General features: G+C 34.7%; 1 protein-coding gene and 1 pseudogene across 4 annotated transcripts; both read right to left on the bottom strand.

The window, feature by feature from the left end:
* Window positions 1-30,474: 30,474 nt before the first annotated feature.
* LOC149571359 (multicopper oxidase LPR1-like) lies at window positions 30,475-35,442 on the bottom strand. Of its 4 annotated transcripts, none has more exons than XM_089812897.1 (7): window positions 35,384-35,442; window positions 35,177-35,253; window positions 34,268-34,432; window positions 33,943-34,177; window positions 33,264-33,833; window positions 31,111-31,995; window positions 30,475-30,881 (listed from the first exon to the last, which is right to left on the bottom strand). In XM_089812897.1, exons 4-7 carry the CDS (start codon window positions 34,171-34,173, stop codon window positions 30,828-30,830), a joined length of 1,740 nt encoding a protein of 579 aa, XP_089669023.1. In that variant the 5' UTR covers window positions 34,174-34,177; window positions 34,268-34,432; window positions 35,177-35,253; window positions 35,384-35,442; the 3' UTR covers window positions 30,475-30,827. The 4 variants fall into 4 exon arrangements, with proteins under 4 accessions (XP_089669023.1, XP_089669021.1, XP_089669024.1 ...); XM_089812895.1 differs by having other exon boundaries at window positions 35,177-35,236; XM_089812898.1 differs by lacking the exon at window positions 34,268-34,432.
* Window positions 35,443-35,582: 140 nt separating this feature from the next.
* Window positions 35,583-66,371, bottom strand: LOC149571358 (putative aldo-keto reductase 2; annotated as a pseudogene).
* Between the last annotated feature and the right edge of the window lie 5,718 nt (window positions 66,372-72,089).

The following is a 72,089-nucleotide window of genomic DNA, read 5'->3' as shown; positions in this document are numbered from 1 at the left end:
TAGACTCAAACTATGGAGGAGATATTGATTCTCACAAATGCACTTTAGGATATATATTTCATCTTGGTTCTAGCCCCATTTATTGGGAGAGCAAAAAGCAGAACACTATTTCTCTCATTGACTGAGATTGAGTATCAAGGAGCTGTCAATGCAACTACAGAGGCTATTTGGTTACAACAAATTCTGAAGGAGTTTGGTTTTGACATACCTAGACCCATAATCATACATTGTGATAATCAGAGTGCCATTGAAATTACAAAACATCTAGTGCAACATCAATGCATAAAATACATTGAGGTTCATATGAACTACATCAGAGAGTTTATTCATGAGCAGGTCATTGCATTGTAGTATTGTCCTACAAAGTAGGAGATTGTCAACATCTTTACCAAGCCCTTCATTGAGGTCTACTATCTTCAGTTGTGAGATCTCTTGCAAGTGCAAGATTTTTCATTGAGGGAGTCACATGACTCTTCTCTTCTTTATTGTACTTATCTCTCTTTTTGGGGAAGGGTTTTTCTAATGAGGTTTTCCCTCTTTCTCTATTTTCAGAGAGATTGCATTGCATTACATAGCATTTTATGTAGAGCATTTCATTTGTACATGGGTACTTAACATGGCCTAGTAGTTGGGACCCATCATAGCTTTTGTGAGCTTAAGTGCATTCCCCTAAGTTACACTCAAGGGGGGGTGTTAGTGTAGCTAATTAATTACTATTTACACTTTACTTAAGTTTACTCAGGTCAATGCATTATTATATTAGTTGTCATGTAGACACCTACGAATATGCATACTCATATGAGTTATCTTGTTGTCAAAATAGTTGTTCGCCTCTAATTAAGCACATGGTGTCTACAACATCTTTTTATGTGATACACCTATGTAAGCTTATCCTGTCATCATCACACAAACTCATGTGCTCAATGGAGGATAATCCACTCTTAGTGGACATGTGCTTAGTTGTGAGGCTTATCACTTTGCTAACTCCTAGTCATTATAGAGGAGTGGACATGTGTTTAGTTCTGAGGCTTATCACTTTGCTAACTCCTAATCATTCCAGAGGCCTTTTATATACAAGCACTTCTAGTGTACATGTACATCATTCATTCATTCTCGTATTGTTATTATGATCATACATCATCTGGTCAATATTGTGCTTTGTTCTTGAGCTTCTTGATCTTGGTGTCATTTTTCCCTAAGGAAAATTCTTACATCCTTGATGTGTGACAAAGAGAGTGAGTGTCAAGAAAATCACCATGGGCAACATATAGTAACCCACTAATCTAAGACACCAGTATAGATCCAAGTTATCATTCTTACCTACCAACATGTTGAAAAACAACATAGAGGTATAGTGAAGCTATAGTAATCCAACCCAAAATCATTACCAAAGAAAGGAGCCAAACTCCAAAATCGATACCACTAACAGTTGTTGGGAGGAAATGACCAATAACATCCCACTTGCTGAAATAGAGACTTCTTGCACAAATAGGTGGAGCCCATAGCTATCTTAACTCCAATTTTGATTCATAATGACACCAAAGAGGGAGCAATCAAAGGAAGGCACACTATCCAAAACAAGATGTCCCCAGATATGCATAATCAGGGATGCAAACTCTACAGAATCAAAACCATCGCCAAAAAACTCCACCTTTATATAATCCACCCAAACTACTTGATAGTGTCCAACCATTGACTAAATGCAAAACCTCTTTGGACACATGATATTTATAGGAGTGATGAACTCCATAAATTTTTCTTTTCAAGAAAATCATGTCATTGGCAAGCTTGAGTATTAGCAAATCAGGTGGTCCCACCAGTCTGAGATGTACTCTCTATAGTGCATGTATTGAATTTTGACATCCAACCTTCCAAAAAGGTGTGGGCATGTTAGGATAGACATTAAAAGGACTACTTAGCACTTCAATGAGAAAAAAAACAAATTGTTGACCTTTAAAGAAAAATGTGAATAAAATGGCCTGATTCCATGCGCAGATGATGAGCCTAAGGTGGCATGTCCTAAGGTTGGAAGTACCACACCAAAAATAATTTCCACATTGAAAACAATTATGTATGGATCCAAGAAAATTGTTCGAGGAACACTGAACTCATGGGTGTGAGGGCATAAAATCATGCACAGACCTTGGTGTGTGTGGGGGCCAAGGTGCCTCTTCTTAAATAAAGTGCTTAAAACTATAAACTCAGTGCTCAAACATAAAAACATGGGCTCTACAAAAAAATTGCAATAAAAAATTTTGATAAAAAATATATCAAAAATAGTGTCGCCTCATTTTTCATGCCTAGGTCAATAAGTCTTGTGTATAAAAAAATTGTGGCTCGGATTTCAACAGCATCCAAACTGGATGTATTTTATATGGAAATGGGGGTTTTTGAGTACTCTAATCTCAATGGTAATGTTCATTTTCTCTCAAAGTGCCCCAAAAAATAGTGACCCCCAAATCCAATAAAAAAATTGTTGAAATCTCATATCTAAAAATTGATGTCAAATCTCTCAAGAACAAAACAAGGGCATGAAGATCTAGTGCTCTGATACCATGTTGAAGTTGATGAAAGATTAACCCCATAGCTCCAAAGAATCACCTGCATACAAACACCTGTCACATAATAGAGAAGCAAAAAGCTATGGAGGCTATAATAGCCAAATCCATAGAGGAGACATTCTTGATGATCAAAAAGAGAGATTGTTATTATCAAAATTGAATTGTTTTAATTAATGTTTACAATGAGAGATCATCCTTATAAATAAGATCAAAACCCTAAAAAGGTCTAACCTAGGTTGCATAATAATAATTAATAAAATAATTAATTATTATATGGCTAGAGTTTAGCTTAAGTGAACTAGAGTTAATTAGAAAATATCTAATTACTCTAACATCTATGATTGGAGAAATAAAGTTCTTTCTTAGTTTGTGAACAAGTCAAAATAAGGATGGGATCTTTGTATCACAAACTAAGTATTTTAAAGACTTGTTAGTAAAGTTTGGAATGGAAAATTGTAAACTTGTAGGTGTTGCTATGGTAACAAGTTGTAATTTGACTTCTACTAATTATTCACCCAATACATTTAAAACAAGATTAAAATCAATGATAGGTCGACTACAATAAATTACACACACAAGATCAAACATATATAATGTTGTTGTAATTATTCCAAGAATTCAAGAAGAACCTAAGGAAATACAATTGGCCATTGTAAAATGAGTTTTCAAATATTTGAAGATAACTTTGAGAACTTTAGACTATGGATTATGGTATGACAAATCTAAGGACTTAACATTGTATGCTTACATTGATATATATTAGGTAGGTAATCTTAGTAACATGAAGAGAATGAGATTGGTTTCTTGGTTTAGAAAGAAGAAATTATATATATCTCATTCTACTACTAAAGCAAAGTGTGTGGTTGTTGAAAACAATTTTACTCAGTTAATATGGATAAACTAAATGTTGAAGGAGACTGGTGTAACTTTTTATGAACCTATTGTTATACATTATTGTTATATGTGTTGGAAATTACAATTGGAACAATTTTTTTGTTGCCATTGATGTCAAATCTATTGGTGAGATAGTTTTCTATCTAATCTAAATGTCATATCTATTTGATTGATGAAGAGGATTTGAGTTGTTCATAACAAAAGCATCTAGAGGGAAGGTTGAGTTATGAAGAGGAAACTATAAATGGACATTTTATTAGTTATACTTTGACAAGACAAAGTGATTGTTTAAATCATGTTGTAAGAGGAGAAGACAATAATATTCAAGTCTTGGAAGTGTGAGCAAAGATAGAACAAATGTGAAGGCTTGACCAAGTAATAGAGTAAAAGACTAAGGAATTTTGATGAACATATCAAGTGGTGCTAGTGTCAATTGAGCCACAATAAGTGTTGATAAAATTCATTTTTGACAAAGCATCAGTATCCATCGAGTGATAGTGTTGATGCCAAGAAAGAATTTTTATAGCGACCGAGTAACTCAGTAATGATCAAGTGTCCAAATTTAGTGTTGGTAGAGGGGGAAAAAATTAATTATTTGCAAGGAATCAAAATTTTTGACTGACTAACTTGGGATATGGAAAACATGTTGAAGATAAGGATCAATTATTTGGATCATTTAATTTTAGGAGAGGATTAGGTAAATGATCTAAGAGATAAATTCAAGGAGAAATTTCTAGAAAAGAAGAGATAAACAAAATGATGATTAGATACATTGTATCTAATGGATTGAATCATGAACCCTAAGATCTATGGTGTTGATTAAGTGTCAAATGATTGTAAGTACCTATTTAAGGAGGTACATAGGAAAACTTTCTATATGGGTAGAGAGGTTGTGCGCGTGTGAAGGAGTTCCAAAGAGTTAGAGTTGCTACTAATGTTTTTGATTGGTGAATCTAAGAAAAAGGCTTAATTGAGTTGAAAAGAAGTGAAGGGTGATTTTTTTGAGGATTTCTAAGAAAACCTAATATTGAGATAAAAATGGAGGCCAGACAGTGAATTAGTATTAGGAGATGAATAGAGATCTGAACATGCAAAGCGAGTTCTACTTAACAAATCAAACCTGATGTTACTTTCTAAACATTGTGAACAATATTTAAAATCCTTTAATCAAGGTTGACCTAATAGTCATAAGGACTTAACAATCTATGTAAATCCTTTAACTATGTGACATTCTAATGGAATGTTCTAAAGTCCTCTAACAAGGCCTCTCCTAATAGGGTGATTAAATCCTTTAACAGGGTCACATTTAACAATGTGTATTGTGACATTTAATAGGGTTGGCTCATAACAGGGCTCACTTCAAAAGAGTAAAAATTGGTGACATGTTGCTAGCGATTTTTCCCAAATTGGGTTTCCACATTAAACCCTAGTGTTAAACTTGTATGGATGTTATTATGATGTTTTATTGATTAAAGCTTACATTTTGAAAGTTTGTTATTTTAGAATAGTGTACAACTAGCTAATGTTTTAAATAGTTTACATTAGGGACCAAGCAATGGAATGACAAGATCTGAAGTTGTTTAAGTGTTGGTTTGTTCAATTGGTACATCTAAACCTTGGATAACTAATTCACCCACCCCACCCCCCCCCCCCCCCCCCCCCGACCCCCACTTCTCTCATTTATTCTGAATATTCTAACATATATGAGCATTGTTAATTTTTGTAAGAATCTAATATTACATTCTAGGACTAAGCATATATTAATCAAGTATCATATGTTAAGAGATAAAGTGGAAGAAAAGAAAGTGAGATTGCAATTTTTAAGATCTAAGAAACAAATTGCATATATCTTTACTAAGCCTTTGCCTAAGGAAACCTTTGAGTTTTCTTGGGGTGATGGCTCTGCCTTGCAAGAATTCATTGATCCATCTAAAAATTATCAGAACATATTCACACACTTGGACTTGATGTTTGGTGATGCTCCTCAAGGGAAATAGTCACATTAAGTAGAGCTTAACTTAAGAGCTCTTTTGGATCATTTTATTTTTTTGTGGCACTTGATTTTACCTTTTTGGTAAGTAGATATGCTACTTAGATTAGAGAAGTTTTAGATATTTATATAATAGAGGGAGAGATTGTTTTAGAGAATTTGACATTATTTGACACTTTTTCTTATTAATGTCAAATGGGGGGAGATTATGTGAAAAACCTCTAGCTGAGGGAAGTATTTCCTAATGTAGGAGAAATGTGTCTAAGGGGGAGAATTGTTAAGGATATTCAAAAGGTTCCATTGTGTTGCTACTCTTGGATTGATGATTTTTCACACATGTTTTCATCAATGTCAAAGGGAGAGATTGTTAGCATTGGAGAGATTTTTTATGATAAGGGAGTTTTTTGAGATGGAATTGTTGTTGGATGAAGTGTTGATATGCAAGTTTTTTCATTGATGTCAATATATGTTTAGAAGTTTTAGAGAGGAGTTTGATAGACTTAGATTCTATGTGTTACAATATATTGATCAAAATAGTATGAACAATGTACAAAATTCTTGAGTATACGAGCATGGATATGCATTTCAGGATGATTGAAGACATTATATCTTTGGTCACAACTCTTCATGTAATGGTGTGACTAAGTTAGAAATGATTTAATGAAGATTGGTTACAAGTTATTAACAAACAAATATGTTAGAGGTAGTTGATGTATTTTGGATATAGCATGTTGGTGAGTTGAACTTAAGGTTTGTGAGTGTAATGTTGGAAATATAAGAGGAGTAACTGAGAGGGGAGGGGTGAATCAGTTGCCACTAAAATAAATCCTAGATCACTTAGATGTCAATACAAATCAAAACATAAACTTTAACTAAACTATCTTCTATTTTTACTCGACAAACACACATGCACTCAGTTTATACTAGCAAATGGTGTAACTTGGTAAACACTAAAATAGTAGTCGTAACTCAACAAATGTAAATCTTAAGATAGTTTATGTGATTAGCCTAAGTTAAATTAGTTGCATACACCACATAAAAGAAATAGTATGAACACAAGTGACACCAAGATTTAACGTGGAAATCTAATTTGGAAAAACCCACCAATTACAACTAGTTATTATTTTCACTCTTTTGAAGTGAACCCTGTTAGGAGTCAACCCTGTTAAAGGTTACAAAATACACTGTTAGGTGTGACCCTATTAGAGGATATAATCACCTTGTTAGGAGTGGCCTTGTTAGAGGTATTTAGACAATTCAATCTAGATATGCCACCTTATTAAAGGATTTACAAATAACTATTAAGCCAACTCTGCTAGGAGATTTAGATCACTACTACAATAGTTAGAGAGTAACAATGAGATGACTTGATTTCTGATGCAACTGAATTGCTGATTATAGATCTCAATTCTGGCTTGTATACTTGATCCTTCCTGATCAAATGTATCTTTGCAGCTCAACAAGGATATTCTACTTATCCTTCTAATATTCTTCCTTTAAGCATCTTCAAATCTTCTATTATGTTCCACACATTCAATCCTCAACTTGACCTTATATTTATATCTTACATATTATCAAATCTGCTTGAATACAACATAGAATACTTAATATTCATCTTCTTAGTTAGATAGAACCAACAAATAAATCAATTGAACTCAAAATGCCAAAATAAGAAAACCCTTTGTTAGCCGACCCTACTCGGTAGACACTAACTCAGAAACAATTTTTCCTGTGTTAACCAAGTGAACTTGATTAACAATAAATCTTTACAAAGTTCCTTTTGTAACTAAGTGAGCTTATTTAACACTGGTGTTGTGATGTGGATCCTAATCAAACTCAGAGGTTTATTCACAACGATTTCCCTCCAAATTATTTCTATAGGGGTCTAGGGGCAATGCCGCTGTAGGCTATCTCTGAAACCAAAAAAGCTCTTATATTGTAAAAGGTGTCGGCTACTATTTTTCTATTATTCTAGCCCTAATATTATATGTGGGAAAAGCTTGTATAAAAAGGCTTAGGGTTAAGGATTTCATAATGAAAAGTGATATTGTAGCTTCGTATGGCATTATTGAGCTATAAGGGATTATGGATTGTAATCAGGTTGTAATCACTAGATAATAATAATATTGGACTTGTTGTTGGTGGATGCATCCCAAGGATTGGGTGAACCATGTTAAATCTTGGTATCTTGTGTTCTCTTTTATGTGATCTACTATTTTCTGGTATTGGTTATATTTGCATGTAACTGTTATTTTTGTCTAAGGTTAATCCTATCAAGTGGTGTCAGAGCTAGATGGTTATCAATTTTTTTTTAGCCAGACCATCATCATTTTTTTAACAATCCTCTACAGGAAGGCCTCATGGTTAAGTCAAAATCTCACAGTTGAGTGGGAGTCTCACAATTGAGTGGGAGTGATGGCAGACAAAGGTACACTGAGGGTTGACAAGTTTAATGGGTAGAACTTCTAGTTAATGAAAATGCAAATGGACGACTATCTTTATTAGGAGGACTTATGGAAGTCATTGGAAGGAAAAATCAACAATCAGGGATCTATGACAAATGACAACTAAGATCTTTTGTATAGAAAGGCACTTGGAAGCATTCGATTATTCCTGGCACCATCGATGGCATTTAATATTACAAAAGTAAAGATAACAAAAGAGTTGATGCAAACCTTGGAAAAACTGTATGAAAAACCTTCCACTTCAAACAAGGTATTTCTCATGAAGTGTTTATTTAATATGAAAATAACATAAGGTGGATCTCTTGAAGATCATTTAAATGAGTTTAATACTATTACTAGTTAGTTATCTTCTGTGGGTATCAATTTTGATGAAGAAATTAAGTCTCTCTTGATTTTGTGTTCTTTTTCTAAAAGTTGGAATGGCTTCGTAATGGTTGTGAGTAATTCTATTTCTGGATCTAGTACCCTAAAATATGATGATGTGATTGGTTTTATTCTACGTGAGGAAACTCGTAGAAAAACCTTAGGTGGATCTACATCAAGAAGTAATTTGAATGTACAAAGTAGAGGTGGAACAATTGAGAGAAGAAATAATTCCAAAAATCACGAAAAATCAAGAGGGAAGTCGAAGGGGAAGAGGTCTCAATCCAGAGGACCAATAGATTGTCGGTACTATGGGAAATCAGGGCATAAGAAGAAAGATTGTTGGACTTGAAATAACAATGAAGGAAATAAGCTAGAAGGGAACAAGCAGGCAAATGTGGTAACAAATTCGAAGAGGATGCTTTGATTTTGTCCTTATAAAGTGTTGATGATTCATGGGTTTTAGATTTTGGTGCTTCATTTCATGCCACACCTCATAGAGGTCATTTTATTCATTATGTCCAAGAGGATTTTGGGCTTGTTTATTTGGGGGATAATGAACCCTGTCACATTTTTGGAAAGGGAAAAGTTAAGATTAAGTTGCAAAATGGGAATCATTGGCTACTACATGAGATTAGACATGTTCCAAGGCTGGGTAGGAATTTAATTTCAGCAAAGCAACTTGGTGATAAAGGTTGTGTAGTTACTTTTAATGATAAAAAATGGAAGGTTTCAAAAGGTTCCCTTGTAGTAGCAAAAGGTGTAAAAGTAGGCACCTTTTATCTTTGTACAAGTCATATTGTTCCTTCTACTTTGATTATTTCAAAAAAAAAATGAATGTTTAGGAATAGTTGTTGCAGTTGAGTAGGGAGAACAAATAGCTGCTATAGATTTTGATACAGTGTTATGGCACAATAGACTTGGGCACATGAATGAGAAACGTATGAAATTACTTCATTCAAAGAAAGTTTTGCCATGTCTAAAATGTGTCAACATGGATTTATGTGAAATTTTTGTGTATTACAAACAAAAGAGAGTGAGTTTGTGAAGATTGGGAAGGAAAATAAAAGTAAGAAATTAGAGCTTGTGCATACAAATGTATGGGGACCAACTCAAGGATCTTCCCTTGGTGGTTCTCATTATTATGTTACATTTATTGATGATGTAACTAGCAAAGCATGAGTTTATTTTCCTAAATAGAAATATGATGTATTTCAAACTTTTAAGAAATGAAAATGCTTGGTTGAAAATGAGACTGCAAAGAAATTAAAATGTCTCAGTTCTAATAGTGGTAGTGAGTATTTCAATCATGAATTTGTAGATTATTGCTCTACTAATGGTATTCATAGGAAAAGAACTGTTCCAAGGACTCCACAGAAAATTTGAGTAGTTGAACACATGAACAGGACTATAATGGAGCATGCAAGAAGCATGAGGTTGCATGCAAGGTTGCCCTTAAACATGTAGGTGGAGGTTGTTAATACTATTGTATATTTTATTAATAGAGGTCCCTCTACTCTTTTGGGTTGTGTTATTCTAGAAGAAGCATAGACTAGTAAGAAGGTGAGTTATTCTTTTCTCAAAAACATTGGTTCAGAAGTATTTGCTCATATAGATTCTGAAAATAGAACCAAGCTAGAAGGTAAGTCAAAGAAATGTGTATTTTTTGAATATGAAATTAATGAATTTGGTTATAGGCTTTGGGATTTTGAAAATTGTAAAATTATAAGAAGCAAGGATGTTGTATTCAATAAGAAAGTGTTGTACAAAGATCTGTTGTAGGAACATGAGAAAAAAAAATGATTATGTAGTGTTGGATGATACTCCAAAAACTAATATTCTAGCGATTTCTCATTGTTGAAAATAATCAAGACTAGCTGGGTTACTAAGAGGGGAGGGGTGAATCAGTAACCTCAAAAACTTTAAACTAATTTAGCACTTGATAAGCATAATCCATACACCTTTAATTCATCTAATCTATTGCATGCCTGAGAAATTGGAAGATATACATTCATGACACATGAACACAGAATTTGGTGACCCAGAAACCTTCCAAATACAAAGTAAAACTAGGGTGGGGATGATACCCACAAAACTCCAATACTGCAATATAAAGTTGGCTTGTTAAGGCTTACATTGACCACTTCTGATGATCTGCCCTGTTAAGAGTAATTTGGACTATTAGATCCACCTTGTTAAAGGTTTTACAAACATACAATGAAGTATGCACTTTGTTAAGAGATTTAAAGGTTAAGTCTACCCTATTAAAGGATTTAGAAAAAAAATTCACATATTAGGATGAAATAGTAAATCTAATTTATAACTTGATTGTTGATTAGATCCTTAAAGTACAGATCACCTTTTGTGATAGATATAACTTTACTGCTCCTTGTAGACCTTGTTGAATACTCTTCTCTATTGCTGATTCGCATTCACTCTTCTCAAAACATTACATATCCATGATACATTAGTATGATACAATACATCACATATATATACCATCCCAATATTTACAATTATAAGGTCGGCTAAAACACAAGTAAACAAAATATTACTGAGTCGGCCAAATAGTAGAAACTCGGGTTCAGTAAGCTGACTTAGTGAATTTCTGATACTTGGTGTCTACTACATTACTCAGCATCATCGTGCACTTGGTAGAAGTAGAGGCATGGTTCATACTAATCACGCAATGTACCTTTGAACTCAGTGACCATTGGAGACTCAATGGATATAGTGTTACTTGGTAGATACTAAATACTTTGTTTACCTTGCTTGCACTCGGTAAACACTGCTCATCCCATCACTCAATAGACACAGCTTCTCATCATAGAAACTAATGACTTGGTAGACACTGTGAAGCTTGGTGACCACTATTTGCTTGCTGATAACTATTGGACTGCACACTATCTATATTCACTCGGTAGCTTCTAGAATGCTCGATGTAAACTGTGAAATGTGATTATCACTAGATTGCTCGGCAAATACTAGGGACTGAATGATGAGCTCAATAACCATACAAAATTGAATAATTTTTTTCACTAATGACAAATATAACATAATGCCAACAATCTCCCCCTTTGGCATTAGTGACAAAAACACTTATAAGCCAAGACTTATGTACACTGACATACTGATTTTTTATTTTTCAAAATTTATCTTTATAAAGTTGTTGTATATAAATTTTCACATATCTCCCCCATACATAAGACATAATATATACATAGTCTTTCACCCTTTTATTCTATACATATATCAATCTATTCTCTCCCCCTTTGTCTCTTTACAAAATATCTCTTACTCCCCCTTTTTGACAATAATGTCAAAGAGTTATGCCATATATTCAAATAGAGACACCAAAATGTGAGAGAAACTCGAAATGTACCTTGAGAATAAGAGCTAATGCCTTATCCCAATTGTCTTGCAAAATTTTGTAGGTGGAGAGTGCCACTTGAACTTCTATTGAAAGTTCAATCATATGGTCTGCAATTGAAAAATTGTTATCCTGGACCAACGTTTTTTAATATACAATATGTTTCTACATTATGTCCATGATTGGAAGGATCATGTTTTGGATATCTATCAATGTGGACCTGATCCTTGCTTCTTCTCTCAACAATTCTGCCTACATATCTAACAAAAATCTCACCTTGATGTGATGTGTTGAGCTTGAGTTGGGGTCAAGCTGCAAAGTTTGAGCATTGGCCTTCATATCTACATCAATCTTATTCAGCTTCTCTTTTATCTCCTTAGTGAACTTGGTAACATCACATAGCTTAGCAAAAAGTGATGTTACATTGGTAAAAGAATGTTCAAGATTATTCAAAATTGAGGATAGTTCAACTTGGTTAATAGTAATGTGTTGAGCAATGTGCTCAAGCACTTTATTATCAAACTTTTGCTCTGCCTTTTCTATTAACTTCTCTTGACTAGATGTGTCCTCATTGAACTTATTGACTGCTTCTTCCAACTATAGCAAAATGTGTTGAGATGAATCCACATCAACACCTATAGCCAATGTTATTATATTCTTTGCAATATCAATTATTCTAAACTCTCTATATCTTTCCTCTCTGAGTTGTTTTTGCCTTGCCTTCTGTTCCAAAAGTTGGCTAACCAATCTCATTTCTTCAACTGTAGTAGTATCAAGATCCAACTTAGGAATTACAATTTCTTTGTCCAGATCAATATCATCATCAATTTCCTTTCCAGTAAGAAGAAGTTTTAGAGGAGTTCTTGGTTCTACTTCTGACATTACTTCCTTGGACTCAGAAATAGAGATAATTGTAGAGATAGTTGGACTAGCTGAAAAAACTTAAATAGGACCAACTAAAGAAATACTTGCAGGTGTGCTAAAAGTATCCAAAATTGAAGTGCTACCCAAAATTGAAATGATAATAGGTGGAACACTGACTAGAGCACATACAAGAGGAGCACTGGTACAAATATTTACAAGTGATGTACTTGCAAGCACATGCAAAACTGAAGTTGACAAAATTGTAGAACTGGAAGCTATAGATATTGTTGATGTTCTTGACTCAAGAGCTGATGAAGAGGAAGGTTGAAACTTAGTAGATGAAGTGGTAGACACTTCCATTATTGATATCTAGAGCTGAGAGGGAGCAAATAGTGATTGAATAGATGATGTGTCTATTGAGATTGCAATCAAATTTGATGAAGTTGTCTCCAACCCAGATGATGTAGTAGTCTTTGGTGGAGAATGAGGAAGGGAGGCTATAACTTCTCTTGGATCATTCTCTTCATCCCCTTTCTTATCTTCCTCATTAGCTTCTTCCTCTTTCTCTTCTTCACCATCCTTCATCACTGCCTGATAGTCCTCAGCATAAATGGTGACACATAGTGTATTATCTTCTTCATCATTGTCATTGTCATCATCATCATCTTTGATTTCCACTAGATCTTCACTAGGTTTGTGCAAATGATAGATGTTTTTGCACATGTTTGTAGCATCCCTAACTACATGCTCAATGTCTTTATCAAAATCAAACATGTATGAAATCTAATCATCATTTTACCTTCATTATTTTTCATAATTGCCTTAACCTCTACATTTGTGAGACTCAATAGCAACTATCTCAGTGATTTCTCATATATATCTTTTGCTACAAATTCACTCAAGATTGCTTGGATGCACCTAGAAATTGCTCTACTCTAGGTATACTGAAGTCGCAGTGAAAAATGAAGTCAAATTCTACCCTTTTTGATGAAAATTTTTCATTAATGCTTGGTGCCATAATGATATAGTGCATGATAGACTTTTATCCACTCACTGTGCTCGGTAGAAGCTTGTGACTTGGCGATCGAACAAAACTTTTATTACTCTCGACCTGGCTCAATTGAGTCTATGACCAACCTTGCTCGATATGACCTGATCTCTTGTGATCCCTTTGTATCTGAAATATTGATTTGAATCTTTTTCTTCCTTTCATTGGAACCGGTTGAGATTTGACTTGAAGATACAGTTCTAGTTCTTCCTTTTAAGAATCTAATTGGAAATGGTGGAGTCACTCACTTCTTGAGTGACATGACCATCATTTGGATTGGCTTGCTTGGTAGATTTGGGAATCCACTGCTATCTCATCTGCTTCCTGATGTTATCAGCTCTAGCTTTCTTTTCATCTTCAACTCTACCTATATTCATGCAATTCTTAGCTATATGACCAAGTTCAATGCATGTAACATCTTATTGTAGTATCCTTCTTTCTCAAGTGATGCCTTGCACAATTTATGCCAATGTGTTCATATTCTCCACAGTAATGACATCTTCACCAAGTATTGTAGTCCCAACCAAATATTGCCTTTACAAGTTGTTCAGCTGGATTGAATGGTTTAGATTTGCATTCAGATGCCTTTGACCTTGTTTCTTGCATTTATGACATCTACCTTCAAACTTTGGTTTCTCCTTGCATTCATTAGCTTTATGACCATGTTGACTACAATTGTAGAATTTTTCATTGAATTTTGTCTTTCCATTGCTCCAACATTTGTTTGATGTATGACCTAACTTACCATAGTGATTGCAAGTAGGTCTTTGATTCCTTTGAGCACCTTGTTTGGAAGATTCACCTTCTTCTTTATATCCAAGTCTTGCATTACCTTTTTGCCTATACATATTCTACTCACTTTGTTGATTTAGTTAATCCATGTTTGCTTGAGATTTCATTATTCTTCCATTGAGTTGCTTTTCAAAATTCAAATCAGCTTTCAATCTTTTATTGATTTGTCTTTTAGTGATTAAGTCATTTCTTAACCTTTCATTTTCAGATCTTGAACTCATGATTTCCTCATTTGCATTGGAGTGCTGATTGATAAGACTTTCTTACTAAAGGGATTGATTTTGATTCGCATTGTTCCTTGCCTCCAAGTCTTCACTTGCCTAATTCGTTTGTTCCAAGATTTCACACATTCTTATTGACTAAATTTCTTGTTCTCTTTTCAATTTTCTTACCTCTTCTTACAAAGAGTCATTCTTTTCTAGGAGTTCTTTGATTGCCTCATTTGCTTCATCTGAACTACTTGAGGGGAAAAAGCCTTCAATCTTTTCTTCAACATAGTGGTAGTCATTCATTTGTTTTGCAAGTTCCTTCCTTCTTTTTAGGGATTGGGAAAAATGCTCTTTTGCTTCTTTGAATTGAGCTATGATCATCTCCAAATCTATCTTCTCATTAACAATAGTTTTGTCAAGTCTAAATATCTCCATTGTCCTTGATCTTTGCTCAAGTTGTCAAACTTATTCTGAGAACCACAAAGCTATGATACCAATTGTTGCAAATAATCAAGACTAGCTAGGTTACTGAGAGGGGAGGGGTGAATCAGTAACCTCAAAAACTTTAAATCAATTCAGCACTAAGAAATATCAATCATTCACCATTCATTCATCTAATCTACTGCATGCATGAGAAAGATAAACATTCATAACACATGAACACAGTATTTTGGTAACCCAGAAACCTTTCAAATAGAAAGTAAAATTGGGGTGGGGATGATACCCACAAAACTTCACTACTAAAATATAAAGTTGGCCTATTAGGGCTTACATTGACCACTTCTAATGATCTTCCCTATAATGAGCAATTTGGACTGCTAAATCCACCTTGTTAGAGGTTTTACAAACATAGAGATTTAAAGAAAGACTGTTAAGTCTACCTTGTTAAAGGATTTAGAAAATTGATTCATCTATTAGGATGAAATAGTAGATCTGACTTACAACTTGATTGCTGATTAGATCCTTGAAGTACAAATCACCTTTTGCGATAGATATAACTTTACTACTCCTTGTAGACCTTGTTGAATGCTCTGCTCTGCTGCTAATTCACATTCACTCTTCTCAAAACATTACATATCCATGATACATTGGTATGATACATTACATCACATATATATACCATCCCAATATTTACAATTACAAGGTTAGCTAAAATACAAATAAACAAAATATTACTGAGTCGGCCAAATAGTAGAAACTCGGGTTTAGTAAGCTAACTTGGTGAACTTCTAATACTCAGTGTCCACTGCATTACTCGGCATTGTCATGCACTTGATAGAAGTAGAGGCATGGTCCATACTAATCAAACAATGTAGCTTCAAACTCAGTGACCATTGGAGACTCGGTAGATATAGTGTTACTCGGTAGATACTGAATACTTTGTTTACCTTACTTGCATTTGGTAAACACTACTCATCCCATCACTTGGTAGACACTGGCTTCTCATCACAGAAACTGATGACTTGATGGATACTATGAAGCTCAGTGACCACTATCTTCTCAGTGATAACTACTAGACTACGCACTATCTATATTCACTCGGTAGCTTCTAGAATGCTCGGTGTGAATTGTGAAATGTGATTATCACTAGATTGCTCAACAAACACTGGGGACTGAATGATGAGCTCAGTAACCATACAAAATTGAATAAGTGTTGTCACTAATGACAAATATAACATAATTCCAACACTCATGATGTGCAACAACCATAACAATAAATACCACACACCCTAATGAATGCTAGACTATCAACAAGGATGAGTAGACCTCTAGAAAGATTTTCTCCTTCCTTGTATACTATTTTACTTACTAATATTGGTGAACTTGAATGTCATGATGAAGTTGTATAGGTGGATACAAAGATTTAGTGGGTGTCTGTAATGAAAGAAGAAATGGACACTTTGCTAAAAAAATAAGACATGGGATTTATGCAAGTTTCCTACAGGTAAAAAGGCTTTACAAAATAAGTGGGTTTACCAAATGAAAGAAGAGGATGGAGATAAGAAAAGATTTGAAGCCAAGTTATTTGCAAAAGGATTTACACAGAAAAAGGGCATCAATTTTGATGAGATATTCTCTCTTGTTGTTAAAATGGCTTCTATTCACATTATTTTAAGTATTGTGGCTACTGAAGATTTGCATTTGGAGCAGCTTGATGTTAAAATAGTCTTCCTTCATGGTGATTTTAATGAAAAGATATATATGGCTCAACCACTAGGATTTGAGATCAAAGCTAAGGAGAAATTAATGTGCAAATTGAAGAAAAGTTTATATAGCTTGAAGTAAGAACCTCGGCAATGGTATCTGAAATTTGACAATTTTATACATGAACATGGATATAGAAGATGTCATTTAGATCATTTTGTTTCTTTTAAAAGGTTGGATGATGACAACTATATTATTTTATTTTTATATGTTGATGATATGCTTGTAGCTCGGTCTAACATGGATCATATTAAGGGGCTAAATGCCACATGCATTTGCTATGGAGGATTTTTGGGGGGGGGGGGGGGGGGGCGCAGCAAAACAAATCTTTGGTATGAAGATGTAGAGATAGGAAGAACAAGAAATTGACATTATCTTAGGCTGATTATATTGAAAAGCTGTTGCAACATTTCTCTAAGGAGAATGCTAAAGTTGTCAGCACACCTTTACCTAGTCATTTGAAGTTGACTAAGGAGATGTGTCCCAAGACAAAAGAAGAGGAGGACAAGATGTCCAAGGTAGCTTATGCTTTAGTTTTAGGAAGTTTGATGTATGTTATGATATGTACTAGCCAGATATTGCACATGTAGTGGGAGTTATTAGCAGGTATATGAGTCATCTAGGGCTTGAGCATTAGAATGAAGTTAAATGGATTATCAGATATTTGAAAGGAACATCCAATAAGTGTTTACACTTTGGGAGATCTACTACTAATTTATAGGGCTATGTTGACTTAGATTTGGTAGGGGATATTAATACTAGGAAGAGTACTATAGGTTATGTATTTATTGTTGATGGGGCAGCTGTAAACTGGGTTTCTAAGTTACAAAAGGTTACTACTTTATCCACTATAGAGGTAAATTATGTTACTACTATAGAGGCAACTAAGGAGATGATATGGATATAGTTCTTCTTGGAAGAAGAATTGGGACACCCTCAAAAAGATAAAAATTTGTTTATCAATAGTCAAAGTGTTATTCATCTTTCAAAGAATTCAACTCTACATTCAAAGACAAAACACATATAGCTGCAGTACTATTTCATTCGATCAGTTTTGGATGATGGACAGTTAAAGTTGAAGAAGATACATACAAATGATAATCCAACAGATATGTTTACAAAGGTTGTGACAAGGGAGAAGTTTAATTCCTCTTCAGCTTCAATTGGTCTTCTAGATTGAACAGAATAAAAGAACAATAGAGTCCAGGGTGGTTTGATATTCTAATGGGAGCTACAAGTTTTGTAGTGCTATGATCAATCTCCAAGTGGGAGGTTATTATTATGGAGTTTAATCAGTCTCCGGGTGGGAGATTATTGTGATGTGGAGCCTAATCAGACTCAATGGTTTATTCAGTGTGATTTCCTTCTAGATTATTTCTACGAGGGTTTGGGGGTAGTGCCCCCAAGACAAGGTCAAGGGGCAATGCCCCAGGTGTGTTCCCTATCATAATATAAGGTGGGGTCAAGGGGCAATACCTCCACAAGGGTTTTGGGGGGCAGTGCCCCCGAAGCCAAAAATTCTCTTACATTGTAAAAGGTGTCGATTGCTATTTTTCTATTATTCTAGCCCTAATTTTGTAAGCGGCAAAAGCTTGTATAAAAAGGCTTAGGATCAGGGATTTCATAATGAATAGTGGTATTATAGCTTCTTGTGGTAGTATTGAGTTGTAAGGGATTATGGATTGTAATTAGGTTGTAATCACTAGATAATTATAATATTAAACTTGTTGTTGGTGGATGTAGCCTACAGATTGGTTGAACCACATTAAATCTTGGTGTCTTGTGTTCTCTTTTATGTGATCTACTATTTTTTGGTATTGGTTATGTTTGCATGTAACTATTATTTCTATCTGAGGTTAATCCTATCAACTAGTTCCATCCAACATTTCCTTCATTAACTGAGTGAGCTTGGTTAACAATTCAACTTCTGTGAACTTCACTTTGTCGCCAAGTTAACTCAGTAGACACTATCTCTAAACATGGCATACTTTGGAATGCACATCAGACACATGAAACTTTCTTCAATGCCTAAGTGAGCTCAGCATACACTGACTGGAAATGATATGACATTTTATGTAACATTAGATATAATACACAATTAATCAATTATTTTCAACAATCTCCCTCTTTGGCATTGATGGAAACACATGTTATAATATAATGAAATTTTAGAGCAAGAATAAAGTAGGGAACATATCCTTAGTTTCATTCTTATTCTCATCCATGAAAACTCCCTCTATCAATGTGAACTCCCTCTACCTTTAGTTTCTCCCTCTCTCTATAAAAATATGTCTTCAACATCTTCTACTGATAGCAAACTTTCCTTCTTTGATATCACACCAAGTCCTCCCTCTTTGACATCTCTAGCAGTAATAAAATTTCAATCAGATATGATGGCAAAGAAAACTTCTCCCTCTTTGACATATCATGCCAAAGACAAGATTGAGATAATATTAGTGCACCTTATTAGTGATTCATATGTAATTTTTCCTTTGCAATACTACATCAACTGACTAATCTTCAACATGCTTTGGTTGATGCATCACTAAACTTTATTTAGTGAACTTCAAATACAGGAATGACCCCTAACTTACCTCTTAGATACAAAATGCATCCTTAGCTAGTGGCTTAGTGAATATATCTATAATTTGTTATTTAGTATTCACATATTCCAATATTACCTCTTCATCTTGTACCAATTCTCTCTAAAAATGATATTTTATAGAAATGTGCTTCATTGTGGTATGCATCACAGGATTCTTTGATATATTAATTGCACTGGTGTTATCACAGAACATAACCATTGGATCCTTGATTTCTATCTTCATACTTGCCAATAGTTGCTTAAACCAAACATTAGAATAATTAACTACTTCTGCCATATATTTTGCCTCTGTTGTGGACTGAGAAATACAATTATGCTTCTTGCTTGTCCACAACACTAGTCTTTTGCCAAAAAAGAACACTCCACCACTGGTGCTTTTTTTGTCATCAACGCTTCCTACCCAATCAACATCTATGAATGCATTCAAATCTGAATTGCCTCTCTTTTTGTACCATAATCCATAGTCTTTAGTACCCTTTAAATACCTCATTATTCTCTTGATTGTCATCGTGTGATTTTCTTTATTATTTGTTGAGAATCTTGCCACCATGCCAACTGCTAATGCAATATCAGGGCTTATGTGCACTACATATTGAAATTTTCTTATCATTGAGTTGTATGTGGTTTGATTTACCTCTTTGAAACCATCACTTTTGGAAAGCTTATGTCCAGTAGACATAGGTGTTCCAATTGACCTTAAATCTTCCATTCCAAACTTCTTTAGTATCTCCTTGATATATTTGGATTGAGTAATGTAGATACCATCTTTCTTTTGTTGGATATGCAATCTAACAAATAATTTTATCTCTCCAAACATGGCCATCTCAAATTCTTTACTCATCTCTTCTAAAAATGCCTTTCATAAATCATCATTTCCAATAAATAAAGTGTCATCCACAAAGATTTCAGCCAACACAATTTTCTTGTATGGTCCTTCTTTGATGTATAGGTTGTTGTTATCATTTGTTCTTTGAGAACCAATCTTTATCAAGTAGTTATAAAGTCTTTCATACCAACCTCTAGAAGCTTTCTTGAAACCATACAATGCTTTGTGTAATTTGCAGACCATATCCTTTTTTCTAGAATCCACAAAACCTTCAGGTTGTTCTATTTAAGCTTCCTCTTCAAGAATGCAGATCTTACATCCATTTGATAAACTTTAAATCATTTATGTGTAGCATAAGAAAGTGAAGTTCTAAACCATCTAATCTGGCAACAGGAGCAAAAGTTTCACCATAGTCAATACCTTCTTCTTAAGAACAAACATTGTATACTAACCTTGCTTTGTTTCTGGAAACTTCTTCTTCATTCAACATATTTTTGAAAACTCATTTTGTGCCAATTACATTTTTATCCTTGGGTCTAAGAACAAGAATCCAAGCTGTATTCCTCTCTATCTATTCTATTTCTTCATTCATAGCTTCAATCTGAATTTTATTATCCAAAGCATCTTTCACTGATCTAGGTTCAAATTTTGTAAGAAAACATGTACCTTTTAATTTATTTCTTGTCATTGTTTCGTCTGACTTGTCTTCAATGATTTGATTAGGTGCATGGTGCCTTTTGACACATCTTGCTAGCACAGGTACTTTGGATTTAGAATTTTTTCTACTAACCTCTTCGTGATCTTTTATATCAAGCTCAGGTCCCACTATTTGTGACTAAGGTCCATCAAACTTGGTTTGATTTGGTAGTAGCTCAGTAGCTTCTGACTACAACTCAGGTCCTTCGAACTATAACTCGAGTTACATTAGTTGCAACTTGGTAGCTTTTGGAGATTTTGGGGACTTGGGAGGTGAATTTTGTCGACTTCTAATTTGATTTGGCAATGTGTCAAGTTCATAGTAGAAAAACCTTCTATAATCCTCGAGTTCTTTGTTGCTTTCTTCTTTACTCTTTTCTGCAAACTCATCAATTCTCACATGTGCACTTTCTATTATTTTATGAGTTGAAAAATTCAAACATTTGCATGCTTTGCTTCTACAAGAGTATCCTAGGAATATGCCTTCATCAACTTGACCTCAAATTTACCTTTCTTAGATTCCTTTAAGATATAACATATGCTACCAAATACTTTCAAGTAACTTAAATTAGGTTTGTAGCTGTACCATAATTCATAAGGAGTTTGATTTGAGTCTTTCTTCAACTTTACTTTGTTCAAGGTATGCACACAATTCATGATTGCTTGCTTCCAATAATTGATTGTACCACTCTTTTCTATCATCAAGGTTCTTGCACAATCCATGATGGATCTATTCCTTCTTTTAGCTATACCATTTTGTTGTGGTGTACTAGGGGTTGATACTTGTCTCTTAATTCCTCTTTTAATGTAGAATTCATTGAACTCATTTGAAATGAATTCACCACCTTTGTATAATCTCAAACACTTTATCTTCTTTCCATTTTCTTTCTCTACTCTTGCCAGATACCACTTAAATTTTTGAAATGCTTCAGACTTTTCTTTCAGATACATTACAATCATCATTCTAGAATAATCATCAACAAAAAGAATAAAGTACTTATCTCCATTGTAACTCTTGATTCTAATAGGTCCATATAAGTCTATATGAACTAGCTCCAAGACTTCTTCAGAATGATAGTTCTTGCTTTTGAAACTTGTATTTCCCATCTTACCAATTTGACAATTTTTGCATAGGCCCATATCAGGTTTCCTTGGGTTAGGAATACCTCTTACTCTTTTCTTTGTTCTTATCTTGATTAGTTTATCAAAGTTCACATGACATAACCTTTTGTGCCATAACCAACTTTCTTCTACTTGAGAAATAAAACATGAACTTTCATTGAGATCTAGGTAGAATAGGTTACCTTTTGTTTGTTTACCAAACCCAACCAAATTTCCTTTTCCATCCATTAGTTTGGCCTTCCCATTCATGAATTCTACCTTGAATCCAATGTTATTCAGTTGTGCCACACTCAATGGATTGTGCTTTAGTCCTTCAACCCAATTAGAATTATCACATCTAAGTTCATTGGTTAGTGAGATACAACCTTTTCCCTGTATGCATCAAGGTTCATTGTTTCTAAACCTCACACTTTCACCATCATAATGTTCCATATGTTCAAACTTTGTTTTGTCACTAGTCATGTGATGTGAGCAACCACTATCAATAATCCATGTATCATTTTTGCTAACATGAGAGATAAGTGCCATTTTATCTCCTTCATCATCAAATTCATCTTTTACAGCAATATATACCATTTCATCATCTTCACTATTATTTGAATCTTTAGCCATAAAACAAGATTTATTACCTTTGTCCTTGTAGTCTTCGTAGTTCTTCAAATCCTTCTTGCCTTTGTACTTGTTTTGCTTCTTTACATCCTTGTCTTCTCTATTTGGACATCTTGAAGCAATGTGTCCAAATTCTTCACAAGAGAAGTAGATTAAAGGAATCTTTCCTTTGAACTTTCTTTTGCCTTTGGGACATCATCTTGCAAGCAATGCCTCAATAGTTTCAAGATCATTGTCAGAACTATCTTTCTCTTCACTTTCAAATTTTTTAGCATTTGAACTTTTGGCTTTCTTCTTGAGTGATAACTTGGCTTCAAATGTAAACTCAAGATTGCTAGAATGAGGAAAATAATTATCATAGTTATCTAGCTCAAATGTTGTCAATCTTCCAACTACTACATCCAATGTTATGTCATTCTTTGGATTTCATCTCATTTTTTCAATTGTTGATACTTTGATTGCATATATAGGAAGAAGTTTTCTGATAAATTTACTTACCATTGTTTCATCTTCAATCTTTCCTTTTGAATCTTTGATAGCACAAACACTAACTTTGATTCTTTCGCTATATTTTGCAATGTTCTCATCTTCTCTCGTCTTTATTTGATCAAATTGTCCTTTGAGACTTTCAGCTTTAGCTCTTCTTACATTATCATCTCCTCCATAGATGGCTTTCAACTTGATCCACATTTCATAAGTAGTTCCACAGTCTTTGACCTCATTGAATTTGGCATAGTTAAGAGATGAAGCAATATCAATCATCATGATGTTATGACTTTTCTTCTCTATAATTTCTTCAACAATCACTGTTTCAGTAGGTGTTGTGTATTTGGTGTCTAGATACTTTAGTCCTAAATCTCCAATGGTTGCCAATTGCAACCTCATGAGTTCTTGTCATGCCTTGAAGTTATCTCTATTCATATTTGGGATCTCCCTTCTCTAAGACATCCCGATCTTTAGCTTAGGTCCTTGAAACCTTTTCTGCAAGCACCAAGAAGCTCCAATACCAATTGTTTGAAAAATAAGAGGAGTAACTGAGAGGGGAGGGGTGAATCAGTTACCACTAAAATAAATCCTAGATCCCTTAAATGTCAATACAAATCAAAACATAAAATCTGACTAAACTATATTCTATTGTTACTCAAGAAATACACATGCACTCGATTTATACTAGCAAATATTGTAATGGTAGTAGTAACTCGGCAAGTGCAAATCTTAAGATAGTTTATGTGATTATCCTTATTTAGCTTAGTTACATACACATAAAATAAATAGCATGAACACAAATGACACCAAGATTTAACATGGACACCCAATTTGAGAAAAACCACCAATTGCAACTAGTTACTGGTTTTCACTCTTTCAAAGTGAGCCCTGTTAGGAGCCGACCCTGTTAAAGGTTACAAAATACACTATTAGGTGTGACCCTATTAGAGCATTTAATCACCCTATTAGGAGTGGCCTTGTTAGAGGTCTTTAGACACTTCAATCTAGAAATGCTACCTTGTTAGAAGATTTACAAATAGCTGTTAAGTTAACTCTGTTAAGAGATTTAGATCACTACTGCATTGGTGAGAGACTAACAATGAGATGACCTAATTTCTAATGTAACTAAATTTCTAATTATAGGTCTCAATTCTAGCTTGTATACTTTATCCTTCCTAATCGAATGTATCTTTGCAGCTCAACAAGGATATTCTACTTATCCTTCTAATTTGCTTCCTCTACGCATCTTCAAATCTTCTATTATGTTCCACACATTCAATCCTCAACTTGACCTTATATTTATATCTTACACATGGTCAAGTCGCCTTGAATACAACTTAGAATACTTGATATTCATCTCTTTAGTCGGCTAGAACCAACAAACAAATCAATTGAACTCAATATGCCAAAACAAGAAAATCCTTCATTACCCAACTCTACTCAGTAGATACTAACTCAAAAATGATTTTCCTGTGTTAACCAAGTGAACTCAGTTAACATTACATCTTCACAAAGTTCCTTTGGTAACCGAGTGAGCTCGATTAACACTAGTTCCATCCAATATTTCCTTCATTAACTGAGTGAGCTCATTTAACACTTCAACATCTATGAACTTCACTTTGTCACCTGAGTTAACTTGGTAGACACTATCTTTTGAACTTGGAAAACTCTGGAATACACAGCAGACATAGAAAACTGACTTCAATGCTCGAGTGAGCTTGACATACACTGACTGGAAATGATATGATATTTTGTGTAACATCAGAGACAATATAGAATTAATCAATTATTTTCAACATGTAAGGCATGGTATAAGACTTGGAATAATGCATGCTTCAAGATTTGTTGGTCATTTGGTTCATGTTGTGATGATTTCTAATGTGTGGTGTATGAATTATTACTTTTAGGAGTCAACAAGATTGTATAGTGCATTAATTAGATTGGAAAGTGTTAATTATAGATCATGATGTGTAATATGATAATTATAACTATTGTAGAAATATAAAAAGTGCCATGTGCCTCTTAACATAGGTCTATTCAATTATTTGTGCATTGGGGAAGTCTTAATAGGTCGACCTACTTGCTTGGTTATTACTTGTATAAAGAAAAATAATTTCCTTAGTTGTAATCTCTAGAATGAAATCGTATGAGTGAACCTTCATGCTAGATATCATGGTAGATCTAAAGGATTGTCAGATGCTTTGGTAGAGGTATGGGTGAAATTTGTTATCATTCCTAGTGTACTCCAATGGAATTGTTGAGACAAGAGTGTTGTCATCAATTATATGATTATCCAAATTCGTAAATCTTTGAAGGTGGTTTTAACCTTCTTATCTCAAACAATGAGTCCTTTGGAAGGTAGGAATCTTTTAGCAAGGGTTATCCTCTAATAGGGATAGATGTACTAAATTATTTTATTGACTTCTAGTAGGGTCACGTCTCTTAACAGGGAATTTTTCATATTAGTGCATGATCTTGTAGGTATCATCCCCACTGATCCTTTTTCCTTAACATGTTTTTTCTCAAGAACAAAAATCTGTGTTATGGTGTTGGCTCTAATCTTGGTATGCATTATTATATTCTTGATTGTTGGTTTGTTTAGAAAGTTTGAAGTTTATAATTATGCACAACTTATTCACCCTTCCTTTTCATTGTTTGATGTGGACTTTCATTGCTAATAATGTGTTATTCAAAGTATATTTTCAAATGCTTGCATTCATTCCCTTTCTTTTAGAACAAGGAAGATGTTGAAAAAATCAATTTTCCTGTATTTATTTATAATTAATAACAATTTCAATATAGATACCTCAAGATTAATATCTTTATAATATCAAGATTTTTAAAAATATTAAATAATATTCTAAAAAAAATTGTTATCAAAAAAGTTGGATAAGGTTGGGGTCTCATGGGCACCCACTTCCTTAAAAATAGAGCAAGTGCAAGATTTTTTAGGAATATTTAAAAAGGGAAGTGGTCTCATGGATTTATATGTGAATCCCCTTTAAAAATAAGCTCCTAAATTCAATAAAACTTATTGTCTTATAAAATTTTTAAATTAAAATTATATTTCTTCATAAATTTGTTTGCTGAGATTATTTCATTTTTGTGGGAAAATGAAGAGTAGGTTGTTGAGAAATGGCAAAATTCTTCCCTAAGCTTGAGCCCCACCCCTTTTTCACCCCTTAAATTGATAGGGCTAAAAAGCCAAAGCTCCTATTTTATAGGGAAAAAATCCAAATAAACCTTTAGCCCCCTTAAAAATTTATCATAGAGTCAACCACTCCATAAAATAGAACCCAAGCCCCTCCCATAGGACCCCTACCTAAGACACACTTCAGTATTGAATAAATAAATTTAAAGCAAAACATAACTATCTATTAATTTTGATTGAATTATTAGTTTCTGCCTTCAACAAGATACTATTGTATCCGTTAAGTTCTATTAATTTATTAGTTTGACCAATTAGAATAGAGAATTAAGGTTATTATTATGAAAAACTATAGTCTACAATCTTCCATTTTTTTTAATGAAATTACTATTATCTTAGTTTTTATTGGCTCTAATGGAAAAAGGAAATGAAAAAAATTAATTTCCCACATGAAAATTAGGGAAAAAAATACATTGCATTAAATAGGGCCCTTTTCCAAAAAGGCATATTTCTGCCTTTAGATAAATTTAGAAATTTTTCCCTTTAGTGCATATTTCTCCCTACGAGACAATTCCAAAATTTTCTTCTCTATGAGAGAGTCAAGTTGATTCAGCGTTGTCTCACAAGCATAGTAGCAAGAATATCATCATTAAGTTGATTACATGGCTTACCTCGGAGCATTGTAAGTGACAGAGACAGCAGGTTTATGAGTCACTTTTGGCAGGAGCTATTCAGGTTGTGTGCGACAAAGCTCACTCCGAGTACTAGCTACCACCCTCAGACAGATGGTCAAACAGAGATAGTAAACAAATGGGTGGAGGGATATCTCAAAAATTATATAGCAGGGCAACAGAGGGCATGGGTAAAATGGATTTATCTCTGTGAGTATTGCTACAATACCACTTATCACATGTCTATTCAGATGTCACCCTTTATGGCCCTGTATGGGTATGAGGCACCCAATTTTATGGATCTACTTTTGAGTGACAGTAGAGTGCCCAGTGCAGGTGATTTGTTACAGGAGAGTCAAGACCTTGTTAAGACTCTCAAGGATAATCTAACTAAGGCACAAAATCAGCAAAAGCAGTATGCAGATCAGAAGAGGACTGAGCGAACTTTTGAGGTTGGAGACATGGTGTATCTTATGTTGCAGCCTTACCGTCAATCCACTCTCAAGAAGAGTGGTGCCGAGAAACTCAAGCCACGATACTATGGTCCATTTAGGATTATCAGGAAAGTGGGAGAGGTGGCTTATGAGTTAGACTTGCCGACGGAGAGCAAGGTGCACAATTCTTTTCATGCGTCACGCCTCAAAAAGGCGCTAGGGCATCATATTGTGCCTTCTACAGTACTACCACCCCTGGATGATGAGGGAAAACTTGTTTTGATACCGGAGGCTATCATTGATTTTAGAGAGAGGAACTTGAGGAAACGTACCATCCGAGAATATTTGGTGAAGTGGAAGGATTTGCCGGTAGAGGATGCTACTTGGGAGAGCGAGGAGATTTTACATCATCCAGAGTTGAGATTGCTTGAGGACAAGCAATTTCAAGGAGGGCGGACTGTGATGTCCCCTTCTAGCTAGAGACATCACTTTAGCTGGTGATTAGCCTATCAGAGACCCTCGTAGGCTAATAAGATTGGATAGAGGGTCACCTTGGTGTGGAGATCCTCCAAGGACCAAAGCAGAGTACTCTTCTGGGTTGCCAGAGTTTGTTTATGATGAGTTTTCCTTTGAGTTTGGCTTGGTCAGGCTATTTTTAGCAATTTTGGAGTTATAAAGATAGACCCCTGCTATTTTTAGAAAAGAGGTATGGTCATATGCAGTTCTATCATGTTAGCTCCCAATCCAAACGACATTCAAAAAATGTTGAGTAATAATGGAGATATTAATGTTTATTTAGTTAAAATAAACATTATTGGTTTTGAGCCTATATTGTTAAGTTATAATATATAACTTAAGTGAGGGTCATGATATCATAAAAGGGGCCATTGTTTCAATTAATTGTGGGTCCAAGCTTATGGAAAAATTAAAAGGGATTTTCTAAGTTTTAATGTAATAACATTTTTTATGTTACTATTATATCTTTTATCCCACATTGAGCGTGGAGACTCATTCTGGAGTCGAGGAGTCCTTATAAACAAACCTTGTCTTCCTTCAAGAGGAGGTTATGAGAAGTGCTTAAAAACTTTGCCTTGTGAAATTTCTTGAAGTTGTGGCAACAAGGGTTTCTACAAGTTTGAGAAGAATTCAGACTGTGGAGGACGTAGTATCTTCAGAGTTGATGCAATTTGAGGGTGTGAAATATCACTTGAATTTTGCCTGTGAGTTGACTTCATTCTGGAGTCAATATTGTGTTTAGTAGGAAAGAATTGGATGAATCTGTTACAGGTTGGAAGGGGTTATAACAGCAACTACAGTGCTGTGAACAGTATAGCGCTACAATGAATTAAAAATCAGAGATTTAATATTGCGATTTTTGATAGGCGCTGCCCAAGGAGGAAGCAACCAGCAGCGTGGTTGCGTATCGGAGACAAAAATCAAGTTTTTTTCAACTATTAATGATGATGTTTTTAATGTATGCTTCCAGCAATAGGTATTGTACAAACATTAGGAGCCATCTGAATAAATGAATTTGATTAGCATTATAATCATATTTGAGTTATAATTTGAAGTAGATTAGTTTTCAATATTTGTATTTTCTTTTCATCAACTCAAAAACCCAAAAACAGCTTAAAACATTCAAAAACAAACCAAAAACAATTATTACACCCAGGGAAACAAACAGTGATCAGCGTAGAGCCTATTTGGGGTTCTTACATTTTATCATCTTTGTTAACTTGTCAACTATTATTAGTCATTAAGTAACTAAATTCTATTCTTTTATGTACTGTTATCTTATATTCAATTAGCAATTCTATGATTTTTCTATTATTTTATTATTTAAAATAACTCAAAACTTTTACAATAAAATTATGTTTTTTACAGGAATAGAATGAATATCTTTGATTTGCTAAATGTAAAAAATTGATTTGGATTTTAAGTATATAGTAAATTGAGAAATCTAATAAATACAATAGTATCTTAGATGTCATAAAGATTTGTTAAAAAGACTAGAAACTGAATGAACCAAATTACAAAAATCTTATCCATTAATTTTGATTTTTCTTTTTCCTTTAATATTTTTTTATTTCTATCTATTTGTTATGATTATATTGAATTATTAATCCTATGATGTTTTTATTATTTAATTATTTAAAATAAAATAAAACTTTTTGTATAAAATTATATTTTGTATTTCTATCTATTTGTTATGATTATTTATATTATTCAAAATAAATAAATTTTATAATGTTTCTACAATGAACTATAAATTTAGGTGGTTATACTTTCTTGAGACCTACTCAACATACTCATTGCCACTACGATTTTGAGTATATTGTGATTTTAATTTCTTAAATTTTAGTGAATCAATATTTTAACTATTAGTTAAGACTCAATTTAATAATAATTTTTATATTTAATAAATTAAAATATTACTTTTGATTGATTGTTCAATTCATTCTATTTTATTTTTAAATTGAAATATATTCATTCTTCTATTTATCATCCCCTCATTTCAAAAATTGAATTCAATACAAAAAATACTAATTGTTCACATGACAATACCATTCTTAAATATGTACGTGAAAATTTCTAACACATTCAAAAATTGGATCATTCAAAAGACTTGAAAACATTAAAAGAAAGTTAAAATTACTTTATAAGACTAAAATATGCAATCTATATTGTCATTAATAGAATCTTAGAACTTCAAAAAATAAATTTGACCAAGTTGGTCTTCATGAATTGGAAACCATCAGTGGAAGCCATTAATGACATCTAACATATATTTCAAGTTGGCAATTAATTGTACACTTTGACTTAATTTGATGCTTGGGCCCCTTGTTAAATTTTGGAATATTTTTTTTAATGTGAGAAGCTCTTTTCATACTTATTAACAATTCCTAAAAAGTTGACATGCAAGTGTCACATCTTGTTAAATTTTGGAATTTTTAAAAATGTGAGAAGCTCTTTTCATACTTTATCAACAATTACTAAAAAGTTGACATGCAAGTGTCACATTACAAGTGATTTAAAAAAGTCACGTGGCAATTTGGTATAGGCCTTGAGTTTTAACTCTAATCCATGATTAATATAGGCCGTTCTTGGTGCGTGGCTAGAGTTAAAATTCTGATGCATGGTTAAATTAATAATATAGGTCGTTCAAAATTGAAGTATAAATATTTAGGTCCGTTGAAAGCTTGACAGGCAGATGACAGCTAGTATACTTCCACAATCCATGAGATGATAAAGTTGGATGGAATACGGAGCGTGCAAACATGATTCCAGTGTACACAAGGAATAATGGACAGAGATAGTAATAAATGCATTCATACTCGTAAAGAGATTATGACTAAAATTTTGAACTCGGAAGATGTAAGTGTGATACTCTCATATACAGCTCAAGAGTGGCCAATTATTTAGTTTAAAGCAGAGAAACATAACATCCAGTGATCTATTTTCTCTCTGTTCAGGAAAGCACCTTTAATGGCCGCATCATCTCGTTGTCTTCGTGATCCAAAATCTGCAATTCCCAAACAGAAGCCAGTTATCAAAAACAGATCAACAAAATTTTCATTTGATTGCAATTGATTTCTTATTTCAATTCTTATACAGGAAATTAGAAATCAATTACAATCAACAGGATGAATTGTGGAAATCTGATAAATTTAGGATGAAGTGTTGAGATCTGATATATCTGATGAATTAGTGACTAGATTATGGAGAAACTGATTGGAAATCTCATAACTTACATGACAATGATAGACATAGCCTGGTTCAGCGGTGGCATCAAAGGGATAAGATTCGTTAGAATGGATGAAGGAAAATTTGACAAGAATTGTAGTCATGAATCCAGGGCGCATCTTGAACACATTCTTCCAAGTTCTTTCATTACGAGGTCCAGCAAAGCTTCTGCCCTTGGCATACTTCTGTATGTCGCACTTGACCGCATCATTTTTCTGCTCCATGCAATCACTGAACTCGTCCAGATTCAACAGCTTTGTCTGCTTGACCACGACGAACAGCCCTAAATGAATGTGAAGAGGATGATTGTCCTCCGTGAGATTAATTATATGCCATATCTCACTGGTGGCCTGTTTCGGAGTCTCTGTAGCCGGAGCACTGTACGACAAGCCGTTCAAGAACAAATGAGTCGGCTCTCCTGTAGCGCTTTCATACTCGTACATGGCGATGTAGCGTGTATGCGCGATTATCTCATCTGCGGGTTTGCTGTACCGTATCAGCCTTCTCGGTATGCGGCTTGGATCCTTCGTCACTGCATTTTCAATGATGAATTTCATTATTTTGCTGTTGAGATCATCGACTGGATCACCGGAAGGATAAGGATAGACTGCATTGTTTGTCAGAATTACTTCGTTTGTGGTTGAATTGCTGAAATCGATAAGAACGTCTGCAATTTCTGAGGGAGCAAGCAGCAGAGATTCCATAAACACGGATCTGTGCAGGTATGCAGAATCTGAGCCGATTTGGACGAAAGGAAGTCCGTTGCTTAACGCAAAATTGTAGAACCGAGCATTACTTGCATTGATGATTCTGAAGCGGTATTTCCGTCTCTTAACCCTCAAGAATGGCCAAGCCTTGCCGTTCACTATAATCGCATCTCCGAAGTACTCCGGCTGGAAACAAACAGAGTATAAGACAAGACATCTTGATGTACATAGGAGCAAATTTCTCTAGACATTCAAAAGTAATTAAAAATCATTGTTTGTTGAATATAATATTTATATTTTCCACAATGGCGGCATAATCTGTGAAAAAGATGGTAACTGGCCGTTGCATTGTGAAATGTGTCGCCAGATATCACATGCACAGAACCTTTCTGTTGTTAAAGCATCTGATCTGTCATCCATTAAAGGATTGTCCACATATATTCACAGACATTCGAGAAATCATAAAACATTATTTATTAGATTTGATATTAATATTTTTCACAATGCGGAAATCTGAGGAGAAAGACAAAAATTGGCCGTGCATTGTGAAATGTGTAGCCAGACTTCACATGCAGAAAACCTTTTCTGCAATTAAAGCATCGATCTGTTTTCCTGTAAAGGATTTTTCGTATTCTTGCAGTGTCATAATACACATTTGTAAATATTAAACCTTTCTGCTGTTGAAACGATTGTTCCTATTCGATTGTTCCTATTCTTGCAGTGTCATAACATGCATGTTGTTCTTAAAACATGAAATGTTAAACATTTCGACTGTTAAAGCATCCGGTCTCTCTTTAATTGAAGGATTGTTCGTGTCCTTGCATTGTTATCATATGCATTTTGTTCTTAAAATATTAAACATTTCTGCTGAAGGCATATAATCTCTCTTACATTACAGAATTGTTCTTATTCCTAACATCTATTTTGTTTAACATTACAGATATCTTAAAGCTTTGTGTGTATTTATTTAGCATGAACGTTTCTTAAATATAATATATTAAACATTTCTGCTACTTATTAAGCATGTGAAATCTCTTTCGTGGATTTTTAGCATTCTTGCAGTATCATATGCATTCAGTTCTTGACATATAAAAATTTGACAGTTCTGCTGTTAAAGCAGCTGACCTCTCTTCCATTAATGGTTGTTCGTATTCTTACAGTGTCATAATGTGAATTCTGTTCTTAAATATAAAATTCCGATCTTTCTTCCATTAATGTCTTCTTCGTGTTCTTGCAGAGCATTAATATACAAATAAAATATAAAGCTTTCTGCTGTTAAAGCATGATCTGCCTTCCATTAAAGGATTGTTCGTATTGTTGCAGTTCCATAATGTGCATGCCGTACTTAAATATTAAAATACTACTCATACAGAGGACTCAAACATTTAACCCTGGTTACAGTGCACAATCGTGCACAATCAGCCATGAGAAAAAAGCATGAAGGCGAGAGTTACCTGCCACTGGGGATGAATCGACGGGTTGTTGCCGGTGCTGTTCATGAAAAGAGATCCATCTCTCGCAAAGCTCCGATCGAAGACAACAAGATGCCGGTCATATCGACGACCAGTGGGTAGATTGAGATGCTTTTCCACATTGGGGTTTGAAACAACGTAAGCGCCAATAAGTCCGGACAAGAGATTAACTCTGGTGAGCCCTAAGGCATGGTCATGGTACCATAGATTTCCTGGATGCTGAGCATTACCGTAATGGTATGTAGGCTTCTTCCAGGCCGGGCCAGTCTGGTTAAACCCTGCTGTAAACCAGGCGAGCGAGTTTCCGTCGCTCTCCGGCTCGTGAATACCGCCGTGAAGATGCACAACCGTCGGAATTCCGCCATTTTTAGAAACGGCGCTCATAATGGAAGCGTCCGAGGGCAGAAAATGCCGAGAAGGCAGATAATTCTCCCACGTTACAAGCGTCTCTACGCCTTGCAGGGCTTCGATCGTGGGACCTGGCACCGTGGCACCGGATTTCGATATTCCATACGCGAACACGGTCGTGGCCGGAAGATCTCTGTGAAATTTCTGTCAACAGAAGAGAACGCGGAGAATTTTCAGAAAGATCTGAAACGACAACATATACAGAAATATCTGAGCATTTAAGAGGGAAAGTGTTCGAAATGTGTTTATTTACCCATTTTTTCTCGAACATGCCAATGCGAAGCTCCGCGGGCTTGAAATCTTGGCCATGGAGGACGAATCCTTTGAGCCGGGGCATGTCCGGAAGCTCGTCCACATACATCTTGAGAGACGAAGCTACCTGCAGTAGCTCCTCCTCGGTCTCATTTCTTGCCCTGCTCCCTCCCAAATAGAAACAAAAAAATAGCACAATATGCAGCTGCATCACCTTCATCTTCATCACCATGGCCCTGCAACCAGTACATTAACCCTCAAACTCTGTACATTCACATTTATAGAATCGTTCTCAGCTCTCAGGGAACAAGATAGTAAGGATTTACCCTATTGACAAATGCAGCACTACTAGGTATTTTCAATGGCGGATTCGCGGGGTATAATGATCGAAACCTCCGTCTTCCTCCAATGGCTACCGTGTAAGAATTAACTACGTTAATTCCGTAAAGCCTGTAGGATAACTCTTACTTGGCCTCGTCTGCGTGGAGGGTCTGTAAACAGCCATATGACAGCTCATGTTCGTTTCAAGGACTCGAACATTCTACATTCCGCTTAAATTTGTTTTTAAATCTCTAAACACTTGAGCATCAGATACATATAGATTTCTATTAATATTGTTTATTGTTAGATATAATAATATACAAGGTCACATGAAGCCTATCAGGATTATGAGTGCGTGGTGGAAGAACTGACACTTTCCAAAAATAAGTAGCCGTTCAAAGAACTGGACCTTTCCACTTCAGGGTTAAAATTAACTGATCTTTCGAAGCCGTATTCAAGGGGAAATGTGTAAATCTCAAAGTAAGGATAGCAATTCTTCGAAACTGCAGTTGAAGATCTCAAATGACTACAAAACAATCTTCCTTGAACTGCTGTGAGGTGAAAATATTTAGAAAATAATCATCCTTACAAATTCCTGAAACTGTTGTGAATTCCACATTTTTTACACATAAAACAGTTTTCTTAAATTTTTTTAGTAAAAATGGTTTAAATAGTAGTATCTACACTACTTTTTAGATAAATTGCTTAAATTTTTTGTAATCAGCAATTTTATTAGTACTCAACAATCATTCTGAAACATTCATTCACGAAAATTTACAATGTTTATCCAGAACCACCAGACATACTACTTACTACATTAACTGCTGAAAGCTCATGCCTATTATGATTCAAATTTTTCCCAAAAATCTGAGACAGAAAAAAGTTCAGTAGTTTCTTTCTGATTAGTGTTTTACCTTCCAGTGCAATTTTCAGGCAATTTTTTGGTTCTTTAATTCTGTGTTCCCAGCTCGTCCCTGTTATCATAGAAGGACTTGAACAATTTCAAAAACAAACCATATTTCAAACAAATTTCCATAATTCAATCCAAAAACACAGCCATAATCTTTCTGAACTGCGAAAAGATCAAAAGCCTTCAATAAACCTGAAATTGTAAATCTTACCCTACGAATCTGCAATTTTCAGGTCCTGCACAAACACATCTCAGAACATTTTGTTCTGTGAGAGAACCTCAAATGCTTCACAAATATATAAACGATAGAGCAAATTTATCCATACAGCAAGGAATTTAGGGTAAAGCAGAGGGTCCCGTTACTGGAGGTCGCGAGTACATAGTGTAAAAGCAATCGAACATTAACGGAAAGAAGCTCAACCATAGAATTCTGACAAGTGGCATGCCACGATTGAAGGTGCGTCCTGAGCTGTACACACGGGCAGGATTGAGCAGAGTAGAAGAGAGCACGAGGAATCCACGCGAACAAATCTTCCCACAAAAATTGTGGAAATTAAATCTCACACGCTTGCTGAACCCGCAAGCTGAGAACAACCTAAACGGCTAAGATAACAAACCTCTAAATTGCAGCGCTGATAAAGACGTGTGTGAATGTTAAAAGAGTTCTCCAACAAAGTTTTCATCTGAAAATTCCCTACCTGTAGGTATATATTAAAAATTTCTGTAAATTCCATGGCTGTAGCAGCAAACTTTCCTTTCGTCGAAAGCGCATATGTTGCTTTCACTCCATTTTGGCGTATTCCATTTAAGTCAAGTATTTTGTGACCGTATGTGAATGGACGAGGGCGGCGCAAATATTCTGTGGAGATTTATGACTCGTTATTTTTTTTAACCGACTTTAAATGTGTTATATTGAGCCCGTGGCTAAATAGCAGAAAGAATGCACGAGATGTGAAGTTTTTTTTAATTTATTAATTAATTTAAAAGTGACAAAACCACTGTTTTATTACTTTTAAATTAATTAATTAATTTTTAAAATGTCACATCTGGTGCAAATATTCTATTGACGCTCTTCAGTCATTTTAGTCATTTTAGTCGAAATCGTGATGGAAACATATTTTTCTTTGTTTTACATGATTGTCAAAGAACGTTTGTTTTTATTTGATTACATAAATATTCATTGTGATTGTATTCACTTGTTTTATCTATTGTCAATTTCTTTAATATGTATTCCCTTTCCCTAATCAGTTCTCTTTCTTTTAAATATATTTTATAGGCTTTTAACCATTTAAGAAAAAATAATTTAAAGATCGTTATCTGTTTGAGCTAAAGGAATGGTTTAATATTAATAATTATATAGATTTTTGTAAAAGAAATGTTGTTGATTAATAATTGTTTATTTTATTTCTTATTAAAAAAAATTAGTTGAATTTTTGTTTAAATTTATTAGCCGATAGGCTATTATAAGTGAGCATTTCAAAGAAAACCTGTCTGACATTTTAAACAACTAGTGGTTTGTGGAAAGTGGTTTGACCAAACTAGTGTGCATATTTTTTACACGTATCATCAAATCAAATCAATATCTGATTGGATTGCAATCATTTGTAATAAAGCAAGATATCCCTTTGGTTTCATCTAGGCCATCGCCCTACACCGCCTAAGATTTCTAGACCCTGCCTATATATATCCCATCGATATCCCTCTACCATACTAACAACATTCGCATTATCTTTAACTCGACATTTTGCATCCTTCTGTCTTCACTTCTAAATGGACCTCAGTCTCTGTGTCCTTTTAAGTTTTGCACTCGCATTCTCCCACCTTGTTTCTGTCAATTTCTAAAGCGACTTTGACATCACATGGGGAAACAATCGTGCTAAGATACTCGACAATGGCCAACACTTGTAGCTCACTCTCGATCAATCATCAGGTTTTTTTTATCTCATTTGCTTATTGCTTCTATATATGTGTGTTTATGCGTGTTCTTTACAGTACACTAGTACATTAGGCCCCCATTTTCGACCAAAATTTTCGACCAAAGGCTTATTTGGGTTGTTAAATTCATTTTTTTTGAAAAAATGGGCCCGATATGGTCGAAATTTCAACCATGGTTAAATTGGTTAAATTCTTACCTTCACAACATAAGATGTGAATAATAAAAAATGTCACTGCAGTGTTAATTTTGTTTTGTTTTGGCGCACGCGTGACTGTAGTGGGCAGGAGTTTGGTGCACAGTCAACAAGAGAGGAGAAAGGAGGTAAGAATCTAGTCATTAGATATCATTCCAAGTTTTTTATCTATCAGAAAGTTGCAGAGGCAGATCCCAAAGCTATTCAATACCTTTACATTTTCTCTTTCTCTTCTACTCATCGCAATTTAAAAAACAGAGCCACTGTTAATTCTTTCAGGTCACAAAGTTGTTTTATAGATGATGATGTTTCTCATAAAAGATTTCTGATATACTCACTGCAATCAAACTTGGGCCTAAATACACCTCTTTATTGCCCACATCTTATCTTGTTTTTTTTATATGGCTCCAATTTGTGATACAAAAATTATAGCGCTTTGTGTTAACCTTAAAACTCTTCTAAAACGGGATAAGAGTTCTCAAATTACCTGCTCGACTAATTTTAGTTTTGCAGACTGTTCTTAGTTCACTAGACACATGTATTCTCTCTATAAGGCCCTGTCCCTTTTGCGGCTCAGATTTTCTCTCACCCATTTGGATCTATGTCCAAATATTGAATTCATACTAATGGATGATAATAGACTTTTTTTTAGCAAGCTTCACAAATATAGAAGTTAGTAAGCACATACTTTACTTGGTAAAAGTCTTGAAATACTGAAATAGTTTTCTATTCCAATGAAACCTTGAAAGTTTTTGGTTCGCTTCTCCTTTATTAATTCTTCAGCTATAATGAAAATTTGAAGTAGAGATGGCGATCCCATCCTTTGCTTGGTACGAAAAGACTTGAAAGGCAGAATTGTTTTTTGTAGCAAACCAACTCCTCTCTTCAAGGGGATTTTAGGTCCCCCCAGGCTCAATATACATGAAAACAAGTTTGTTATGTTTACTAAAGTCTTATAAATGAATGCTCAATTGAAACTTGTCTATACTGTGGAGACTAATAAAATGGTGTCTCAGTATATCAAAAAACCTTGCTTCTTTCAAATATAGAAACACGATTTAATCATGATATGAAAATGAAAATCATATGGCTTGTGCTTCTGAACTAAATTGAACAGATGGCTTTTCGTCCAGTTTTCACTTATTTTAAGTATCTTTGTCCGTAGATAATCCAGTCACTGCTTTCAGCAACAATGGAGAAAAAGTTTCAACATTCAATTCTCATAACATATCTCAAATGAAAGGATGGCCTTTCTTATATAGCGTTTTAGTTACTGAATGCTTGTACTTCTAGCAATGTGGGATAAAATATTCTTTACTTTTAATTCCTCCTTATGAAGTAGACATTCTTTACTTTTGATTCCTCCTTATGAAGTAGCTTCTCAAACCAGTTGGAATAACTTAAAGTGACTTTGCATTATAACTTTATTATATTCACTTTGTATTTCAATTAATGATATGAACTTAATAATCACTTTCTTATTAAAGTATTACAATATTTTAAGTCCACCATTAATCATTGTAAATCAATTCTGACTTCACCAAGACTTAGCCCACTGCATTTACTGCTAACCAGGGTGCTTTACAAAAAGTACTAAGGGTCCATCTCTATCAACCCTCGATTTACTATAATTAGTAAATCTTTGAATACCTGATCAAAACAAAGGGGCCAAAGATCATCACTGCAATTGAGGCCAATCTAGGTGCCCTGTTAAATATAGAAGTGTTGGATAAATGACTTACTATAATTAGTAAGTTTATCAAACTGAACCAAATGAAGAGCAATCCTAAATGCTTGTGTACTTCAAAAGGGTAAAGGCCTCCCATTCTGCCAATTGGGAACCCTCTAACCGTCTGACTTAGCCTATGAGGGCCAATGATAAGCTAATCCAAACCACCAACCAAGGTGAGATAAAAGGGGACATTACACATTCCCACACAAACATTTTAAACCAACTTTACAACAACCAGCCGTGATACAGTTTAAAGTATAGATACTACAAATTCAAAGGAATGAATGTTGTTTGCTTTGTTGAAGGACACTCATATAAGCTGCAACATCATTTTCCATATAATTACAATATTCAAACTGGAAACTAGGAGGAAATGAAAAAAGATGATTTATTAATCCAACACAAAGATTGACTGCAAAGGTTTTGGCCTTTGTACAAAAGAAAATCTGAGTACAGGTAGATTCTGTAGATTCAATTACAACTTGTTAGAATTTCAACAGCTAGGAGTCATATGGTTCATCCTCCAGAGAAAAAAATGAATCAACTTTTCTAATTTTCTTGGATGATTTGATTTTCCCTCTTAGATTTCCTTTGACTATCTTTTCAACTTTTGCAACCCATTCGATTTGCCAACATTACTTGTTTGATTCAAAGGGGTTGGTGCCTTTCACGTTTCTCTTAATTCATTTACTATTCTACTTGATTCATTTCACCTGCAGCCAGATTAGTTGTCAATCAATAAATATACCATATGACATTGATTACTTTCTTAATTTGGTCAATAGATTGAAAAAATCAGTTTGAGTTTTCTTTTCCAATGGCAGATTCACATGTTAGGAATTATACCTGATTTTATTATTAGAACATTTATCAAATTCAATCCCAGGGTGATACGACTTGTTTACCAATGAGAAGCTAGATGCTAAATTTAATCAATATATGGGTTTTTAGGTGTAACCACCTCATCAAAGACAACTCCCACAACTACAAATAAACCTTGGGTAGGAAATGTTGGAGGCACTGTCGGCATTAACATTATCATAGCTTTCCTCTAACAATGTCAGTTGTTCACTCTATATTGTTGAACATGGAGAAGCACAAATTAAATCATAGTTTTTCATTAACATTTTAACCATCTGAATAGAAGTGCATAAGTAAATAAAAAACACACAACACACACCACACAAGAAAACCAAGACTTTATGTAGAATACCCAAGAAGGGAAAAACCATGGTGAGGATGAATTCAATATATGAAAGAAGTATTACAAGAGGCTCACTGTTGTACTTGCATTCTATTGATGTGATTTTTATGACCACTTCAACATGCAGAATCGAATACCTAGTATTCCAACTAAAAGACCAAATCTCTGACAATCTCTTGAATAAGGAAGCTCATATGCTAAATGATGTATACACTATACAGATTGTGTGATCAAATGAGAATATCCCAGAGTTTCTTCTAGTTGTGGGCTCTCATTCAATTGTAATGATGTGATATGTTGGTATCACAAAGAGACTTACGATATTCAATCAATGGATATCGACTTTGCAAATGCAGATGATTTCACAATTGATGCTCTTCAACTTCTTCTAGAAAACAAATTGCAACCAGGCAAAGGGTTTAGGAATCTAATCAAGCTCTAACAATGTAAGAGACTATTGATGGTGAGATGCAACTTTTAACCAGTCCATGCTTTGTCCTATTGACTATGCATAGAAGGATGCCTGCATCTAAGGATACGAGAGTGATGTTCATATTATTAGTACTAATCAATCTTTCTTAGAATTCTTGATAGGAAATAATGAGGTTATGCAACACAGTAACCATCTCATGATGCCACCAATCGTAAGTTGCACCATCTAGATACAATGTTGCAAACTTAATTGCATGTACTCTTGTCATTGCACGAAGAGTCAAGAAAGTGTCTAATTTACTAATCTAATCTCTATCTGCGACCTTCATTCTACCATCAAATGTATGAAGTTTGAGCCTGCTAGTAGCATGTTGAAGATCATTATTTTGGTTCCTTGGTCTTCTTTGTCGCCTTGGCCTACTATGCTATCTCTTTTTGAGTCATGAATCTATCAAAGGGCAAGTGATCTTTAACTCTTTGTGGCAATGCCTCCCTCTCATCATGCATGGCCAAGACACTATCAATAAATGTTGCACCTTCTTCTTCTACACTCCCTTCCTCAGATTCTCCTAAAGAACATTGGATGTGTAGGCTTTTCATAGGTGCCTGTAGAAAATCTTCTTGCCCAAGGGGTCCCATCTCCACTAACATGCTCTTCTTGATCGTGACTTTTTCCTCTAGGCAAGACATCTTCCATATAGATGCGGCAAGCTACAACAAAACATTTGTCACCAGTTGTTTGTCCCACTCCAAAACCCCTGAATATATCCATTGCCTCTCTTTCTTCATTATTTCCTACATTTCTAGGTGGACTACCACCTCTCCTATCACCCATTATCTTTAATGGTAATCTTGTAACTGATCAACATGTTGTTTTGTGCTTCCCCTATGTGTATAGTACCTATGTGGATCAAATCATTGCAGTTGCATATGAAACCCCAACCTTGCAGGATAACAGGAAAATGTTTTGATACTGTTGTGATGAACCCTGCTAGTTCTCTTTATCCAACCTGTGATTGTTTCTGGTTTGTTTTTGCAATGTTTTGGATTTTATTTGTATTTTTTAGAATATATGCTTTTTATGCTTTCCTTTTTTTGAAAATAATAAAAATAAAACACAAAGCTTGCATGAAATGAAATCTGAAACTACTTGCAAATCACAGGTAGTAGCTTCTTTCTATTTATTGATATTTACATTGCAAAGTAATTGCAATTGTTAAATACTGAAATGAGTTTTCATCTTGGATAAAGAACCTGGAATTAAATCACATCCCTTGGAGATTTTCTAGAAACCCCTCCAATTTGTGCATAATGTTCTATTTATAGCTAGGAATCCAATAGGATAATAATGAAGCATAACTTCTAGGCAGTTTGGCCTAGAAACCAGATGTTGTGCTGAGGGTCTCGTGTGGGACCTGTAATGTTGTACGACTGCCTTTGAAATTTTTATTTTCAGCCAAAAAAATGCAGCTGAAGACCAGCCTTGGGAAGTATCTGCAAACACGCCTTTATTTTAATTACAAAGTTCCCTAGCTTCACTAATTTAACTAAAATGGACCTCTATATGAAGCCCACAATCAAACAATGATTCAACTAGTTTTTTCATAGCTTTAAGATTGCACAAACATTGAAGATATCGTCCTTCACTGCTAAAAATGTCTAAAACCCTAGGTCACATTGCACTCTTCCCTGGAACATCCAATATAAAATTCAAAACTCATAAACAAAAAATCAATCAATTTCATTTCTAGGGCTTTTATAATTCCTCAATAAAGTTTGACTCATGAGGCTTCACCAATATGTCACTTTAATGACTTATATAATTGTTTTTTGTGTTTGAATTAAGTTATGTCATTATTAAAGGCATATTTTTCCATTAAATATAATGGCTCCTCAATAATACTTTATGAAGATAAGTAATAAATTTACAATATAACCATTATAAATAGCTTTATTATTGTTACTATAATTTTAATATCTCATTGATTACTCATCATCTCTTTGTCTCATCTGAACCAGTTGGTCAACCATTGCTTCCATCGCACAACCAACTGCCTTACTAAAAATATTAATGGTTCTCTCTATTAACTCCTAACCTACTATAACTAGTAATTCCTTGAATATTTGATAAAATTAGTAGTGCCAAGGGTCGTCACTACGTTGAGATTAGTCCAGGTGCCTTGCCAAATGTAGAAATGTTGGATACATAACTTACTATAAATTATAAGTGTAGCCAACTGAAACAAACGAGGAGCAATCCTAAACACTGCTATACTATAGAAGGGAAAGATCCTCTTATTTTGCCAGATGGGGCCCTCTAGCCATCAGCCTTAACCTACAAGGGCCAATAATAGGTCAATCCAAACATAAACCATGGCGAGCTAAAATGAGGACATTACACTTTATAACCAATCCTACTTGTCAAAAAACACATAGGACACTTCAAAAAACACTTTGACTTAAATACCTTTAGGAATTTTTGGCAACTTGACTACATTATGGAACCACATGAAAGGTATGATGACACATATAAGCAACTCTTGGCAAGGGAATGTCCATTTGGTGTTTCTCAAATCAAATATCATGGTTAATCTAATTTGACATTCAAACACTTTCCAATACTATACATGAATTCAATGTTCAACAGTTGTGCATTTTAGGAATGTAACATGTATCCTTGTGATTTGACCACGTGTTTTCATTATGAAATTCTCTATGATTTAGCATTCAAGGTCATCCCATTTGAATTGACAGTCATAATATTTTATTAATATTATGGGATTTCAATTATAAGACAAATGTATTAAATACAGTTTGCTACCTACATTGCTTCTGATGTTTTGAAGAGTATAATTTGGAGATTAGTTATCATACAATTCTCAAAGTGGATATGTAAGACCAAAATACCTTAAAATTTGAGAAAATACTTGCATAAAAGCTCCTGAATTCCCAGCTCAAACTTTGTTACTTTACAGAAGCACTTATTTGGATTTTGTGCCTGTACAATTGCTACAAGAGTCCATGTGGCTACTATAACTGGAGAGTGTACAAGAGGGGTCTGTTGAAGAGGGATAACTTGTGATCTTTACAAATACACTAGAATGTATTTCAGGTTAGTTCTGCTCAACATATAGAGAAAAATGTTCAAGCATTCCTATTAGTGGATGAGAATCTCTCTCACTTTTCTTTTCATGTTTACTTTTGAAATGATGATTTTTTCGAGTTATTGTAGACACTTCAAAGAATGTAATCCATGGTTGATCTGATATGATTACCAATTTCTATAGTATTATGGAGTTGGCAAGGGAACAATTGTATTGATTTATATGACTGATTCTAACATGAATTTGATTGAAATTTGTATTTTAATTTATTTTAAATGTGTCCCAGTTGGGCACAACTTACAATAGTTTGTATGGTCTCTTTCACTTTAAACTTGATGATAGATGATATGTTATAGGAATTGATACCTCAGATTTTGTGGAGCATAGAACTATTTTCAAGTTGATAGCTGTATTAAAATTTAAAAAATTAGTTCGCTTTTTACCGAGACTACTCTCTATAGCAAAACAGCAGTTAGGGGACATCATCTCAACATTTGAATTTCTAGATCATTCTTCTCTGGACATGGTAAACACAAACTTCAATTTAAAATTATCTGCATGGTGGCAATTTTTCAATAATGATATTTGTTTATTTAATATTCAGACAAGGAGACTTTTGAAATATGTTTTAGTATTATTTTTCTCCATACTGACCTATTTGACATTTTGTCTATTAGTGCTATATGGACTAAAACCCTTAAATGTACTCAAACAGAGTTGATTGGAAATCTAAATGAATGCCATTATACTTGACTTGGTGGGGGTTGTAAATAAAGTCAGTTATTATAGTTTCCCCCTGGTAGAAGCCATGACTTTCACTATGATATGAGTCAAAAAGTTTTTGGCTAGCTTCTCCATTGTTAATGTTTTGGCCATAGATGAATGCCTTGAGTTCTTGATGTTTGATAAAACTTGGATTATTGTGTGCTCAAAATCAATTTTTTTGGAAATGCATTATCATCTTTACAGTTACTATTCTTGTTTGTTAAATTTCATTTGCACTTTTCTTGGAGACATATGCCCACTGTGAGCTATTTCTTAAAAGACTAAGAATTGTAGAATAGATGAATAAGATTTAATACTAAATATTTGCTTCAAATCTTGTGTACTGGTACCCACAGCGATGTGTGGAGAGTAGTTGTGTAGAAAGTTGTTCTAATTTTCCAATTTGTGATCAGTGACAATTTTTGGAAGTCCCTCTCTTTCGCATATATAAACTACTTCCTAACAGCTGTAGAAGTACAATCCTCAAATCTTGTATTGATTTATTGTTTAGTTTCTATGAAGTTGTGTGCTCCATTGCTCATGGATAATGTGAATGTGATCAAAACTGTTCAAATGGTTTTTGAGTTTCATGGGCTTTGAGGTTATTGAGATCTTCATATTTATCCTAAGAGAGTTCTTGAAGGAGGCATGAACCATTGGAATAAGAGTGATAGTGACAGAATGACAGAATTGTAGGATAGTTATATTCAGCTATTATGCTCTCTTTTTTGTTTAAGTTCTTTGGCAGCTTCCAACAAAATGAATTGTTCAGTTGCACCGATTAGGTAATCTGACTTACAAAAATATTACTTTATCATCGAGACAAAGATACATTGAGGATTATTTCTTTCTCACTGTTATAAATCACATTTTACTCAACTATGCAAGTATAGAATCATTCTAAATGATGTTTTATATGATATATGACTATTCCATCTTCATTTTTGCTTGCATAAAAATTGATTTGCAACAATTAATGACAATTTCCACCTACAGTAGAGGTGTATGATCTATTAGAGCTCAAGATAGTTATTGTAATGTTGAAAAGCAGTTTTATATAGTTTGTGTTTTTTAATGTCATTAGAAGACATTTAGTATTTGAGTTTTCTAATAATTGAATGGTCATAAATTAAGGGAGGATTGTGTGTCACTGTGTAGTAACTTAGTTTTGGAAGATCCCCTTTTTGAACTGTATCTGAAAGTGTACAAAAAATTCTCGAGCAATCCAGGAAAATAATATCAGCTTTAAAGGAAGATTACAAATAGGCAAAATTTGCAATTAAAGAAAGAGAATACATAATATCAAACCATAATAAAGCATGTTTGTATGCATGTAGTGTTATTTAGTAGACGTAGTTTACAGGATATTCTTAGATGAGACCTACATTTGGGATGTTGTATGGTGAGCAGAAACACTCTGACCGAGTAGGCCTACACACCTCTCTTATTTGGAGAGATCTGTTAAAGACATTGAAGGGTTATTTGCTAAAATAGGTATGTTGACCCAGGCCTTTTAAAAGATTCAAAATATTTTATGACATTACAATGCATAGATTGTTAGCTGGACATTTTTATTATGATTGTGTCAATTTATAGAAATGGAAATCAATATAGGGAATGGATTCGGAATTTTGTACCTTGTAAAGAAGCAATTCAGTGCATAAGTAATAGTTAATAGAACAGTTTTGTAAAAGATAAATAAAATTTGTAGTGTGTGCTTGATATTATCGCATGTCTATAACTCAAATTATTGTCAATATAAGAGGGAGAATACCTTTCAGAATTTGTAAGAGTTCAAAATGCAGCCAACTTAGTATTATTAACAATCTTGACTTATGTCTTGTCACATATGTTTCATAGCAAGCTGATTGTGTAGAGAAGTTGCAAGTGTATCTCATGCACTAAGCCAATAGAGTCAAAGCCATTTTTGACATAAAACATTACATTGTTGGCATAAAGTTTTTTGCCATTAGTGACAACACTCGTCTTACAGTTCTAACCGAGTAATACAATTCACACGAAGTAATACAGTGCAAACTGAGCACTGGAGACACAGTTCAAATCGAGCACTGGAGACACAGTTCAAACCGAGCACTGAAGACACAGTTCTAACCGAGCATCAAAGACACAGTTTTAACTGAGTGAAGTAGCACCTAGTGTCAACCAAGTAAAGTTGCACTTAGTGTTAACCGAGTGAGGAAGCACTCAGTGATAACCGAGCTCAGGAGGTTATCGAAGAAGTTAGTTTCTACCGAGTGACACTATATCTACCGAGTCACCAATGGTTACCAAATTTTAGGCAACGTTGTATGACTAGTATGAACCAAGCCCCTACCTCTACCGAGTGCATGACGATGCCGAGTAACGTAGTGGATGTCGTGTATCAGAAGGTCATCAAGTTTGTCTAAAGAACCCGAGTTTATTTTACCATTTGGCCGACTCAATTATATTTTGTTTACTTGTGTTTGGCCGACCTTACATAAATAATTATTGGAATGGTATATATATGTAATGTATTATAGACATTCAAGTATACATAGATATTCAAGAAGACATACAAGATATCTGGATGATAGTGCGAATTCATCAACAGAAAAGAATACTCAGCAAGGTCTACCAGGATCAGAAATGATTTCATCAATCACAGAAGGTGATCTACAATAAAGAACTCAGTCAAATTGTAAGTTGATCTGTTGGTTCATCCTAACAGGTGAATCATTTTTGTAAATCCTTTAACAGGGTAGACTTAACCGTCTTTATTCAAATCTCCTAACAGAGTGCATACTTATAAAGTATGTTTGTAAATCCTCTAACAAGGTGGATCTAGCAATCCTCTGTGCTCCTAACAGGGCAGATCACCAGAAGTGATCATTGTAAGCCTTAGCCGGCCAACTTCATACTGCAATAACGAAGCTTTGTGGGTATCATCCCCACCCGAATTTTACTTTCTACTTTGGAAGGTTTTTGGGTCACCAAATCTCTGTGCATATATGGTTTTAATGTTTAACAGTTTTTATGCAATAGGATAGATAAGTAAATGTTATGTATGGTTGACTTAAAAAAGTTTTGTTGTTACTGATTCACCCCTCCCCTCTCAGTAACCTATAAGTATCTTGAATATTTCCAACAATTGGTATCAGAGCTTTTTGGTTCTTAGGACAAAGTTTGACAGCTTGAGCAAAGATCTAAGTTATGGAGATATTCAGATTGGAGAAAGTGATTGAAAATGAAAAGTTAGATCTAGAAATGGCCATGGTTCAACTCAAAGAAGCAAAGGAGCATCTTTCTCAATCCCTAAAAGAAGAAAGGAACTTGCAAGACAAATGAACGACCATCACTATGTTGAAGAAAAGATTGAAAATTTGTTACCATCAAGTAGTTCTGAAGAAGCTGACAAGGCAATCAAAGAACTTCTAGAAAAGAATGGATCTCTACAAGAAGAGGTAAGAAAGCTCAAAAGAGAACAAGACGTCCAATCCATCAGGTTATGTGAAGTTTTGGAACAGAGAAACAAAGCAAATGAAGACTTAGAGGTAAGGAATAATCTATCCCTTCAACATGAAGATCTTATAGGACAACTATCTAATGCAAATGAAGAAATTATGATTCTAAGATCAGAGAATGAAAGTTTGAGAAATGATTTAATCACTGAGAGACAAATCAGTGTAAGTTTGCATAGTGATCTGAGAGCTGAAAGGAAAGTCAATGAAAGAATGATGAAATCCCAAGCAGATATGGATCAATTGAATTTGCAAAATGAGCAGAATCTTCATAGACAAAAAGGTAAAGCTGGTCTTGGATACAATGAAGAAGGTGAATCTTCAAAACAAAGTACCCAAAAGAATCAAAAACCTACTTGCAATCACTGTGGAAAGTTAGGTCATACATCAAACAAATGCTGGAGTAATGGAAAAGCAAAATTCAATGGTAAATGTTTCAGTTGCAATCAGCATGGTCACAAAGCAAATGAGTGCAAAGAAAAGACAAAATTTGAAGGCAACTGTCACAAATGTAATAAACATGGTCACAAGGCATTCCAATGCAGATCCAAATCATTCAATCCAGATGAACAACTTGTGAAAGCCATATTTGGATGGGACTACAACACCTGGTGCAGATGTCACTATTGTGGAGAATATGGACATACTGGCATAAATTGTGCAAGACATCACCTAAGGAAGAAGGACACTACTGTAAGGTTCTATACATGTACAGAACTTGGTCATATAGCTAGAAATTGTATGAATATAGAACGAATTGAAGATGAAAAGAAAATCAAAGCAGACAACATCCGAAAGCAAATGAAGCAACAATGGATTCCTAAATCTACTGAACAAGATAAGTCAAGCAATGGCAATGTCACTCGAGAAATGAGTGACTCCATCATTTCCAATTAATATTCATAAAAGAACGTATGGAACTGCATCCTTCAAGAATCATCCTAAGCAGTTCCAAAAGAAGAAAAATGATCTGATCAGTATGCAGATACACTTTGATCCCAAATCAGTTCAAGACTCAACCGAGTTCAGTCGGGAGCAACAAAGTTTCACTCACCGAGTTGTATCTACTGAGCGAGGTTGGTTCATGACCTTACCGAGTTAGGTCGGTACATCAATATTTTTTTTTGATCGCCGAGTTGATAATATCTATCGAGAAAGTGGATGACAACCTATTATCGTCAAAAAGGGCAAAATTTGATCTCATTCTTCACTACGAACTTTGAGCTAAGTTATCTTCTGCGATTCCAGAGCAAGCTCAAAGCAATTTCGAGCAATTTCTTTTAGAGCAAAGAATCTATTCAGAATTTCTCTTCACCTACCGAGAAACAATGGCATCCTGTAGCAGCAGGTCCAAGGCAAAGAGAAGCTCATAAATGTTGGTTAAAGGTGTGGAATGGAAGGCACCGAACTTCAAATTGGCACCAGCAATTGCAGAATCACTTGACCCTAACGATGCTCAGTCTCGAATTCCTTCAAAGGTACTCCTTGTAAATGATATTCGCTCTTGTTTCAAATGTTCTATTCAAGAACTTGGAAACCTAGAAATTGATAATGCCCTAGGAGAAATGAGCGTAGATGGGAACTTGAAACCCGAGCATAAACACCTTGAAACAAAAGCGTTAACCCACATTTCACATTTGCCAAGAAATTTTCAAATTAAATGGGTTAGGTATGTACTTAGCCGGGTTCACAACGAGCAATTGTGTTTAGAGCAACCAGTGCTTATCACAAAGAAAATGATTAACAAAATTACTAGCCTTCCCATATTGAGCAAAGCTAAGACTATCAAAACCCTAGGTCGGGAAGAATTGCAAAGGCTAACCCAAGCAGAATGGGATGGTAGAGGACTTAAGCTCAGTACAGTAACTGACGCTGAATTAAGATTTGGTATTCACGTCATTGCTCATAAAATTTATAGTTCTAGCCGTCCAAACAGTGTACCTTGCGAAGCAGTAGATTTAGCATATAAGATAGTACAGAAGAATGTTGAGTTTGATCTGTCTGAATTACTTTTGTCTCGATTTAATAAAAATATGGAAAGCATAAGGACTTCAAAGAACAATTCCTGCAAATTCGGTTCACTTTTGATCTGTCTATTTTTCTATGTTCAAAAGTCTTTTCCATCAAAAGGATCAGTAGTATGGAGAAAGGATATTCCCATTCTCTATCAAATAAATGAGTTTATTGCAGAGTTAGGTGAAAATTTTGACAGTGTTTTGGATAATTACTTTGAAGATTTTAAGGAAAGAATGAACAATAGGTTCCGGATTCCACCAAAACTGGTTGAGGAATATAAAGAAGATGTATGCTTTATGGTAGATTGTGACAAAGTATACATACAGGCAGTCAAGCCCCGAGTTGCATGGGTGAAACCTCTTCCTTATGAGCTTAATATTGATGAAACCAAAGACATCATAGAAGCACTGGTGAATGAACCAGTAGACCCAAAGCAACCAGTCTTTGGAACTTATGATGAAGCTAAAACTAGAATTGAGCTTTCAATCAAAATCCCTCAGGTCATTAGCAAAGGAAAGAGGAAGATTGCAAAGTTAAAAACAGAACTTGGTCCTCTGATGATTACTGAAGGAAAAGGAGAAGATGATGAAGAAGAAGAGGAAATCAAGTCAGAAAAAGAAGAGGAGCCTCAACAGAAGAAAGGTAAGGTGATTATCACCAAACCTAAAACGCAAGCCACTATAGTCTTCTCCAGAAGAACAAGACAGGGGAAGAAGGAACCTATATTTTTCAAACCTCCACTCACATTTGAGGCAAGGATGAAGCAATTAGAAGAAGGTACTAGCTTCACAAACTTCAAAGCATTGAAGTTTGAGACAAGAACAAAATAGGAGAAAATGCAGATTGAAGAATTGGTTTTGAATAAAATGGGAAGATGGAAATACTCTCCTAAAGAGATTGCCTCTCAAATCCCTATAGAGCTATTGGAAAGGTTGCAACCAAGATGGGAAATTGCAACCAAAACTGTCAAAGATATCTTTGAACAAACCCTGAAAAATCTCCTGCCGAGTCTCACTGATGTAGAAGTGAAGAAATCATTGAAAGATCATGAAGGTAATATGATGATTAGATTTCACACTTGTTTGATACTTATCAAAGACATTGAGCATGTTGTCAATGATGCAACAAACATGTGGAAACATATCTATCATCTACATAAACCCAGTGAGGATATTGTTGAAATCAAGGACAATGACAGCAGTGATGATGATATTGAAGATGTTCCAGAGGATCTGCATTCAATGATGATAAATGTTGAGGAAGAATTCAAGGAAGATGAAATGGAGGAATAAGACAAGGAAGATGAAATGGAGGAAGAAGAAGCTGATCAAGCTAAGGAGGAAGACGATCCTGTAAAAATTGTAGCCAAAGTCATTGCATCTCTTCCTCACTCTCCACCTAAAGTAGCTACATCAACTATGGAGATAGCCTCTACTAGTGAGATTGTGTGCACAACAGCTTCATCAATTGCTCAATCTTCACCTATCTCCTCTCAGCTCTGGGCACCATCTATGCAAGTGTCTACCACTTCATTAATTGAGCTGCAGCCATCTTCATTAACTGAGGCATCATCAGCTACAGCAGTAAGTTCATCAGGCATATCAACTTCTACTGTAGCATTTACAGTTAGTGTACCCACTAGTACTCCAATTTTGACAACTTCATCTGCTCCAATTTTTGCATCTGTGAGTTCTCCCATACCAACCTATACATCAATCTTGGGAAGAACATCAATTTTTGATACTGTTAGCACTTCTCTCAGTTTTTCTCTAGCTAGTCCTATTCCAGTTTTGTCAACCAGTCCAACCTCATCAACTATTGTTTCAGATTCAAAAGGAAAAGGTAAAGTCACTGCAGGAAAAGCAAAACGATACATGATTTCCAGCAAGGCAGTGGATGAGGAAATAGACTTGGATAAGGACATTATCATTCCTAAGATAGATCTGGATAATGCATCAGTTGATGAAATGAGAATGGTCAGTTAGCTATTAGATCAGAAGGCAAGACAAAAACAACTAAGGCATGAGAGAGACCAGGAATATAGTATTATTGAAAGTGCTAAGAATATTCTAACAAAGGCTATAGGTGTTGAAGTAGATTCTACTCAACACATTTTGAATCAATTAGAAGAGGTTGTATATAAATTCAATGAGGATACCTCCGACCAAGAAAAATTGATTGAAAAAGCAGAGAAGAAATTTGACAATAAGGTGCTTGAGAACATTGCTCAGCATATTGCATTAAAACAAGTAGAACTGTCTACAATTTTGAGTAATTTTGAACATTCTTTTAATAATGTAACTTCACTTTTTGGAAAACTTTGTGATGTTACCGAGTATACTAAGGAAATCAAAGAAAAGTTGAATAAAATTGATGAGGATATGAAGGTCAGTGCACAAATGTTGCAGCTTGACCATAGTTCAAGTTCATCCCATCATCTCAGAATAAGATTTTTGTCAGAGAAATAGGCAGAATTGTTGAGAGAGGAAGCAAGGATCAGGTGTACCCTGATTGACATCCAAAATATGATCCTTCCTGTCATGGACACAATACAAAAGCATATTGCCCATTCCAAAACATTGATTCATAACAAAAACTTCTCAATTGCAGATCACATGATTGAACTTTCTACAGAAGTTCAAATAGCACTCTCCACCAGCAAACTTTTGCAAGAAAATTGGGATAAGACATTGGCTCTTATTCTCAAGGTACATTCTGAGTTTATCTCTCATTTTGGACTCTCTATGTAAATACATATTGTTTAATTTGGCATTATTGTCAAAAAGGGGGAGATAGCACAAATTCCATGAGATAATTGTGAAAGAGATATGTGTAATAACTTGTAAATACTATGCATATTGTATGGGGGAGATACATGTAAGAAAGATATGTGTAATAAGACTTGCAAAGATCAATTTTGAAAATTCAGAACTGTATGTCTATTTTTGCACATAATTGTTTTTGTCACTAATGCCAAAGGGGGAGATTGTTGGCATAAAGTTATTTTCCATCAGTGACAACACTTGTCTTACAGTTCTAACCAAGTAATACAGTTCACACCGAGTAATACAGTGCAAACTGAGCACTGGAGACACAGTTCAAACCGAGCATTGGAGACACAGTTCAAACTGAGCACTGAAGACATAGTTCTAACCGAGCATCAAAGACACAGTTTTGACCGAGTGAAGTAGCACCTAGTGTCAACCGAGTAGCACCTAATGTCAAGAGGTTATCGAAGAAGTTAGTTTCTACCAAGTGACACTATATCTACCGAGTCACCAATGGTTACCGAGTTCCAGGCAACGTTGTATGACTAGTATGAACCGAGCCCCTACCTCTACCAAGTGCATGACAATGCCGAGTAACGCAGTGGATGCCGCGTATCAGAAGGTCATCAAGTCTGTCTGAAGAACCCGAGTTTATTTTACCATTTGGTCGACTCAATTATATTTTGTTTACTTGTGTTTGGACGACCTTGCATAAATAATTATTGGAATGGTATATATATGTAATGTATTATAGACATTCAAGTATACATAGATATTCAAGAAGACATACAAGATATCTGGATGATAGTGCGAATTCATCAGCAGAAAAGAATACTCAGCAAGGTCTACCAAGAGCAGAAATGATTTCATCAATCGCAGAAGGTGATCTATAGTAAAGAACTCAGTCAAATTGTAAGTTGATCTGTTGGTTCATCCTAACAGGTGAATCATTTTTGTAAATCCTTTAACAGGGTAGACTTAACCGTCTTTATTCAAATCTCCTAACAGAGTGCATACTTATAAAGTATGTTTGTAAATCCTCTAACAAGGTGGATCTAGCAATCCTCCGTGCTCCTAACAGGGCAGATCACCAGAAGTGATCATTTTAAGCCTTAACCGACCAACTTCATACTACAGTAACGAAGCTTTGTGGGTATCATCCCCACCCCAGTTTTACTTTCTACTTTGGAAGGTTTCTGGGTCACCAAATCTTTGTGCATATATGGTTTTAATGTTTAACAGTTTTTATGCAGCAGGATAGATAAGTAAATGTTATGTATCGTTGACTTAAAAAAGTTTTGTTGTTAATGATTCACCCCTCCCCTCTCAGTAACCTATAAGTATCTTGAATATTTCCAACATACATATCATGCTTTCCCATATGCATGTCCATCAATTAGCATTCCAAGCTCTGTTTTGGGCATTCTATCAAAAAAATTGATACCTTACTAATCCCATTGCACTATGCATTTCAAGTGCCAAGATTTGTCTTTACTAAGGCCATTGAATGGTTAACAATCTCTTTGATGTTTCTTGCATTTTCTTTGTACATCTGTGCACTATCTCCATGATTCCATGTTTGGTCCTTAGCCTCTTTGCAATAACCACATGATCGATGATTGCCAAATAGTGCCAACATACTATGTGGAAAGGCCCTTTCTAGATCATATTTCAATGTAACAATTTATCAAACAATGGCGCTTTGAGGGGACAATGATCATCTTCAACCGTGTGACTTTGGCTCATTGCTTCAAATTTCTTAGAGGATATAGAAACTTGCTGACTATAAACAGTAGGTATGTTCTTAAAAAAAAACCCGTACTCATTGTAAACAACAGGTATGGATTTAATGCATATTTCATGAGTTGTGGTTCATAAAAACCCATACTCATCAGCTTGAATTGTTTGTTTAATACCCAATGCATTGAGGTGATGCTTACAATTTGAATTCATAACAACCATTTCTCATCAACTTAAATTGTTTGTTTAGTACCTATTGCATTGACGTGACACTTACAAGGTTGAAGTATTGCAACTTCCTAGAAGGTCTACCTACTCAATTCCATGATGATCCAACTTTCCTTGATCCTTAAGAGAATGATGCAGGAGCATCAAGGTCAAGGCTGAAGGCATGAAAAGACATTAAGGTCTCAAGATAACCAACATGACCATGTTAGAACAGTTGATGTAATAAGACCCTATGAAGGTCCTTTTTGATATGTTTGTAATCATTAAAGTTCAAGTTGTAAGCCATTCTTGGCATCAAGATGAAAGGAAAAGGGTCATTTATGTAATGTAGTAAAATGTCATGGGCAAAGGGAGTCCTAGAATGTACTAGGTTGATAAATGGGGTCAAAGAGTCATAAAATGCTTATCAAATGCAAATAAATGCAATGTAATTGGAAAATATGTCAAAATGTTGCCAAACAAGCCACATATGGCACTATGGTAGAGTCATGGGATTAAGTGAAGGTTTATGAGTCTTTTAAGCATTAGAAAGGTCAATTAGTCTCAAAAATGTCACAATAATTGAGTCCTAAAGCCCGAGGTTATCATAAAGGACTATTATTAAAGATATTAAAAATTGTTCTAAGGATTGCATTAATATGTTTTGATCTTTTAGTCATCTTTATTAGTTGATGCATTAATCACATTACTCATTGCTATCAAGATTAGTCAAGGCATGCTGTTGTTAGCACCTAAGTAACTTTCACCTTGTGACATCTCTTGGAAGCATTTTGCAAATAATTAACATACATTGTCTATAAATCCACATTTTGCAAACATCTAGGCCTTCTAGAAATTATAGGATCATTTTATTACATTTGAAAACATTAATTAACAAAAACCATATGTGAAGATATAAACATTAATCACAACATGTCTAATTTATTTGCAGGTATATTTTTCTGTGAAGAAAGACCACGCCTAACAATATGAACCCATAACAAAAAATGAGACAATGGCTACATTGTGGGCTCAGTTCTGAAGAAAACCTGATAAATGTTATTGTCCTTGCAAAAAGTGTAAGGGCTTAAAGAATCGAAGAATTCTAATCACAACATCCCAAAGTCATTGTAGGCAATATGGTCATGTTGAAGGGGGCCACAATTTTCGTCCATTATTGAATGTGGATTTCCTACTGGAGGAACATGGAGGTGTGAATATCCAAGCTGAGCATAACACTCCTGTGGAAGAAGATGATAATGTGCTAGATGACATGATTGAAGAAGATGGTATTGGGGCAGGTGATGAAGAGGCTCACAATGATGGTACTAGCGAATCTGATAATAATGATGAAGATGGTCTTGATATACCTTTACTTGAGAAGGCACATGAGCCCTTATACAAAGGCTCCCAAACAACTCTACTCTCGGCTATAGTGTTGTTGGTGAACTTAAAGGTTATGAATAGTATATCCAATGTAGCAATGTCACGTATGCTAAGGTATGTCATTTTTGTCATCTTCAATGTTAGCATACAATTACTATTCATTATATTAACAATGCATATTTGTTGTTGTAGGTTGATTAGTGAGTTTTTGTTACACCATCAAACATTTTGCCTCATTCGTACCGAGAATTATCTAACATTATGAATCAGATTGGAATGAAGTATCAAACAATACATGCATGTCCCAATGATCACATTCTATATCATAAACAACATGAATTTGCAACAGAATGCCCTGATTGTCGTGTTAGTAGATATCAGTCAGATCAAATAACAAAAAAAGTGCCTCACAAAGTTCTTTGGTACATTCCCATTATTCCATGTCTTGAACGATTATTCAGGTGCGCTAGCTTGGCACAATTTATGGATTACCATGCATGCAATAGAAGTCAGGATGACATTATGTGAATGCCTGCCGATGGTTCTACATTTAAAGAGATAGAAGAAACATGGTCACACTTTAAAGAAGAACCTCGTAATCTGAAACTTTTATTGGCGGCGGACGGTGTCAATCCATATGGAGATATGAGATCTGTTTACTTAGTATGGCCTATTTTTGTTATTAATAATAACATTCCTCCTTGGATGTCCATAAAGAGGGAGCACATAATGTTGTTAATGATTGTGCTAGGTTTTTTTTTTTTATAGTTATCTAAATTAATTTATAAATAGTGCATGAAAATGGTTTTAATAATTACGTAATGTTTATGTTCATTCAATTGCTAGGTAAATACCAAGTCAAAGATATGAATGTGTATATTGAGCCCCTAATTGACGATTTGTTGAAGTTATGGAATGGCATCACTATGTATGACATCTCTAGACCGATAGGACATCAATAATTTCAATTCCATGCAATGCTTGTATGGACAATACATGATGCCCCTGGGCTAACTCACTTTTGCTGTATGTTATATTGTTAAGATAACATATTTTTGGTCTGTTATAGTGCTTACACATTACTATCGAATGCTTAAGTTGTACATGATAATTGTACATGATCAAATTATACATGATCTTTTAGGTCTTTAGACAAAGGAAAAATTTGCATGTCCAATTTGTGGTCCAAAGATAAAATGTCATCATTCGAGAAGTTTAGGAAAGCAGGTGTTTGATGAGTTTAGACACTTTCTCCACAATAATCATAGGTATTGAATTTTTGAAAAACATCTTTTCAATGAGAAAGAAGAGACATCATCAAGGCCATGAAGAATGACAGCTCATTTATGGAAGTTGGATTATGATAGACTAAATCATCGAGGTAATGTCCAATTTGTTGTCCGAAGTTTACAATTTGTATTTTGATTATGTCTTATATTTACTAATGTTGTAATTGATGCTCATGAAGGTCGTCAAGGCATCAATGACCAACTTCCTAGAGGAATGAAAAGTTATCCTACTCAATTTAGTAGGTTACCATACTACAAGGATCTCCCAATCATGCATTTGTTTGATGCTATGCATATTGGAAAGAATGTAACAGAGACACTATGGAAAATGTTGGATGGAAGGTGTGATAGAGAACAAATTGCTAAAATTTGTACTGACATTCATGAATCCAATCATGCACTAAAAGTTTTCATTGAATCAAATAGGAATGGAGACCACATAAATACAAGTGCCCTTCCGTGGTTATTAACGAAGCAACAAAGTGATGCATTAAAAGAAGTCATAAAAAAAACAAAATTTTCAACAGGATTTGCTACAAATATAAGCACTCTTCTATCAAAGAAAGGTGATTTTGGGCCAAGGTTGAAAACACATGATTGGCATACCTTCCTCAAGGTAAGTCATGTTTACTATTTACAGTATATTTGTAAGATTGAATGTGGTACCAATTGCATTATTTAATAATATATTGAAATGATCATTTTTTAATGATTGCAGTTCATCCTACCTCTATCCCTTCCACAACAGTATTAAACAAGTTATATATGATCTTGGAAAATACATGAGGTTAGAAGAGTGTTTTTTCTTAGATTTGTAGCTTTTTATCTGAAATCTATTGTATAATTTTATTTGAAATCTCCTTTATGTGTTTTTGTGTATTGAATCTCTTTTAGGTGGTTATCATCTAAAGAAATTGATTAAAAAGATATAAAATATTGGAAGAGAAAAATTCCACAGCTTATGTGTGAAATGAAAAAGTGTTTACCTCCAACGTTTTTCAATGCTCAAGAACACTACCTCATACATCAAGTTGAAGAGATTGAATTGTGTGGACCTATACAAGCTAGATCAATGTGGATGGTTGATAGGCACTTCAAATTTATGAAGGGCTTGGTTTGACAAAGAGCACGTCTTGAGGGTTCTATGATAGAGGGATATATGATATACCAGACCATGGTGTATATTAGTGAATATCTTCCAAAGTTTGTAGCAGGTATCCATGTAGATCGCATTTGGGATCCCAATTGTAATGATAAATTCAAAGGGGAGTACCTGACGAAGAAAGGTAGATTGAGGAGGGTGAGAGGTAATTATAAGTTTTTTTTTGTAATTTAATAATTCTTATCCATCATCAATATATATAAGTTGTTTCTAATTGGTGTAATTGTCTTCTTTATAGTTGGTCGTGAGTGGGATGCACTACACTTGTATATTGCAAACAATCTTGATTGGATGACAGTATGGATTGAACAGTCTCAAGAAAAGGGTCGCTCATTAACATGGGATGGTGTTGCATCGTTGGTTAAAGAAGCTCATCGTAATGGAGATCCCAATGTTACGCCAATGGTACTTGATCTAATATATGGCTTAAGAGATACAAAGCTATGCATAAGATTACTAATCATGAGACATAAGTTTAATATCAACTCACAAATCAATGAGAAGATTCTTGACATGTTTGAATAATTGTAGGTCAAACACCACAAAGCTATGTACTACCATGGCTATAAATTTTGCACAAAAAAATTAGATGAAACGAAGAAAACGTGTGATTCCGAGATAAGTGTTGTCTTCACAGTCACCAATATTTCATCTAGAACTGACATACATCCTCAACAATCTGAAAATCGATACTATGGCATTTTGGATGATATACTTGAGTGCGACTTTAATTCATTCAAAATATTTCTATTTGTCATCAAATGGTTTAGGTTACGACTGAATCAAAATGATCCCAATAGGACTGTTATTGAACACGATAGTGAATTTACTATGATTAAAACAAGGTCATTTGAGCTAGTTGGAGATGAGCCCTATGTTCTTCCAAGCCAATGCGAGCAAGTGTTTTACTTAGGTGTTCCACACAAACCAAGTTGGTCATTTTTTGTCAGACATGACCCAAGAGGAAGGCCAGTAAAGTATAATTTGATTGAAGAAGAAGATATTGAAGAAGCACGAGAGGAAGTAAACAATTATCAGGAACGACAGTTACCCAGTGATGAAGAAGAAGAAGATGGTGATGATTTTGGTCATGCTAACGATAATGGTGATAATGATGATGATGATACTGATGATGATCATGATCATGGTGATGAAGATGGTGATGATCATGGCGATTATGGTCATGATGATGATAGTGATCAAGAGGATGATGATGGTGATGAGGATGGTAGTGGTGACAATGACGATCAAAGTGACAAGTAAGATGATGGTGATGATAATGATGATGATGATGACATGGATGAAGATCATAATGATCAATGAAATGTCTAGGTAGGATCAATGTCAACTATGATGGGGTCTTGTATGACCAAATATTTCTTTCCAAACCATATGTGCACATATAAACATTAAGTAGAACATGTCAAATATATTTTTAGATATAAACATTAGTTACGCTAAATTTTTAACTTAAGACAAATGATTTACATATACAATCTACTTTATTATTAATATTTTTTTTGGTAAGTCTATTACTTTAATTTTGCTATTGATTTCTAAGACTTACTAATTTTTTTCACAGGGTGATATGGATGCACCATCTCAGACACCTTCAATAGAGGTAAACATTAATTATTGTAAATTTTAATGTTGATATAGAAACAAATGTCATATTATTATGTTCTTTTCTTTATGACTTTGGAGTTATTTTGATGAAAGTATACGAATATTTGATGTCACAAATGATAGGAAAAAGCTACAATGATCGTTGATCAAATGTAATCTGAAATACGAGTGTCATATCTACATGACATTGGCCTTAGTACTGACCCTGTATTCATCACCCAAAAAATTACACAAAGATACACTGATGAACTTGTTAACATTATCATCAAGGGTGACAGAAGTGAGGAGAAAGAGGCACTGAGAATAGAATTGGACTGTAGAATCCAATCTTTGAAGGTAAGCAATAATTTGACTAAAGCAGTAATAGAAGTTCAATAGATATTAATATTTTATAGTATCTTATGGACCATGATCTTTAATTTTATGTGTTCTTGTATAAACACATGTTCTAGTTGTGACATCACATGGTGAACATGGTCAGGGTTGTTGCGTAGTACCTTCATGTAAGTAACACTTTGTTTGTTTTGATCAACATCATAAAACTTACCTCTTTTTTTGTGGATGTTTCTCGCTAGTATCCCATTTGATCTTTATCCATTGCAAATGTCTTTGCTAACAATATTCTATTCTTCAGCTCATGATGAAGTGCAGACTCCTCCTTCGGTTGGCGGTCCACTATTGTTTGCTACATTATCAACAACAAGGACCATGCAAACATCATCGTCTATGCCTACTAGAACTGGTAAAACCTTATTTTGCTATATTTTTTAATGCATTATATTTTGTAATGTCTTTCTACAAGTTGATAAACAACAAAGTAGCATATCAATGCTTAAATGATGTCTACAGAAGCCTACATACACACACCACACATACATACATACATACATATTATATACCCACACATAGAGAGACATGGACATAGGCAGGGAGGTAGACCAATAGAGAGCAGTACTAAAATTGTCATTTAATTGTTATGATGTTTTAGTTGATAGACCAATAGAGAGCATTACTACTTAAGCTGATTCATTTCCTGGAGCAGTTCATGTGATTAGTACTGGTTCGTATGAAGGGACATTGTTGCTGAATAAGAAAACTATGTTTTCATTAAAAGAATGAAAGCTTCCAGGTGCTTTAAAATTGATATTATTTAAAGTGTAAATTTAGTTTACTTTTACATTACTCATTTTGTACTGATAAATCTTTTATGTGTTTGTAGGTAATAATACTTTCTTTGAACATCTTTTTCATATGACATTGAGACTATTTGGACCCACCATACATAAAAGGTACGTAATTTCATATTATTGCTACATAATTTTTCTTTTCTTCTATTTATTGTAATATATTAAAGTTATTGATCTAACAATCTATTTGTTTTTAAAAAGGTGGAATTTACAAGCTATGGAATTAAAAATCAGCTGATTGCATCTATTGAGAAGAAATTTGGGAAAAACATTTTTGACACTGGCCTACTTCTGAAAAGAGTAGCAAAGCATATAAAGACTGTGAGGGATCAATATAGAAGGGCTCTTAAGGATAAACCAAAGTATGACCGTCCTCCTATGATTCCACTGATGGAGTGGAATAAAATAATAGAAGATGCAAAAGAGAAAAGGTTATGTGAAGATAGAGATAATGAAGCAGGACAGGGCAAAAAGAGGTATGTCATTATAGTATTAAGTACATTGTAATCATGCACTAATTATTGATATTTTTAAATATATAATCTAAGATGTTTGAAATTGTTCATAGATTGCAGGACACATCCGTGGCTACAAAAGCGAGAGTAGAAAAGGTTGGCCAACACAAACTTGGCTCTGGTGGCTATATGAATCTCTAGTCTCGACTTGTTAGTAGAGTAATGAATTTTTACTTTTTTTAAATATAATGTTGCAAATAGTTTTGTTTAATGAAACCATACATAGAAAACTGACGTTATCAAGCAAAAAAAACATGGCACAGATTTCAATGTGGAGGTCACAGATGAAGATAGAAAAATTGCCTTGAAGGAAGGCTATAAAGTTGTGGTTGCATGCCTACGTGAAGAATTTGTAAGCCTTTCCCAAGAATCCAGTGCACCAAATGATATCTCATAGGTAAATTGGTCAGATGAAAAGTAAATGACATTAAATAGTTGAGAAGATTCTTTTTTGGTATTAGTTTTAAACATAAATTGACTACATAACAATGTGCATAACATTTTACTATAGCCTTCATATCCTACCACAGAACCTACTCGTGACGAAGGCCATGATGTGCATTATAGTGGTGGAGGTATTCATTTGCTATTGGAAATTAATTATACAATTATGAATACAATTTAACATCTTTAATTGGAATTTGATGTGTATCCTTTTTTTGAATATTTCAGAGCATGTTGAACATCATGCTAAAGGAGTGGACCATGTTCCAAGTGTTCATCATGTTGATGCGGTGGTAGATCAAAATGTTAATGTACATGATGTGGCATTGTCAAGTAAGAAAAATGCATTTTATGTTGTACTCATACTTAATTACAAACTTGTAACAGTTAGAAAAAGAAAAAGAGTATGCCAATTTATCCCATTCACTTGTTCTTGCAACAGAGCCCCCTTTAGTGCAGCAACCTCCTGCTCCTCCAAAGAGAAGGAACCATCATAATTTGACATTACACGTGCTAGAAGAGGAGGAGAATGATGTAGATATGGATGCTCCTATGAGTGCTTTTCTTAAGAGAGCTCAAAAAAACAAAAAAAAAGAAATGATGTTTTGAAAATCTTCTTTGATAAACCTTGTTGGATAATGAAAGAACTTTGTTTTAAGTAATTATGTATGAATGATGCGTATTAATACAGATTTTTATTTTATGTTAATGAATATTGTTATGTGTTAATGAAGTTTTGATTACTATTGTGTATTAATGAGTTTTATATCATATTAATGAATTTTATGTGATTGTATTGATTGAATGTTATAGTTCATAAATGGATGAATGAAGTATGTAATTAGATGATAATGGGTACTTTAGATTGTTGTTAGGGGGAGGGGGGTGAGGTCGGATGAGCGTCCACCTTCATTTGGTTGGCCTTGTTAAGTAGAGAATATTATAGTATTCTTGAAACCAAGTGAAGCTCAAACTAACATAAAATGGACACTTTGCATGTCTTAGGTCTAAAATGATCCACAACTACTGCTGCCCATAACATCATTTCCCTAGTCCTGAACCCATGCAAGAGCAACCTGACTTGGGTTGCACCCTTTTCTTAAACTGATCTTACTTAGCTTTAGGAATAGATCTTGGTTCCTCTCAAGATTCTCACCTTAAAACCTCAGATTCCCCTATTTAACAGATCAATTATTATGATATGAAACAATCAACAATGACAAAATCAAATCAAATTAATTTTCACCTTTATTGTCAGTCTTGTCATGTAGATTTTTGTTTAGATTTTACTTTTTTGTTTAGTCTCAATGCTTGAACTCAACATCAAATCATCTTTAAAATGGTACGATTATTAAATGGAAAAAAAAATCCTATCCTTTACCTTACGAAGTCATTATTTGTCACACTTTGAAGAAGTTTTCCTCCTGTGCTGAAGAAACCCATCCGAAAGGACTGTATGGAACAATACCAATCCCCAACTTCCTATGAATGGAATAAAATGAAATAAAATAAATATAAGTAAGCTTATATTCCTTATCTAAGTTCAAATGGAACAAAGTTCAAAAAAAAATCTTATTAAAAACTTCAACTTTTGGTATATACTATGAACCCAATTCACAAATATTTATTCTCAGTTCTCTACAATCTATAAAGTAAACATTGAATCACGGACTGTTGAGGTATTACATCATCACAACATTTACCTGGAGGTGGGAATAATTTGGGCCTCAGAATCCCTACTCCAGAGAGACCATTCAAGCTGCACAGCAGTGATTGGATGCACTGCATGGGCCCTACGGATTGTTGAAGCAGATGCTTCAAATAGACCCACATATTTTATATTTCCCTCTTCTACCAGCTTCTTTAGTTCACCCATCTGTATAAAAGGAGAACTCATTTGCTTGTTATCAAATTTCTTTTGTTTTGCTAGGCCTCAGTAAAGAGCCAGAGGGATACAATCTTGCCCTCCAAAGCCATACAACCTTGATTATTAGACACATATTTTCTGGTGAAATTAGAGGTTTGAAATTTTGATTTTGTTGTTTCTGAGACAAATTCATTGACTCATGTTACATTAGCTTCATAAGAACTCATCTCTCATGACAATAAGTCGAAGTAGTACTGCAATTAATGACCTTCTAGAAAGGCTTAATGCTTCACCTTATGAGCATCATCTAAATGTAATGAGTACTACATGTTCCATTCATTCTTATGAAAAATGAGTTCTTGTGAACCACTATTAAAATAACTTGTGTCAATGCGTTTCACTAGAAAACCACACAGTTGAATCCTTGTAGTAAAATCACAATTTGACTTGCTGTAGAAAATATTTCATACTTATCAATCTCAAGAATTGATATGTAAAATATATTTCTCACATCAAATCAAATTCAAGATTCAACTATGTAGTTTTTGGAGAAAAACCATTGCCCAAAATTTTATGAATAAGATTAAAATAAAAAACTTGTCACAGTAGTACAGATTTTGAATCTTAAAACTTACAGCGCCATGACAAAATAATATTTTGGTGCAAGGTTAAGGATTTGGAATCTGAAGACTTACAGTAGCTTCTATGGGTACAGTAATATCCACCCTATGCTAGTAATAAAGATCAATGTAGTCTATACCAAGCCTCTTGAGGCTTGCTTCACAGGCAGCCCTGACATATGCAGGATCTCCCTTCACACCAAATTCTCCATTACTCCAAGTCAATCCAAACTTAGTTACAATATGCACCTTCTCTCTGATACCTTTCAAAGCCTATTTAGGAAGGAACAATAAAAGCATTATGCATGGTGTTAGAACAATCAAGCTCAGAGAATTAATAGATTAAGAAATGGAAACAGTAAGAGTTGGAAACAAGATATGCATCTTGATAGCTCCTTTTTGAGAATGGAAAATTTCTACATTTTGGTGAATTTTTAAAAATCTTGTCTTGATAAGGTCGGGATCATTTCTCAAAATTTTAGAAAACCCTAGTCATTTTTATAATCATCATCTCTCTTTAACCCTAGGTCGTAAGTATGAGCGAGTTTTCATTTTAAAGAAAGGAAAGAATCCTTTTTTCTTTGATCCTTTTCGATCTTACGACAAAGGAATTGACGTAACATTGTGGGCTTGTGTTGTGGTCTCTTCGATCTCATGATAGTCCTTGTATCATGTCATCGAAGGGGAATTTCATTTCTTTTCCGATCCCGTAGTGATCTTTATATCATAAGATCATATCGCCTTGTGTTTTGCTAATAAAAGGGGTCTTTGACGATCCCACGATCAGTGTTTGTTCATGGCATCGAGAGCAAAGGACAAAGGGGATCATGATCCTGCAATAAAGCTTTTGCCATCAGGTCGCAAAGTAGATAGATGGGGCTTGATGATCTTACAAGGCGTGTTGTATGAAGGGAGAATGAAATCAAATGGGTTAAGACATTACGATGAAGGCCTTGTCGTGTGATTGTATGATGGATAAAGATGTGTTACGATGGTGCGACACCCTGTTGTTGTAGGATCGTGGAATTCATGAATGCAAATATGTCACTTGCTGACATGACAGGTGTCAGATTCTTGTTGAAATTGAGCTAGTATATAGATGCCAGATGTGTTCAGAATCAACATTAGTGGGACCAAGGGTAGTGAAATGGCACATGGATAATGGTCTCCGATCTTACGATAAGTTCCTTTATCGTAAGATCTCAGAACTTTGAGGAAGAGTTTCCTGATGATGCGACTAGGGTTTGTCATAGCATCGCATGGATAATTTGTGCAACCATGATGTAATAGTGTAATATTTTCAGCTTAACCGTAACATCGTAGGAAAAAATATGATGGGCTACGATGCTATGAGGTGGTGAGTTCAACTGCGATCATGGGATCGTAGGACTTATGACTATGACTTACGATGCCCCAAAAATGTTTGTCGTGGGATCGTAAAACACAATGAGTAAGCTGTCGATGTTGCGATAAAGGAGTTATCGTAGAATTGTGAAAGAATGTCATTTTTGTTGATTGCTCGATGTGAAGTTTTTTATAGGACATTATGGGATCAGAGAGCCATTAATATAATATTGCGATATTACGAAAGGTCTTTTTAGTTGCCTTGTTGTAATATCGTAGAATCTAATCTCTTCAGCAGACATAATCACGAGAAAAGAGTTTTGAGCTTCTTAGCCAATCTGTTTTGAATGCAGTACGAAAAGTGCATAGTTGGAAATCAATTTGACGCCTCCTAAGGCTGACAGAATGGATTACGATCATTCTCAAGCATGTAGCAATCAATGTGATTTAAACATCCATTTAAGCCTGTCAACTTATGAGTTTTTTCCACTATCATTGTTCATCATCTACAGAGTCACATTCTGAGTTCATCTTGTGTTGCCTGTGTGAGCTATATCATTGTTCAGAAGTTTATGTGGGAAAGTTTTCTACGGTTACTAAGTTTCCAGTTACAGATTCAAAATGTCAGACTAGGAGGTGGAAGAGATTTCAGCTAAGGAAATGGTAGTATCAGAGACGTCGACCTCGAAGGGAGGTAAAACCAGACAGAAAAAACCTAGTCATTTTCCTGAGGAATGGGTAAAATTGTTCCCTGGATCCATGAATGCCAACTCTGTTGATGATCATATTTTCTTTGATCCATATGCCAACTGCAGAGATGCTCGGTGCCTTGGTACCAATGGTGCTAAGATTTTCTACTTTTTCTACTACAACTAGGAGAAAAAGGTCCCTATTTGCAATCCCTGGAAGAAGAACCTTGCTAAGCTGATTTTCCCAGAGGTATTCGTGGATGTAGATTTAATGAAAGCTCTATTTGCATGTTATAATCCTGCCACCAAATCTTTCCATAGAAAATATGGAATTGTTCTATGCACCTTGGATAGAGAATCTTTCATTGAGGCTTTTGGGTTGACTGGGGCAATGGATCAGCCTCTGGATTTGAAGGACTTATAGAGAAGGTTTGATGCAAACCCGACTGCTTTCACTAGAAATTCATTGCTACAACATATTCCTGGAGAATTGAAAAGGGTGGGTGATTACCCAAACAAAATACAGGAGAAGATGCCTATGGACAAGTTTAAAAGTTATTTTGTCAAGACCATATATGGTGTCCATAAGGTTATTGGAAAGGGTGGGTCTGATGAAGTCTGGGGAGCTAAATATATAATTGCTAGAGATGTACAAGATGCTTTCCATGCCTGTGAATATGACTATGTTAGTCATATATTAGATATCATGAAGGAAAATATTGCCAAGGAAAGGTCTGGAGAAATGAGGGAATTCACTTTCCCATACTACTCTTTGTTGATGCATTTGATCCTTTACAAGAATGTAGGGTACATTAGCTCTGACTTTATTGATCAAACCTCTAATCTAGAAGGAGCTTTGCTAGTACAGTTGTGGACACGGGTATGGGATAGCTCTTATCACTTTTCTAACTCTGTGTCATTTTTTAATAATTTTAGTGCTATTATAATGAAGATGTTAGACCCGAGGTATTTTAGGGCACTTGAAATTCTGAAATATCTCTTAAGACCATCCTTGTTGCTTGATGGGAGGAAACTAGATCATAATTGGGGGGATATCTTTTTGTTTCCTACTTTTTCTTTGATGAGAGTGTATGGCTGTCCTCAGCCACCCCATATTTTACCAAAATTCATCCCTCCTAGATTGGGGATTATTGAATTTATTTGGCAATTGTTCATGGTTAATAGGGAATACTTGGGCCTTAGGGCACATAGGGGAACCTTTTTGTGTAGATGCTTTAAAATCGGTGATTTCACCATTGGTAAGGAAGCCCTAGAGCTTGTCCATGCTTTTCTGTATCATTTCAACTTGTGCACTAGCCCTTACAGAATGTATGATCTTGAGGGATGGATGAGGACCACTTTAAAAGAAATGAGAAACTATGTGCTACCCAATTCCAAAGAATTGCCCTATGAAGACATCATTCCAAATATAGTAGCAGAGGGGGAGGCAGCTGATAAACTTGCAAAGATGGATGATGTACAGAGGGTAGAGAAGGAATTAAAAAGAATTGACCTCCAATTCATGAGTTTTTATGTGGATATCCCTTACCCTCATAGAATCAGGAAGATGGTCATAGACCATGCTGAAATAATGGCTAAAATGCCAGAGGGTCCAGTAGGAGAGGAAGAAAGGGTGTGCCCAAACAGCCCTGAACCATATGTAGCCCTAGAGGTAGAAGAGGAGGATGTACCCCAAGCATCTTGGATGGAAAAGGGGCATAAAAGATAGAAGATTGTACAGGTCCCACCTCAGGTCAAGCAAAGAACATTGCAAATTTTGCCAGGGAATAGTCAGTATTTTGTTGATATGAGGTAAAATTATCTCCAGACCAGGGTTGATGCAGTAGAAGGCAGTCTAACTGACCTAGAGTTAGCAGCAACAAGATTGGATGATAGGATCATCCAGGCTCAACAATTTTTAGAGGATGATGAATTCATCAAATCCAATGAATTTAAAAGTTTTTTATATAAGATAAAATAGAGTGAACTTGTCCTCCAAATGAAACCTGATGAATCAGATGAGTAGAGGATGGAGTTGATTGAAAAGCTACACTCCTATGATCATGAAAGTGAGGTAATGACCTTGGAAGAAGCTAGGGATCTTGTTCAGAGAAGTGGCATGTTACTACTACCTGGTTGGGACTTGGAGCAAGCATTTATGCTTGATCAAATCAGAAGACAAGAGAATGCCATCTCTTATGAGGCAATTGGTGCTGGTGGTTTGAAGAGGGGAACTAGTTTTAACGTTGATACCAAATCCTTGGCAGTTTAGAGTATGGCCCCTGCTTCTAATAAACCAAAATTGATGGATGTGTAGAGCACAGAGCAGGGCATCATGATAATTTGGACTCTATAGGGTAGCTCTGGCAAAGAAATCTCCAAGGCACTAAAACATTTCTCATTCATAAATGAGGCCAAGGTGGAGGAGATAGAGGATAAATTATCCCAGGCTATACATGACTACATTGGTGTTAGGAAGCTTTATGAAAATAAGCTCAGAACTAGTCATATATACAGAGAAAGAATTGTTGAACTAGAAAATAGAGTCAGGGCACTTGAAGATGAAGTTGCTTCCCTTAAGGAACATCTAGTACAAGCAGAACAAAGAATGGTTCTAGTTCAGGGAGAAGAGGGACAAGGAACTTCAGTGCCAGCCAAGGATATTGCTCAGGCTCTAGTACAGACTAAGGACATAGAAGAAGAGCAATCCTCACAGCCTATGAGAATGAGTACTGACACTCAGTCATTACAGTAGGGAGGAGATGTAAGAATTGGAATCCTTAGGTCCATGATGAGCCATAGGGTTGATACTCTAAAGAACCTATCTCAACAAGCTCATAGCTCTTTTGTTTCTTTGCAGAGTGCTGAGCAAGTTTGCAATGAAGCACTTTCTTGGTTAACCCCAACTTTCAACCTTTGGGGACCCTACATGCAATTTTTGGATAGATTAATAATGTTGATGGCTAAGAAGCCAGACTTACCAGATAAAATTTTCACAGTCAAGGAAAGCCTAGAAATGGTGAAAGAACTGAGTGGCTTCTTTTCTGGTAAGTTACAGGTTATACAAGGTAAGCTGAGAACACTGTCAGATGGAATGAAACCTTGTATACCATCAATTATCACTACTACTAATGTATTAAAAGACTGGCAGGAGTGGTCAACTTCTTTTGATGACATTTTGACCCGGGAATCTACATCAACAATTTTTGAAGATACTTCAGATTCCCCTTTCCATGTTCTAGTTGATTCTCTTTTCAAGACAGAGATAAATTTAAATAAATTCATTGCTGAGTCTAAAGCAATTATGGATGCCAGGTGGGCCAAGGCTACTCAGGATTTACAAGGGGTAAAGGACATTAATTGGCCCACCAAGAGAGAAATTTATGTTTGGGAAGCAGTGGGTGAAATAAAGGCCCTGTCGGCTGGAAGTAGCTGAGATATTTTATATATTTACAGAAAAGGTACAGAAGATAGAAAAGATCAAAGGTTTCAATATTTATTTTTTTTATCTTCCTCAGCTACTTACTTTTTGATCGATTACTGTGGAAGATTGATCTTTTGTATTTATTGTGTTCACCTTCCTACAATTTTAGTTTTCCTTTCAAATTTTGACAGGTGTCCTCCTCTCATCTGTAGCCTGTTGCAATCCTATTTATGGATTCCCAAGATGAGAAGTAGAGGTCTGTTGTCTGTAGAATTTTTGATATGCAATATTATTATTTTGTAGTTTGTCTAGAGTGTGCTGTAATTACTTGAATGATTTCCAAGACAATGCATTTTTTTGAATACAAGGAATATATTTTGAAAATAGTTGTCTCTCTATGTGTTACAGTTTGAGTCTTATTAATAATATAAAATGAAATGGGAGGATTTATCCTCAGCCGTCATTATCCTTAAAGTTTTGTCTCTTTTTCATATGACCATAACCTTGAGACTGAGTAGATAAATTATCTTTTCAGTTAAATGCAGTTTAAATGATTGTATATCTCTTACTGATTGCTACTGATTTGAGGAATCAGGTAATTGCTTTCTATAATTGATAAGGTTTAGGGTTTATGAGAAGGATGAGAATCATAATGAAACTAAGAGTTTGATGATAACTTTCTTAATCACAAAGTCAATGAAAAAGGTTTAAGTTGCTAACTATTGACTCTGTAGCCCAATGGATAAGACACTGACCCATCTAGAGGTGTGAAGGCATATTGGAATATTCATGTAATTGCAAGACATTTATATAACAATCAATATCAATTTTTCCTTTTTATGTATTAAAGAACTAAAATTGTAGGTCATGGCTTGTTTGCTAACTCCTTTCCTTGGTTATAATTAGCTACTACAATTAGGAAATTTATTTAGCAAATCACAGAAGAATATTGACCATATCTACTATAAGGGTCAATCTTGCATAGAAGAATCAAGTCATTGAGATGTATCCCTTAGGTTTTCCCACCTTGGTTTAGCAAAGCCTAAAGTGAAGTGAGTCCTGTTGACTCTGTTATTTGGTCTAGAACTGAGATTTAGCCTTGCTGAACATAGGATTTAGCTCATCCTTAGGCTTGTCTCTAGTCTTTGTTTCTTGGTATCAGGTTTAACTCTACCTAGTATGTTCTTTACCAGAAAGAACTCCAACACATCTTTTGATCAATCAATGGTTTTAACAAATGCATCTTTTGAGTAATATTGAACACTTTCAATGATGGGTTATATAGTTTTCAGCTATGTAAGGATTTGGTACAGTTGATGCTTCCGCAACTCATAATTATGTTATAATGTTGAATTACTTTTCAGAAGAGTCTTCTAGTGTAGGCTGGAAAAGAAACATTAGAACTTAAGTATAAACACACAAGAGAGCTTGTTAGGTTTGTTTACATGAATGATCCAATGTTTTCCAAGATGACATAAAATAAAATAGCATGTATGGTAGAACCATTTTTTTAATTGTAAAGGGAAGCTTCTCGACACCTAACATATAGAAACTGTTATCCAAATTTGCTCATCTACATCACCACTTATTAGTTACAGCAGTAATCTTAAACTATATCATAGCAATAACTGGGAGCCAGGCATGCTTAGATCAACATGTATGGTAGTCACAATCAAACATGGATTTCAAGAGTTTTTAAGGAAATGAAAGCATTTCATTTTATTCATGCTACCTATCCAAGAACCTTGAATGGCACAAAGAAATCTT

This window comes from Cupressus sempervirens, chromosome 2 (assembly GCF_028749045.1).
Source record: "Cupressus sempervirens isolate cs-2001-9-10 chromosome 2, ASM2874904v1, whole genome shotgun sequence".
NCBI classification, from domain to species: domain Eukaryota; kingdom Viridiplantae; phylum Streptophyta; class Pinopsida; order Cupressales; family Cupressaceae; genus Cupressus; species Cupressus sempervirens.
This window is presented reverse-complemented; position numbering and strand designations above follow the sequence as displayed.

Bases quoted from the DNA above. Each gene is read 5' to 3' on its own strand.
- LOC149571359 (XM_089812897.1), bottom strand. From the start codon at position 34,173: ATGGTGATGAAGATGAAGGTGATGCAGCTGCATATTGTGCTATTTTTT. The intron at 31,996-33,263 runs GTAACTCTCGCC...GTTTGTTTCCAG, and splicing joins CGATTCATCCCCAGTGGCAG to CCGGAGTACTTCGGAGATGC. The intron at 30,882-31,110 runs GTAAGTTATGAG...TGGGAATTGCAG, and splicing joins GCTATGTCTATCATTGTCAT to ATTTTGGATCACGAAGACAA.